Source organism: Cucumis melo, chromosome 1, assembly GCF_025177605.1.
Source record: "Cucumis melo cultivar AY chromosome 1, USDA_Cmelo_AY_1.0, whole genome shotgun sequence".
NCBI classification, from domain to species: Eukaryota; Viridiplantae; Streptophyta; class Magnoliopsida; order Cucurbitales; family Cucurbitaceae; genus Cucumis; species Cucumis melo.
The window spans coordinates 26,407,951-26,480,039 of record NC_066857.1 but is presented as its reverse complement, the minus strand read 5'-3'; the positions used below and the strand labels follow the sequence as shown (position 1 = coordinate 26,480,039).

Sequence of the window (72,089 nt, the reverse complement as noted above, 5' to 3'; positions counted from 1 at the left end):
ATTTTTTGTTGACTAATTATGGCTATCATCTAGTTATGGTAGCCTATTAAGTATCAACATAGTTTTGAATTTGTTAGTATTTCTAAGGGATTGAAGTTTTGATAGGTAGCTTGTAAAATATATATGTTGGAAGGAAAATTTAGGATGTAAAGATTGAAGTTGTTTGTGGTTAGCTTGACAAAAGCGGCCTTACACTTAAACTTTTATATAAAAAATAAACAATCTTTTCATGCAGGAGCAATCACAGATGAACAAGGCTACTAGATAAAAGCAGTCTTACAATCATAGCAACGGGTCCAAGTCGTTTCTACAACGACAGTACGAGCTCGACAAGCAACAAGATCAACCAGTCCACTGTGTGAAGTTATTCAAGCAAACACATGTTCGAGATGGTACGTTTGTTCATAAGCTATTAAGGATGTGCATGTAAGTTCAAGCAATATTTTTGCCTTCTTTGACCACTTTTATTTGTGTCTTAATAACTTAATTACGAAATTTGTTACAAAATCAAATGTTGGAACTCCAGTCCCAACCTACCCAAAGAGTTCTCAACCACTCTCTAGGGATGAGATATGTGAGATCGTTTGGGTAGACAACCAGACTACTCAAAAGGTCTTGGTTGGGGACCCAAGTCCAAGTCCAGCAAGATGGCCAATGTTAGCAGTTCTTTGACCATATTTTCACTAGCCAAGGAGTACGAATTACAACAAGTCATGATCGAGCAGCAACAAGTCAAGCTTGATGAAGCTAAATGAATGATTGAAGAATAAAGAAAGACATCGGAGCTACTAACTTCACAAATGAAACAAATACAGAAGATTATAGAAGAAATGAGTTAGGCCTAGAGGACCATGATCCCTTGTGGTAAGTATATATCTTTCAATTATTAAGTTTTCTATATTGCATTATTTAATGATATGCATATTTAATAAACTTACTTTTATGTCAATGTAGGTCTGGAGTTAGTGTATTATAGCGTACGCGGCTGTTAGGAGACGAACGTAATTTTTTTATTTCTTTGTACTTTTTCACACATTTACTATATTATGTACTTTTTCGAACATTCATAAACATAGTAACATTTTTTGGATTTGGTATTTTATATAATTATTTACTAATTTATTGCCTATTTTCTATAATTTGATTCAATTTAAATCAAATTAGAATAATACAAATAAATAAATAATTCAAAAATAAAATATATATATATATATATATATATATAATCTTTCCCGACTCAGCATATGTGTCGACAATTGGAAGCTTTTCCCGATGTCGTGCTGGTAGCACATCAAGAGTGGGTCTCTCGATGCATTTCTCCCAATACTCTCCCGACATCGCTTTCTGCATTAGGAAATCATTTTCCAACGTATTCCAAGCCTACTCCGACGCTTTAATGCGTCGAGAATACCTAGACTTGTTGTAGTGTTCCCCCTTAACGTCGTTAACCCTATACCAGATCTGTACCAGTTGTTGCCAACCAACACTACACCAGATCCCATCGACGGTCCTGCCTCAGACACCATCAACCAGTCCTCTCCTACTTTAGTCCGACCAAACTTCTTCGACCTACTTAGATCTGTTCCCTTCGACCCGTACTGATATCCACTCCGACCAAGCTTCTCTGGTTTGCTCAAATCTGAACGTCAAACAAAAACATTAAATTCCTCACATCCTCAGACTCGTATCTGTACCAATTTTAGCCAAGCTCCTCGAATCCATTCAGATCTGTCAGTATCCCTAGTTGCTTCTCGGATTCAGCTCTCTGATTCCCTTCGGTCTACTCAGGCTCAGTCCCTTCTATTCAGTCACTCTATGGTTTCCTCAGATCCATAGTACCTTTTTGCTCCGGTTCAAATTTGTTCTTCGTGGTAGTCATAATTTAGCTTTTAAGTCATACATCACCCAAACAACTCTAGCTTCAATGGAGAAAGACCATATTATTCATCCTATTAGCGCAGTCCTTGATAAGACTGATTATCTCACTTGGGCAAATCAAATGAAAAGCTTTCCAATTGGACGAAAACTACATGGCGTATTGTCATCGGCGATATTATTAAACCAACCAAACAGGACTAGAAAAACGATAGTAAATTTATCAAATGCCTCGAAGGATGGGATAGTAAAAATCACTAGATTATCACCTGGCTTGGTAACTCATCGATGTTTTTTTATCACTCCGTCAAATCATGTTTTTTAACAACCAAATGAAACAAGCATATCATTGGAAAAGTCAAAATCAAATCTTCCTGCCTTCTGGGTATCTTAAGTTCTATAGGTTGGATCAATCCTCCAAATCCAATAGTTGGTATGTGCATGTCAAATAAGTTATTCCGATATGACATCCATGAATCATAAGTTCAATGCCAAATTATAAAGCTCTAAACTACATTTCTCATGAATCAATAGTTTGAAAGTTAAAAGAATATACAAAGAAAACATAAGCATAATAATTTTCACGTCCATGTATTTAATTTATGAGTTTGGTTTTGTTCAATGTGGTTTAGCGGTCAAGTGAATCTTTGCCACTTTGCACTTTTCCTCTTTCTTAACATTTCTAATTCACCAAGAGTAAGAATTGTGAAGGATGAACCAACGGTCATTACCTATAAGTATTAGAACTTAAAGGAGACAATTGTACAATCTATGGAATAAATCTTGTAGTAAGGTCATAGTTGTCGTTGCCTATAATTCTTATTGAATTTCATTTTAAACCTGGTAAGCAACAAAATTATTTAGAAATATTCACTATGCTACTTTATAAAGCCCTTCAAGATGAAAGGAACACTTAGAAGCAAAGATTACAGATGAAATGTCATGATACTGACCATCAAAACGCTAACACTGTAGAAAGGACCAGAACTAGATTGAATGTTCATTGAGGCATTTTCATTTTATAAGTTCATAATCATTGCATCAAAAGCTACAGAGTACCTACACTATGATGTGATTGTTGAGGTGATACATTTGCCGCTACAACCCTAAAAAGTTTAGCTAGGAAAACATATGTAGGGAAGATTAAAATCAATCATATTAAACTAGGAAAACATATGTTTGGAAGATTATATGCATTAAAAATCAATTGATCAATCACATAACTAGGAAAAAAAATCACATTAAAAATCACTCCAAAATATATTTTCATTTTAAATTCCACCTAGGAAAACATATATGGAGAAGATTATACGTACAAATATTTACTAAATAAAAACAAATGAAGCTTCAAATTTGATATCTATATCTCAGGATCATGCTGATAGAAACATCAGACATAATTTCTATCTTGAAAAGGTGAAGAGCTTCCTTGACATTTGTTGTTCCATCTGTGCAATGAACTTGATTTTAGAAATCTCAAGCAGTAGCATGAGAGTTCATTTAAGTGAGAATTTGATGGTACACCTAATGTAATCTGAGATATTATTTATTCTAAGAGTTAAATCTGACATGAATTTTAAATTAGTCTATTGTCTGTTAAGCTAATCAAAGTCAGCAATATTATCCACGAATTCAATATAAAAAAAACCCATATTTTGATTAAGCCTCCTAAACTTAATCAAATACACTTAGAAGTTAGAAGTAGAACAGTTATGGTCGTAATAAGCAATACTCACCATTCTGAAATTTTTCTACGTTCAACCATATGTGGGATTAAAAGATTAGAACCACTAACTTCTTGGTCGAGGGCATATGATTGGTATGTCATTAGTTCAGAACAGTAACTAGCATAGTTGGCACTACATAATAATACAATGAAACACTTGACATTTCTTATGAGAATAATGAATAATGCAAGGATAATGTTCTATGGGCATTCATGAGGAGGAATTACATGTTAAGTTAAAAAACCTTAAGCCAACCTAGTTTATGGAATGGAAAAATGTTTGGTAAGATAACAATCTGAAGCAGAAAAGTAATTGTTGTAACATACCAAACAAGCAGTGACAGTTTCACTTGAAGTAGCACAAAACATTTTGATAAATAGCCAACAGAATTCACAGTTCAATTTCACAATCATAACCAATGCAATAGAATTATTGAACATAATCAAAGTTTTTAATGATCAAAAGCTTATATTGAACCTAGAAACGATAATATTATTTCCAAATCTAATCAAGAATGCAAGTAGAGATTAGAACCAGAATGACCCTCTTAAATTTGTGGAATTCATAACTATACTAAGTTCAATGAACTCGCTATAAAAGGAACATATAGAACCCTAATAAAAGAGAATAAAGTTCATAAGATACCAAAGCCATCATTAGAAGACGGTGGCACCTTGAATCAATCTTCTACTCCTTTGTCGATCGATTTTCTCAAAAAAAAATCGAAACATGGATTTCAATTTTGAATCCTACTCGAGCCTCTCTCTTTCTAATCATAGCCCATAAACATCTGGGAAAAACAGAGTGAGAAGAAGGTAAAGCCCTAATAAAGGTAGATTAGAGCAAGAAATTTAAAAAATGGCAATTACTAGTGGAGAAGATAGAGAGAGATTGCAGCGTGAGGGGAGGTCGATGAGAGAAATTTTGAAAAGAGGGGGCTCTACTAGGCTTTCACGAAGAACACTCCAATTCCCCCTCTCTTTTTTTTTTTCTTTCTTTTCATTTAATTTAAAATAAATACTTGTAATTTTATTATTTATATTTAATAACATTTAAAAATTATCATAGATTTATGACACTTAAAAACTTTCATAAATTCTTGAAATCCGAAAAATTTTGCCTTTTCCCGCCAAAAATATGTTTTCTTAGCATTTATGACATTTTTTTCACTATCCAACCTTAATATTGCTATACCACACTGTCATCGAAAGTCATATTTCTTGTAGTGATCTATCTCTGCTATTCATAAACAATTTGATGTCTTTCATAATGCTAAAAAGTTATAGAATTTTTGTTTACACGCATTAAATCTATCGGATTAGCTCATTACTATCAATTGCAAAGTACCCTTGTCAATCTCAATCAAGATCTTGGTCAGTCTGTTAATGAATATCTAGCAGTTCTTCAACTTATTTGGACTCAACTCGATGAAGTCAAAATCAGTACAAATCACATTCGCCTTATTAAGATTCTTATGGAATTATATCCAAAATATGAATCTGTTAGGACCGCCTTAATTACTACATCGCAGTTCCTTGCCCTCATTGGATACAACTATCCAAGAGATTTTATTTTAGAAAAAAATATCTTGGCATCATTTCCTCCAAAGAATCAGATGTTGTTCTTGCAAGCACTTATCTATCCAATGGAGCAACAACCATATTTTGTAAAAAATTGTAAGCTCTCTGGTTCTAATTAAGTTTATTGATTCCCCTAAAATAGAGTGCAAGTACTACCATAAGTGTGGTCATATTATGGATAATTGTTCCACACGACCACCTCGACCTCCATGTTATCCTACAAAAGCAACGAACTTTAATAAACTTGGTACATCCTATGTTGTTGCTGCTACTACCTCAGATGATTCCCCCTCCCCAATCTTTAGATATATGATCTTCAGAGCTTATAAAATCAGTTAATTTCATCATCTTTCTCTACTCTTACCGTCTCACTAGGTAATCGATGACTTCTTGACTCTGCTTGTTGCAACCATATGACATCTGATTTTTCTCTTATGATTACTTTTAGTCCTGCAAAATATTTACCTCCAATTTATGCTGCTAAACGATCATGTTCTGCATGCTTTGTTCTTCTTCATCCTCATTAACACACTAAACTAGAACCACGTGTCTGCCTTTGTTGCTTTCTTAGCTATGTCATAAAACATAAAGGTTTACGTTGTTGAGATCCTCTTTCCAATAGACTTCGTATATCTCGTCATGTCACCTTTTGAGAACATATTATGTTATTTTGTTTGTCCTCATTCCGCACTCTTTCTCAAGTCCTCATCTTTGCTTCACTGATACATCTGTTGATCTATTTCCTCTTTCTAAGTTCACTCTTGATACTAAGCTTGCTCAATTTGCACCTGCTCTTGCAAACACGAACCAGCCGTCTATCTCTGATGATGTTCTTGAGCCTATTCCAGATACTCCTCTTTGTTGTTCTACTCGGGTAAGGAAACCTCTCATTCATCTCCAAGATTATCATTGTTTTTCCACTATTGTTTTTCTTGTTAAACCTACCTTTTATCAAGAGGCTAATACTGACCCCTTATTGCAGAAAGCGATGAATGATGAATTGTAGGCTCTTGAAAAAATACACACTGGAGACTATGTTGATTTACCTCTCGGTAAAAGACATATTAGATGCAGTTGAATTTACAAAATAAAGACTCACTCTGATGGATCTATTGAGTCTTATAAGACTTATCTTGTTGCGAAAGGATACTCCTAAGAATATGGTATTGACTATGAAGAAACATTTGCTCATGTGGCTCAAATGACATTTGTTCGAAGTCTGTTAGCAGTTGCTACGATCAAGCAGTGGCCTCTCCTTCAAATCTTTTCCCCAATGGGACTTTATCTGAAGAAGTCTATATGAAGCCACCTCTTAGTACTTCTCTACCTCCTCACAAGGTGTGCCTCCTTCGTCGAGCATTATATGGTCTAAAATAGGCTCCACGAGCTTGGTTTACCACATTTAGCTCTACCATTACTCAACTTGGATTTGCCCCCAACCCTCATGACACTATGCTCTTTACATGTCAGACACCTCATGGAATTGTTCTTCTTCTTCTCTATGTGTATAATATGATTATTGCTAGTAATGATCTACATTCCATATCTGACCACCAACATTATCTTGATCAACATTTTGAGATAAAAGACCTTGGATCCCTCAACTACTTTCCTGGGCTTGAAGTCTCTCGACGTTCAGATGGGTATTTGTTGTCTCTAGCAAAATATGTCTCTGACCTTTTAGTTCACTCAAGAATCACTGACTCCACACCACTTCGACACCATTAGATCCCAATATCCACCTGACCCCTTTTGATGGTGTTCCTTTTGAAGATGTGAGTTTGTATCGATGACTTGTTGGTAGTTTTATCTATCTAATTGTGACTCGTCCCGGAATTGCATCTGTTGTTTATATTGTTAGTTAGTTTATGGTTGCTCCTCGAATCATCCATTTTACAGTTGTTTTACACATCCTTCAATATATCAAGGAAACTTTTGGGCATGAACTTCAGTTTTTTTCTCAATCCTCTCTCGTGTTATCTGGTTACTCTGATGTAGATTAGGTTGGGGATCCTACCGATCGACAATCTACAATAGGTTACTATTTTTACTTAGGAGATTCTACCTATTTTTACTTAGGAGATTCTCTCATTTCTTAGCACGATAAGATAGAAAGTGTTATGTAACGACCCGAACTTTTAAATTAAGTTAAGTCATTACTCATAAAGACGAATAACAATTTACACTTTCTTGAAGAGATAAACGACAAAAATTCTTATAAAATCAAGGTCTTTGCAAAATATACCCTAGATAAACGACAATTTGCACTTTCTTGAAGAGATCCCCTATATATTTGTTTCACTTATGTTTTACACATAACTGAAATTGAAAGGGAAAAGAGTTAGAGAGAAACGATTCGTCGTCGCTCGTCGTCCGTCATCGCCATTCGTTCTGTCATCGTTGCTGTCACTCGTCGTCCGCCACCGTCTGCCACCTTAGGTAAGTTTAAATATAAGTTTGTTTAGATTTAAATATAAGTTTTAGGGTTTTTTTTAAGAAAATTGTTTTAGGATTTTGTTTTGGAAAAAATTTTTGTTTGTTAAATGTATTTTTGTACAGAATGTGTGTAATGTTGTTGTGGTTGAATTGAAATTTGAAGGGTTTAGGGTTTAGGGTTTATAATTAAATTGAAATTTAAAGGGGGGATTACTAGCTAATTTGAAATTTGAAGGGGGGTTACTAGCTAAATTGAAATTTGTAGTAGGGTTATAGTTGAATTCAAATTTGAAAGTGTGTGTGTGTGGGGGGGGGGGGGGTATTGATTTGAGATGGCTATCTTGCAATTATGGTAACCTATTTGTGTTGAATAACATTGTTGTTGATTTGAGATGGTTATCATGCAGTTATGATAGCCTCTTTTAAATCCATGAAGGATGATAGTTAATTTCTAATAATATTCTTTTAGTTCTTTCTCTAGTTCTAATCTTTTCTTTATCAAAATTTTTCACCATGGTTATCTCTCTGATTTGCAAAATGTTTTCATTATGATTCCTTAGTGTTTATATTCATATCATTCATATGAATATGAGTATGGCTTGGTCAACCTGCGTATTTTGAATGAAATGAATGTAAATTTAGGGAAGTAATTTTGATTATGATTTCTTAAATTAGATCGATCGATATATAAATGACGTTGAACCATGATAGAAGAAAAGAATTAACCTAGACAAAGAATTTTTAGAATTATGTTAGAAAGAAACTATTAAAATTCTTGGATTCTTCTTCCTTTCTTATGTTGTCCAAACTAAAAAATAAATTGTCTCTTAATCCACCCGTAATCGAAACTTCTTCTTCTTCTTCCTCAAATAATTCCGGATTTAATTCATAGAATTTAGAAGAAACTCTATCCAAATATAGTAGGGTAGAAAATCAATAGCCTCGAATTGAGAATAGACTTCAAAATTGGTCTATTCCAAGACTTGAACCCAAAGAGATCTACACTTATCCTTTCTTCAATTTTAGAGAAAGGATGTAGTAAGGATTTCAGAAGACAACATTTCGGTAAGTGAAGACTTTTCGAAATACCGTCTTCTTGCAAATGAAAATATTGAACTATGTCGCAGACATAATTATAGATATCTGCACATAGGATGCATCCAAGTAGCCATAAAACTGCACTTTAGGATAGGATTAGATGTACCAATCTATGTTGCCTTAAGAGACAAAAGACATCTGAACTTTTCTAATTCTTTATTATGAATCGTTCAATCAAACCTCGACAACGATCCAGTCTATTTCACTTGTAAGCCTGTATTTACAGTTACTCTTCAAGATAAGAATATTTACGATGTTTTATGCCTAGATATTCGAGCAAAAGGGCTACGTTTGAAGAACGGATCATACCCATTCTCAGTCATATATGTCTTATATTACAAAATGATGTATACCAATGCTTCTCTCAAAGCTTTAGGTGTATCTCCAAAAAATTACACTATGCTAATGGAAGTTAATTTAGAACGATCTTCCATGACGGTTCCCAATCTCTTAGACTAGAGCGAGTTAACTTGCAATCCAGTCTAGACTATCGAGCATGCAACTGTCCCTAGGAAAAGGCAAAGCAGCACGACTCAGATAACCGAATATGATGATGGACATGTTGAAGTTCAATTTCAAGAAGAACCCCATCATCCCCCAATTAGAGAAATATATAGTGGTCAATCCAGTGTTTCAGAATATCGACCAACCACTAGGGAAAGACCAATTCCTAGGTCTAATTCAATGAGAATGTTAGTGGATTTCGAATAATCCATTCCAGACGTTCAGTATGAGAAGTCTGAGGGATCTTTGTTGCCCATTCAAACTGACATAGAGAGAAGATCTGGAAATATATATAACCAGATAAATACAATAACTCTCAAAAAGGATCAAGTACTGATGAGCTTCTTGAAGAACTGACAAGGAAGCTTTCAGAAATATCCATTTCTAAGGAACACATAGGAACCTCGTCCAAAAAAGAAATTAGTAATTTTGGAATGGGAAGCCTCAATACAATCAGCTATGGTTCTCCAAAAATTCTTCCTATCAAGGTTTACAACACTGATATGAAGAATCATTATAAAAGGCCATCACCACAAGATCTTAGATGGGATGATTTATGCCTAGATTTTCAATCATTTGATGGAAATAATATCGAAACTTGGAACAATGATGGATGTTCTAAAGGACAGATGATGATCATTTTTCAAGAAATGTTTGTTGCTACAACAATCTATCTCAAAAGAATGAATCAAAGAGAGATTGTTGACGCCTAACTGCAGGGCTTACAAGAAAACCTTAGGAGTTGGTGGCACAATCATCTTACTGATGCAAATAGAGAAGCCATAAAGGATGTTGTTTTGGAAAAAACAGAACAAGGACCTAATGGCGACGTTGTTACCATCCAGCCAAATTCAGTAAACACCCTCGTGTATGCGGCTATCAAACACTTTGTAGGAAGAACCATCTTATACAGTGATCAATTAATGGTTGTCTCTTCTGGGAATGAAATGTCCCAAAATGAGCGATTTCAAGTGGTATAAAGACACTTTTATGTCATGTCTTTATAACCTTACAACATGCAGAGATGTAGTCTGGAAACATAAATATGTAGAAGGGCTAACTAAGTATGTTAGAGAAAAGTTCTAATCCACAATGGTGACTAATAATGGAGGAACAGATATAGATTGGGAAGGCATCTCTTACGGAGATATCAATTCCACTATTCAAAAGGTGTGTTTGGAGATTTATCAACAGCAGAAGCACGCTACAAAGATTGCAAAGGACTTAGATTATCGAAGAGAAATGGGATCTTTTTACAAGCAATATGGAATTGATAACATTCCTCCTTGTAGGAAGAAGATTCGATCCAAGAAAGTCTTCGAAAGGAGTAAAACGAGTGAACCACATGGATACTCTAACCGAAATAGAAAGTACCATGGCAAAAGTAAGAACAAGCGAAAATTTTCCGAAGAAAATACCACTTGTTTCAAATGTAATAAAACGGGTCATTATGTCAATCAATGCCCCATTGTCAAGAAGATTAACCTAATGGAGATTGGTGAAAATGAAAAGCAATCTCTGTTGAAGGTTATCAAAGCTGAAGAATTATCTTCCGAAGAAGAGGAATTCTCCTCCGAAAAGGAAGAAGATCTTCTTAATGCTCTACTCGAAGAATCTTTGAAGGAACCTTCATCATCGAAAAATGAGACAGACAACAAAGAGACAATTCCCTGTTCTGGCTGCATTAATGTTCTCACAAACACCCAGAAAGGTCTCTTAGACATCATCGAAGAAGTCGATAATGAGGCAATTAGAAAAAAGATACTTTTGAGACTTCGAGAGGACCTAGAGACTCTCGATCAAAAGTTCAAAGATCTCATGAATTTCAGCTTTCAAGCTGTGGTGAATCTGTTGTCAAAAGAACATGTTGCACTGGTTAAAGTAACAGACCTTCAACATGAAATCAAAGTCATGAAGAAGGAAATTAACGAAAACAGACAACAAATATCTTGTCTTGAAAATGCAGTTGTTGCGATTCAAGAACAAATAATTTCAAAAGAGAACGCTGAAATGCAAAGTAATGAGATCAACGGTATCAATAAAATCTTTAATAAAAAATGACTAACTAAGGTTACATTAAAGATTAAAGATTATAAGTTTGAAGCAACGACACTAATTGACTCAGGTGCTGATCAAAATATGATTCAGGAAGGAATTATTCCATCTAAATACTTTGAGATAATCAGATAAAGTCTCAAAGGAGCTGGTAATAGTTCTTTAAAAATAAATTACAAGCTATCCAAGGTACATGTTTGTAAAGAAGTGTGCCTCGTGAATTCATTTCTCCTCATTAAGGGCCTGACTAAGGAAGTAATTTTGGGTACTCCATTTCTTACCTAAATTTATCCATTTACCGTTTCTGACAAGGATTTAACCTCTTAGATATTTGGAAAGGAAATTATCTTTGAATTTTGTAAGCTAGTTATTCAAAGGTATCTTTCTTCAATCAAAAATGAGATTCTACAAAGTCTTAATCTCATCTCAAAGAAAGAGAAGCAAATTAAATTTCTTCACGATGATATAGAATGACGTAAGATCAGTGAAGAAATCAATAAGCCTTCCATCCAAATAAGAATCCAATCCATCCTGAAGAGGATCGATTCTGAGATTTGTTCCAATTTACCCAATGTCTTTTGGGTTAGGAAAAGACATATAGTGGACCTTCCTTACGTAGATAATTTTGATGAAACAAAAATTCCTATAAAGACTAGGCTCATTCAAATGAGCAAATACCTGGTTGATATTTGCTTCAAGGAGATATCTGATCTCCAAAAGAAGGGTTTAATAAGCTCATCAAAAAAACTCATGGTCATGTGCGGCCTTTTATGATAACAATCAGGCAGAAAAGGAACGAGGAGTCCCTTGCCTGGTTATTAACTACAAACCACTGAATAAAGTGTTCAAATGGATTAGGTACCCAATACCTAATCGCCAAGACTTGCTTAAGCATATCGCTAATGCAAAGATCTTCTCAAAATTTGACATAAAATCTGGATTTTGACAAATTAATATTAACCCAAAAGGAAGATACAAAATTGCTTTAAATGTTTCTTTCGGTCAATACGAATTGAATGTTATGTCATTCAGTCTTAAGAATGCTCCCTTGGAGTTTCAAAAGATCATGAATGACATTTTCAATAATTATCAAGACTTCACAATAGTTTACATTGATGATGTCATGATTTTTTTCGAAACCATTGATCAACATTCTAAACATTTAAATATGTTCATCAATATCATTAAAACAAATGGCCTTGTGGTATCTTTACCAAAGGTTAAGTTGTTTCAAACAAAAGTAAGGTTCCTTGGTTTTGATATTAATCAAGGAATTATTAAACCTATCCAAAGATCATTAGACTTTGTGAATAAGTTTCCTAATGAAATCCAAGATAAGACCCAACTACAGAGATTTCTTGGATGTGTAAATTATATCGGAGATTTTATTAAAGACCTCCAAACAATCTATCTGTCACTTTATGACAGACTAAAAAAGAACCCAAAATCGTGGACGGTTGAGCATTCTCGAGTAGTCCAATCAATCAAATCTCTGGCCAAAGGCATTCCATGCTTATTGCTTGTGGATGAAAAAGCCAAGATGATTGTCGAAACCAATGCATCTGAAAAAGGCTATAGCGGAATTCTCAAACAGGATAATAACGAAAGGGAATCATTAGTTCGTTTTCATTTTGGTGTTTGGAATAGTGCACAACAGAACTATACCATCGTCAAAAAGGAAGTCCTAGCAATAGTACTCTTCGTTCAAAATTTCCAGGGAGATCTTATCAACAAGGATTTTCTTGTCAGAACTGATTCAAAAGCAAGTAAATTCATTTTTGAAAAAGATGTAAAAAATCTTGTTTCAAAACAAATCTTTGCAAGGTGGCAAGCAATATTATCTTGCTTGATTTCATAATTGAGCCTATAAAAGGCACTAGCAATTGCCTTGTGGATTATCTATCAAGAGAGCATATCTCAAAGCATAAGCTCTCAAAATCCTCAAGTACCTCAAAAAATGCTTTCAAACTCCAGTCGTCCTCGACCATCGGGGAGGCCTCCACCTCCTCTTCCTCCCAATCAGCCTAATCCGGCTAACCCTCAAGCAGCTAGCTCTTTTAGAGCAAACTCCTCCAAGGACAAACGCCCCATATCTCAAGCATCTGCACTCACTCCAATGTGTGCAAACAATTACAACGCCATGGATCTGAGGTTTCAAATGGTATCCCGACGTCGCCAAGGTTCCTTGTAAAGGAATCTAACAATTGGATCCACTCCAGATCCCTCAACAACTTTGTTGCGCCCAATAAGCGCGGCAACATCAAACAGGCCAGCTTCTAGACCTCAATCCTATGCCCGAACAGTTAAACGACGGTATTTATGCCAAGGCCACCGGTCATAGGATACCAAAAAAAAACAACTCTCGAAGATGTAGTCATCGAACAAGAATTTGATGGACCTTCCATTCCAGAAATTTGTTCCCAAGTTTACCCCCATGGGTTCAATTTCTTCCCAGAAGATATCAAGAAAACAAGACAATTCTATGAGTTCATTTTAGTAGACACTGTCTCTGTCGAAATCACTCATATTCCGGACCGAGATAATCCGAAAGAAATTGTTTATTCCAAACTAAAAATTTTTAGGCTTCTAACACCATCCCACTGGCCTCAAGAGATGCATGTTTCCCGAAAATTTTCAAAACTGTTTAATCCTCAATCATACACGTATCGAGACTACACGGAGGCTTGATACAAAGTACTCTGGCACGAGCCTTACAACCACTCCTGGTTTATTACGTTTTGTAAGAAATCTTACAAAACTAATTTTCCAATTTGGTTTAAAAAATGGTGGAGCTATTTCGGTCTAACTCCTATTGAGGTCCAAAGAGCCTATCACCACTTCTCAATGAGCATCTATTTGTCTGCACTTTCGCCGACATATCGATTCTCTCTTTATTTTTAAGTGTCCTGGATTTTTTGTTGGAGTCACCAACTTTCATCCAGAGCCAAATTCAAAATCTTAGGAAATATTTTACGTGTCGAATGGTGGGATGAGTATGACTATTCCCATTTGAATGAAGAACAAATAGCAAAATGGTTTAAAGCCAACGCTCATCTCTCGAGAAGAAGAAGAAGATCAGTTTCTTCTCGTAAAGAACTCAGTCATGACCACAATTACTGGAGCAAAGTCTGAAGCAGACCTCCATGTGGTCATGAAAACAGTTGTCAACAATAATTCCGACGACAAAAAACAAGAAGGCCCTGAAGACATCACCAATCTCTCAAATTCATCTGTCAATGATATCGATTTTGAAAATAATCCTTACTACAATTTCGATATTTTCGATCCCTATTTGAATTCCCAACCAGAATGAAGAAAAGGTTATAATAAAAAAAAGTACATAAATAAATTTTGTCTTTTATTTTTCCAATCTAAAAATGTAATCATCGATTTGGCAATCTCCGATTGAAGGGGAGGTAATGGAGATGACAGGTGACTGAAGCGGTGTGACCAACCGCAGGCCAGTGCGGTTAGCGAGGATTGTTTCCAGTCAAGAATTCTTACCGCGACCATTAAATAATAATTAAAAAAAAAGTAAGTTTTTAGCCAAATTTCAAAACAAGAATTAATTTTTTTGTAATATTTAAAAGTTGGCTTGATTTTTGAAAATAGATGACAAAAATAAGAAGTTCAAAGATGGAAATGATATCTATAGACTTAATTTTTCAAAATCTAAAAACAAAAAATCAAATAGTTAATAAAACTGCCAAATTTTCAATTTTTCTAAAAATTTACGTATGTAATAGATATAAAACTGAATGCTAGAACTTTGTTACATGTCTCTATTATACACTTTTAAAAATTCAATAACTTAGGTTTCGTTAGATAACCATTTTTGTTTTTGAAAACTAAGTCTACTACCTTTTTATTTCTTAATATAATATGAATCTTTTTCAAGTCCAAGATTTTAATTCAAAATCAAATTGTTAAAAAAAAAAACAAGTTTTCAAAAATTATTTTCTTTTAGTTTTCAAACTTTGATTTGTTTTTTATTTTTAAAAAAATAGAATTAGTTACCATTAAAAGTTATTAATAAAACAAAAGAAAAACAAAAAAACAAAAGTAGAGTAGGTAGTTGGGGGAAAATATGGTGGATTTAAAATTTGAGGAAAAAGAAATAAAGATATGTGATGTTCATCGGTGGATATGAAGAAGATAAATTAATTAATAGAATGTGTGTGGAAAGAAATAAAGAAAAATAATATATTTAGTGAAGCAGTGTTAGATTGTGGCAATAAACTGAGTCAAATAAGATGGACTTTGAGAGTTACATCTCATCATCTTCTTCTGCAAAATACCTTTTCTTTCCTTTTCTCCAAATAAATACAAAATACATCTCTTCCACCTCCTTTACCTTTACAAATAATATTATAATTTTCATTCAACTACCATTACTTTTCATTTATTTCTATTATTATTATTATTATTATTATTATTATTATTATATTATAATTACTCTTGTCTCCGCCTCTATTTACACTTCAACTAATCTCATCACATAATTTACCTTATTCTACAATATTTAACCGTCGAAAAAAGGAAATTAATTCACAGGTAAAGTGGTCACAATAGATTTTTTTCTAAAAAAATTTTTATGACAACGACAAAAATCACAACATTTAAAATGAAATGTCACATGAACTAACACCCCAGAAAATTGGTGTCTTCACACACAACCGACCAAATCCAATCCAAAAAATCAGAGACAAAAGAAAAGCAACCCATACGAAGACTCCTCTTTGCAAATAGATGTGCCACCACATTGCCCGCACACGAAACATGACAAATTTATGCAAAAACAAAGGAGTTTAACAACCCATCATGTCTCTAACCAACACTCTAATCTCATCCTCTACGACACACAAACCACTTAATAATGACGGTCATAGGCTATAATAGTCAACTCAATATGACAATCAATAACAAACTTCAAACCTTCCAAAATAGCCCACGCTTCAGATAAAAAAGAAGAAACCAAAGAAGGCAACCGTCTAGCCATAAAAGAAATAATTTTCGCAAACACCCCCACTCCCGGCACAGAACAATGCTCCAAACAGGTTGTATCAACTAAAATTCTTGTACATCGAAATTTGGCAAACACGTCCTATAACTGAGGCACACCCAAATCCACCTCCCTAAATTGAGGCCCCTCCTCGACCTCACAGACATATACTCTTCCACATAATTTAATAACCACCACTACAAGAGATGGGGGACTTCTGATGCACAGCAACGTCGAAAAAAATGAAAAAAACATCGGAAAAGGATATCTCAATGCCATTTACTGTGTCAGGACACACGTCAGAAGAAACACATCAGGACAGAGAAAGATTATCGATGTGTGACCAACAAGGCATCAGGAATAACTCTCCCGACGCACATTTTACCGACGCATCTCACCGCGTTGGTAATAACTATCCTGACGCCCCTTATGCTGACGCATGTCATGGCATCGGGAATTACATCTCCCGACATTTTCTTATCTGATGTTAGACATGCATCGAGAGAACTATCCCCGATGTGTCGTGTACATCCTATTCCCGATGTTATGTTGCGTCGAGAATTCCTTTCTATATGTAATTTTTTTAAATATGTAATTTTAATTTTTTTTCCTAAAATATTTTTCTCAAACAAGTTCTCTATTTTTGTGAAATAATGACATTCGTTTTTTGATTAAATTAAAGCAAATTCAATATAAATTATTAAATTACGAAATACAAACACAAATTCAAAAAGAAAAGATTTAATATTCATTTTACGAAGAAGTTCAAAAAACATAATAACGTTCATAATACAAAAAATCTAGTATTCATAATACAAAAAAGCGCAAACAAAGTCATACATCTCCTAACGAGGCTCATACGCGCCATTCTACATCGCAGGTTCTACAATGATACAAAAGTAGCTAAGTTTAGTACATATATCCATAGCATCATTGTATACTATCATTGCAAAAACTTAAGAATAATGGGAACATATATACGTACCGCAAAACTAAGGATCATGTGGTGGTCCTTGCTGTGTCCGAGTCATGTCCTGTATCAGCTTTCACATTTGTTCCATTTCTGAAGCTAACGCTTGGTAATTTCTATCTTACAATTCAATCCATTCCAAAGCTTGATCAAGTTTAGCTTGTATTTGATCTCTCTTTCTGTGGCCGACTGAGAACATGACGTCGTGGAACTGCTCGCACTCATTGTCTTGTGGGCCTTCGGCTTGGGTCCCCAACCAAGGCCTTTTGAGTAGCCTGGTCGTTTACTCAACATCTGATCATATATCTCATCCCTAGAGAGTGGCTGACTACCCTCTGGGGTAGGCTGGGACTGCAGTTCAAGCACTTGATTCTGCAACAAATTTAAGAACTAAGTTAGGTAAAACAAAAATATATAATGAAAAAGGATAATTAATGAGGGCATAAGTGTTGGTTCGATAACTTACATGCACATCATTTGCGGCCTGCGACACGAACGTCCCGGCTCGAACGTGTGTTTCCCAAAACAACTCCACACGGTCGACCGACTCTCCTTTTTTCTCAGCGAGCTCATGTTGTCGTTGTAGAAACGATTTTGACTCTCTGCTATAATTATAAGGCTGCTTTTGTCTAGCAGCTTTGTTCGTCTGTGATTGCTCCTACATAAAAACAATTATATTGTTTATTTCTTATACATATTAAAAGTTGAAATCATAATTAAGCATGACAAATACCTGGAATGCACGACTCATGTAGTGGTCGTAGAGGAAGTGTCAATCCTCATGACGTCCAACCAATAGGTTTGGTGGGTTAGCACGATCCTCCTCGGGATCGCTATACTTTTTGAAGTGTCTGTGATAGTCGGCCCGAAACTCTTTAAAGATGGTGAGCATCTGATGCTCAACAAACCTATTCATTGCTTGATCATTAAAATCGAGCACAAAAAACCGCTACACATTACAACAATAACACATTAGATTTGTTAACTTAGATATGTTTCAACATGATGCTCCAACTCTAAGAGTCGAGACTGTGCACGTCTCCTAGGAGTAAGAGTCGCAGATGGTTGAGAAGACGACCTTGCTCAATAAATTATAATAACATATAATGTTAGAGAAAAAAAATTGAAATAATCCTAAGTTAAAATGAAGGAAATTCTTAGACTCACCCGCATTGTCGCCCACAGACGACGACCCTCCCGCAAGGTTATCTAAATCGTCCTCAAACTCGAGGAATATAGCGTCTGTCCCAAGAAAATTATTACGTTGGTATGACATAATGCCTGTGGACATAGAAAATAAATATTCAATAAGCAAATACGAACACATAGCTAGAATCAAATATATGAACTACATAAATATGTAGGTACATGGTTTGTCACTATGATTTGTCACTATAGTTCGTCGTCAAATTTCAATTCAACTATAACCCCCCTTCAAATTTCAATTCAACCATAAACCCCTCCACCTTTAAATTTCAATTCAACTATAAATCCCCCCTCCCCCTTCAAATTTCAATTCAATAATAAACCCCCCCCCCCTCCCCCTTCAAATTTCAATTCAACAACATTAATTGAAACTTTTAATTCAATACACATTCAATACAAAAATACATTTAACAAAAAAAAGTTATTCGAAAACAAAATCCTAAAAAAATTATTTAAAAAAAAACCCTAAACTATCAACCCTAAACCTAAAAATTAACGATTTTAAATTTACCTCAATGTATAGCGGTAGACGGCGGCAAGGACGGACGGCGGCGAGGGCAATGGCAACAGGGCACGGCGGCGTAACAGTTTGTCTTTCGTTTTTCCCTTTCTTTCTTACTCTTTCGTTTTTGTTCTATGATTCACAAAACTGAAATAATTTTATAGGGGATCTCCCGACGCATCACGAAGACGTCGAGAGATCCCACTTATAGTGTCAGGAATGCTCCACCTTTCCCGACGCACCATAATAGCGTCGGGAATGGTCCTTATTCCTGACGCCGTCCCCGACGCATAAAACATAGTGTTGGGGATACATGCCCCCCATAATTAATTTACCCTAATTTACGACGGGGCTTTGCCGACGCACCATAATAGCGTCGGGAATGCCCCTTATTCCCGACGCTAGCTTCGATGCCATGCATAATGCATCGGGAATACATGTCTGCCATAATTAATGTGGCCTTATTCCCGACGCGTGTCTCGACGCATTATGCTTGGCGTCGGGACAAACTTTTTCTCCTGACTTCTTACACTTGGCGTAAGAAGAGCCAGCTATTCTCGACGATTTTTCTGTCGGCGTCTTTCTTGGCGTCGGGAGAACCCCAATTTCTTGTAGTGCACTGGCTTTTCACCCCACACTAGCAATACTCTCATGGCCATGCAAAAAATTACGATCAGTCTACTACCCCTAACACTCCACACACTAAAGAAGAAAATTTGAATCCGATAAAACAACTAAAGTCATAAAATGCAACGTCTCAAAAAATGATGATTGTTAGATGTTTTAGGATTGTGTTGTCTGTTAACTGTTATTAAAATGTGTTCCTATATTTATAGTGTCCCTCAGAATCACCATCTTTCATAGTTATGACTATGTGGGTTCGACAGGACCACTAATCTATCATATCATGTTTCATGTGTGGTCTGACGGGATCACCAAACCGATGAGTGTTCCTATGGGATCACTAGATCATGTGTGTTCTTTCGAATTCACGAGATTTTATAATAGAAGTACCTCCTAATGGAAAGTTATTAACATATCACCAAACAGAATAGGTAGTTGATCTCTTACTGGGTATATGTTTACACTCGCTCTTTTCTATAGGGCCCGTGATATGCCATATGAGGACTCAGTTTTTGCTTCCGCTTTTTTTTTACATGTTTTTAGTATTTTGTCTCTAAAAATTTTATTTGAACTCGTTGATTATTTCACATTATTTTCTTCAAAATTAGTTAGACTCGCCATGTTTTCATAGTATTTTTATGATTTTGTCAAACTATGATTTTCAAAGGATCGTTTTGCATTTATTTAGTTTGAAAAGTTGGATGGTTAAATAAAAGCATAAATGACGAAAATCAGAAAGCAACCTCTCCAACTGAGCCAACGAAAAGAATCAAAATCTTGAACAATTCTTTATATCCGAGGACACTCCGATCCATTGATCAAACATATGAAAAACATATTCATATTTCCTATGACAGCAAAAACCAAAGCAGAAACGTGCAAATGCTTAGAAGAGCTAAAGAAGACATCACCTACAGGCATTGGTGAAAAGCCCTCCACAGAAACACTTTAATTTTTGCAGGAAGCTCTAAGCTTTCATAAATGATTCCACCTTCTAGCTAGCCGATAATGATTCACCAGAACAACCCGCCACGCAATTAAGAAAGAGGATATACCTTATGAAGAACCTATACTGTAAGTAAAAATTTTATGGTTAATTAAAAGTACTTTTATAAAAATTAAAATTTTAGCATGGGTGTCTTTTGATGAACTAATATATTTATAAATATTTTTCAACTATGAACTTTGGTTGTATCTATAAATATTTTCATAATTAAGTTTAGTTTTTAAAATCAGAAAATTATGACCATAATAATAATAGGGGTAATAAATAAGGTGTATAATTTTTTCTTTCGTTAAAAGGTTATTTCCATATATGGAGACATTATTTCAATATTTAATTGCAAAATATATCAATAGTCATCTACGTATGCAAAATATTAAAGAAAAAACCACCTTCCTATTTTGAGGTTCCGACCATATTCATTCATTATGATAGAATAAATTGTATAAGTCTATCACTCATAATTATACTATTAAATTTGTCATTGATTAAAACCATGCATTATTTATTAGTACTACAATTTTAGAAAGTTATATATTCAATGCCACATGCCAAACCAAACAGAATTTCACATATGCTTATGACATCTAAACCTCTTTAATAAAAATATCAATTATTTTTATTTGCAATTATAAAAAAAAAAAAAAAAAAAAAAAAATCTCAATTAAAAAACAAAAGCAACTCTTCTTCCTCATCTTTTTCTCAAAACTTATTAAATAAGATTATTTCATTTTAAAACCAATTAAAAAAAATTAGATTATCTATCTTATATAAAAAAAAAAATGTGATTCCTTTGACTTTTAACATGGATCCTCAACATCCCTTCAAATCATGGTCTAAAATATTACGGGTTCTTCAAGATCATGGTCTAAAATATGACGGGTTCTTATTACTTTATATGAGTTTTTGATTCTCAACAAAAACTACCGTAATTATTTTCTTTTTCATTCGAAAAGATTGGTTTGTACCCCTCACTCTATTTGTAAAGTAAATTATATATTCTTCTCAACTTAGTAATAGTGGGCAAATAAGGATTCGTGTGTGATATGTGTTATTATTGGGGTCTATAAACTGTTTTTATTCAAAGTTTGAAACATGTGGTTTTTTCATACGTATAATAATTTTTTTTTTGAAAACATATATATGTATCAACATATAATAATATTATTATAACTATAACTAGTTAATATTTTGTAGCTATCATTAATACAATATAATCACGTATATAGTGTTAATAAATGTCTAACTTAGAGCGTAATATAACAGCTGGAACTAACATTAGAATAAACATTGATAATATTAAAGAAAAGAATAGTTGAAGAAGTCCATTTCCTTACAATGAAGCAAAAATGAAATGATTGAATATGTTGGTTTTATAGTTTATTCAAAGGAAAGAATGTTATCATTGCCCAAAAAAGTTATTGTTGTGCTGGATTCAACACACTTTAAAGCAACCTAAGTGTCCTCCTTTACCTCAAATTATTTCTTCCTAACATATATATATATATATATATATAAGTAGATTAATATTACAAGTCAAATAACTCTACCTCTATATATCCTTCATCTAATATCGTGTACATTCATATAAACCCTATCCTTTTTTCTAATTAAAAAGTTCGTTCTTTTAAAATTTTACTCTACCTCTGTATTTAAGTCAATTGACATACAAAGAATTAAATTCGTCAAAATATTATTTGTATCTTTATTAATGGTTCAAATCTTATTCTCTTTTAAGTTCCTATCGTTCGATATTCATCATTGTTATTACGCAAAATCTTAATTTACTTAGTTAATTGCACAGGTTAATGAATTTATTAAGACGATACGTACATCACCAAAATAGCATTAATATCTTTGCATGCATCTTTTACGTGTGCGTTTGTGTTGCCATCACTCATGCCATGTAGCGCTCGCTTTACACGCCTCTTGATGTATGATAAACGTTGGTATGTCATCTTTGCAATGGAATGCATGCATTGCTCAAGTTCTTGCAAATTAAATATAAACATATAAACACACTAAACCTCATAAAACAATCAAAGACTGTAAAATAGATCATCTAGACTCTAAAACCTCATAAACACGTTAGGGAGAGCTAACATACTCAATTTTAATTTAGAAATGAGTAAAAAAACAAAAAATATAAACAAACCAATTAGTACTCAAGGTATAAATTGAGGGGTACATACAATACTATATATTGTCATAAACTTCAAATCGGGAGAGATCTAAATCTCTTTTCCATGATGATGTGTTTTGTTTTGTATTTTATTAATTAAGCTATATGAAAACCTCTAACTTTCTTTTTAGGTACAACCATGGACCATCTATATAAATTAATATTCATTTGATTCAATATACCAATTCTTAAAATTGAAATTATGACTTTTTTAGAACAAAAAAAATTGAAATAATTAAGTTACTTCTCAAAAATTGTTATAATTCTTTTTTCAGAAAATAATAAAAAAAAAAAACTATATTGTTAATTATCGTATAGTTAACTAAATCGATTGAATTTATAATCTTTTCAAAGATATATTTGATAATCACTCTCATAGATTATTACATGGATGCCTAAATTTCAACAAATGTCTATTTAACAAAATAGTTTCAAACAAAGTCTAAATTGATTTATTCATGTAAAGTTAAAAATTTAACCAATAAAATTATTACAAGTCTCACTCAAATGTTTATTTAAACAAAAATATAATGGAGGATTTAAAAATTGTTACACTTATAATCGTGTAAGGTTTATATTGATATAGTTGTTAGTTTAGACTTTTTGAATTGATGCAACCTCAAAAGTTTAGAATTTAAATTGATAAAATTATTAGTTTAATTTAGGTCTAACATGATACAATTTGTTATGTTTTTTATAAAATTATATTTAGTTTTTTTAAATTATTTTATATAAAAACAAAAATATATTTTAAGTTTTTAGGGATAATCGTTGTTTCTTCGGTTGGTGGTAAGACTTCTTAACAACCTTGACCAAAAATTTTTAAAGATTATTTTAACCAAAGAAATCTTTAAATTTTATTTTTCCTATTTCAATTTCAAGTTATTCAGTCTCTATCTACAAAAAGGAAAATTCATTCTTCCTCGAGGCATCGAATCAAGACGTATACAAGTAAGAGCCATGGAAGGATCTTTTATCGAAGGTAAGTCTTCGCCTTCATAAACAAATATTTTAGTGAAGATCATATGATTTCTTCAAAGATCGATTCGAGATATGTGAAGATAAAAGATTGAAAAAAGACCTTAATAATTGAATGTGTGCAATTATAAAATTAGGGGAACCCAATATTTTGAAGCATATAAGAGATTAAAAATGATGACTTTAATAATTGAAAAGCTTCAAACTAAGGGAGTTTGATATCTGAATCTAAATGTAATAAATGACATTATTACAATATTGTACTTATTTGAATCTTAATAAAATTTCTTAATCTAAGTGTAAAAACTCTTCGAAAATAAGTGATACGGAGTTGAGTTACCAAAGTAATATTGTTTATTATTTCTCTCAATACCATTAGTTATCAACCTAACCTTTAACTAGAGTAACAACTTAGTAAAATATTCTATTTTACCTTTTCATAATTCTCAAATCACTAGATATAGATTGACAAAAATTAATTCATCTGATGCCAAACTTATGAAAATATAAAATTAAGATTAAAAAAAATACTAATAGGTAGATAGAAATTTAATATTATTGCAACATTATTTGATTGATAATGAATGGAATAACAAAAAATAAATTTTTAAGGGACTTAAACATAGCCCAAATTAAAATATTACAGCATCAACTAAAAAAATAATTAGTGTTCATAATTCAAATCCTCAGCTTTGATTTACTTAGATCCATCTAAAAAAATAAAGATAGGAGAGAGATGATTGTACATTATAAACAATAAAAATGTAATACATATAGATATATTAAATGGAAAAATTATTGAGAAATTAGATGGAGAATTATTAAATTAATAAACAAACAATAATGGGAAGTGTGAACTCAAACAATATTAATGAGGGATTAACAAGGACAACTCAAAGTCAATGAAAAACATTAAATACCAAATTTATTTTTGTTATAATGAACTGTCATTATCATTAAATATAAATATTAAATTTGTGGCTACAAGTTAAAAGCATTGACCAACAACAATAACCTCAAAAAGAATGTGAAAATATTAATTTCTCTTTTAATAAATAATTCTGAAAATGAAAAAAACTAACAGATCTATTGTGTAAAATATCAAAAATGTCTCGTCAACAACGATACGCGTAATATATTTAGTACAAAATGTGTGCGTAATATATATGGTACACAATCGTTTAGATTTGACTATTGTTTAGTACACGATTGTTTAGATTTGGTCATTTAATTTGGCAATTATTTTTTTAATTTTATCGTTTAATTTAGTTACACGATCGTTTAATTTTGTTATTGGTTACACGATCGTTTAGATTTGGATAGACAAATCGTTTTTCTTTTACTACACGATCGTTCAATTAGATTTGGCTAAACGATTTTTTTAAAAAAAAATTTACGCGATCGTTTACTTTTATTTTTACACGATCGTTTAGATTTGACTACATGATCATTTATTTTTTCAAGATTCTTTAATACACAATCGTTTAGATTTGGATAAACGATTTTTTTTAATTATTTTGGTACACGATCATTTAGATTTATCTACACGATGATTTGCTTTTTTACACAATCGTTTACTTTTTTTACACGATCATTTACATTTGGCTACTCCAATCTAAATAATTTTTTTCAAGAGTTTTTATACACGATCTTTTAGAGTCTGCTATTTTTTGTACACGATAGTTTAGATTTGGTTACCCAAATTTAAATGACGTAAAAAAAAAAAGAAAAAGAAAAGAAGAAAGACGATGGAAAGATTAAACGACGTATAAAAAGAAGAGGAAAAGAAGAAAGACGATGGAAAAAAATCCCAGCGAAAAAAGAAAAGGAAAAGAAGAAAAACGACGAAATAAATCGTAGCAAGGAAAAAGACGATAAAAGAAATCGCAACGAGGAGGAGAAGAAAGAAAGAAGGGCAAACCTGGAATATTTAAGAAATAACTAATTTTATGGGTTTTATTACACGGGTCGTAAATAGTTTGATGTTTTGTTACCTTCATAAAATTTTTTATCTTTTAGTATTTTTGTTCCATAGAGTGTAAATAGTTTTTCAATTTTTTCTCTTTAAAAAAACTACTTAAAATAAATAAAATATATTATAAGATTTATAAGCTTTCCACAAAAAAAAACAATTTAAAAGGGTAATGGGATATGGAAAAACCTCGTACAAGAAAATTTTCTTAAATACATCCTAATATAAATAAAACAAACCAGATGGGGCAAATGTAAAAATAGAACATTTAACAAAATATTTATAATTTATAAAGAAAACAAATGTAATAAATTTTGTTTTTTATTAGTTTGTTATATGGAGTGTAAATAATTTGTCAAATTTTTTTATTTTTGAAAAATACAATCTAATTACTTAATTAGTTCAAATGTCGAGCTTTATAGTTAAAACATCCAAAACTATATATCTAAGTCATTGAACAATAAAATTTTAAATCAAACAAATTAACAATTTATTTTTCTCTCGTTCTCCACTTAAACAGGGATTTTCCATGTTATTACGATGAAATCTCTACGAGACACCTATATCAAAATGTTGAAAATAAAATCTAGGAAAATTGCATCATATGACAAAAGAATTTAGAAAAAATCAACACATAATATCTCTTATTTGCATATTGCAAATATGACAAGTAATTAGATATATCATATGGTTGTCAAATGACTATCAAAAGGATTATCTATTTTCAAATTTGCTACTTTTACAATTTAGAAAATGTAGTAACGTAGAGTGGAGTCTATTATCATAAAAGAAAATTTGCTATTTTTGATCTAAAGATTAAGAAATAAGAGAAAAGAGAGCATGTGAAAGAAGAAATGTACGTATATACAATATAGATAGAGAGAGAGAGAGAATGTGAAAGCACGATTCTACATTGTAATTAAGCTTCAAATATTCGAAAGGCAATGGGTTAGGGTTTTATTATTAAAATAATAGCAAGTTGCCATTTTTTCTTCACTTCCACATTTCTAAATTGAAAAATGGCGATAAAAACCACTCCATTCCACCCTTTTTCTTCTCTCTCTCTCTCTCTCTACAGACCCTTAAGCATCGGAGAACCATATTGTATCCTGTGACCGTACCCACCATACCTTGCTTGTAATGGAAGACGTTGTAGATTTGCTGCCGCCGCCGGTGGAACCGGTTGCCGGAGATGGGAAGTCACGTGAGAAACACCTGACAAGATCGTGCTCCTCTTCTGATAGCGATGAAATGTATTCCGGGGGATCTCCTAAAGGTATTTTTCGTTTTCCTCACCTACTTATTATATATGCCTTGTTCCTCTAACCTTGTTTGTTTAGTGAGTTATACAATCAGCTTAGCTCTTAAATTATAGAATTTCTATACTTTTAAAACTTACAGTATTTGTTAATGTTAACATTATTATCAAAGCCCACCTTTCTTTTCTTAGAGTAAATTTCGTTTTAAATTTCTATTAAATGTTATTAGCTATCATGTCTTTTTATTTTAATATTTTAATCATTTCCTATTTAAGTCACATTTTTATAAGATAATACCATTTCAAATTTTGTTAATCTCAAAAGTCTAAATACTCAATAAAATACACATTTTGGATCAGGTTTATTTTCCACACTTGGTTGATATCTCAAATAGTTCCCATAACTTTTTATATTTTATGTTAATACATATTTCTAAACTTAGCTTTAAATATTTTTTAGATTTCCTTCAACCTACTCTCTAATTTTATGTCTATGAATACTCCATCGTTTTCTTAATTGATCAAAAACATACAAAATCAGGAGGTTTACCAGACACAAAATTCAACTTTAAGTTTATTAATTAATTTATTTAATAAAAATAAGGATATTGAGAGGTAAAGAATGAAATAATAATAAGTGGAAAAAAAATTGAGGACAAAATATTATTGTTTAAGCATAAAATTAAAGCAAAGTTTTGGTTGTGATCTCAGAGTGATGGTTACATATATAAAAATGATCTTATAATTTTGGACATTCAATTCTATCCACTTAATAATTCCATCTAATATATACAAAATAATGTCTCTCTCTCCCCCATCCTAAAGAGACAAACCTTTCACTTTCTCTCTCTTTTTATTTATTTTATTTATTAATTTATTTTCATTTTTTGTGAAGTAAGAGAATATATTACCTTTCTTAAGTATATGGATGGCTCTCTATTACACCATATTCAATATCTATATCTATATCAAATTTTATATAAATATACAACAATTTTGACTTTTATCATTGTATTTTGAATTTCAACTTGATTTTGATAAAAATATTTAGTAAAAACTTTTAAACTTGTTGCCATCAATTTTATATTTAAAAAATAGTATTTAATGTATGCATTTCACTGCATCGAAAGTGGTCGACATGAATAAACATATATAATAATAACGATTAGAACATAGTCATGTTAATAATACTAATAATTTCTTTTTTATTATTGATTAGAAATATTGAAATCGGGTGGTAAAGCAATTGCTCCAACCGGAGAAGCCGATATCATTTACATTCCACATGTGGTTGACAAGACTCTAATTCTAAATCGCAACAATAGCAACAAAAATATTAATAATAATTTGACACCGCCTTCCACCGTGTCGGTTCTCGACATCGGTGGCGGCAATAACGTCACTGAGATTGTATATCGAAAACCATTTGAAGACGGACAGGAACTAGACTTGCAAACTCTCTACAAGTTACCTAATTCCCACAACTTCTTTTGCCCCAACTGCAAATCTTGCATTACAAAAGTCATCATTCTCCGTGACGCCCCATCCTCACCATCGCGGTCTCCTCGACCGCAGTCGGGTTCGAAGGATAGAGAATATGATCAGCTACCATCATCGACTAATGTACCAACAGAGATCACGACGCGACCATGGAGCCCAAGCCCCAGACCGAGTGTCGTCCAAGAGACTGGAGTGGATGATGGTGAGATCATTTCCAGCGAAGAGGGTGGTGGAAGGATCATATGCAGCAATTGCTTTAGTTTTCTTACTCCAATTGGTGAGCTGATCTTCATATTTTTCTTCCCATCATTCATTGATTTTTAACTTCTTATTTCCTTTTAATTTTCTAATATGAGATTATTGTTATTATTTTAATAGATTAAAATATCATTGTAGACTAATTTAATTAACCTTCTTCTTCTTCTACTACTACTACTACTATTATTATTATTATTATTATTATTATTATTATTATTATTATTATTATTATTATAATTATGTAGACTTTTCTCTATGTGTTTACAACCCAAGCCAGGTTGTCAAAAAATAGAAAACAAATAGTTTTTGTAAGTTTAGTCTAGATTTAGTATATTTATATAAGCATATATATTCCTTTAAGAAACAAAAGTGAAAAAGACAGTGTTGACAACGACCTTTGAATTATTTATTGTTTCAAAATAAATATCTATAAATTAAACCCTTCTCGTCACAAATCTAATTCATTAAACGAAACAAAAGAAGATTATTGTTGTTCATTATTATTATTATTATTATTATTATTATTATTATTATTATTATTATTATTATTATTATTATATATATCAAATAATCTATTAATTGGTTATGTTTCTAACCTTTTGTTTTTTTGGCCTGATTATTAAGGTGCTTGGATCTCCTCTCAGCTAGGATTTGGTCAGAAAAAGCCAACAATTCCAGCTGATATAGGTATTATGCATAATTGTTTTGAAATATTTGTATGGTATAACTCATTTCTTAATATTTACGGTTTCAAAATTTTATGTATAATATTTAAAAATAGACCCAAAAAATGTTAAAAGGAAAAAAAATTTAAAAAAAAAAAAACAAGAAGAAGAAGAAGAAGCACAATTAATTGAAACTTTTAAATTGCAACGACAGTAGGAGGAACTGAAGCTACAAGCCACGCTGGTCCTAGTATTATTTCTCGTGGTGATCAACCATTCATCGAGGTTGAAGGTGGCGACTCCATCGTCCTTACAATTCCTCCGGTCAGCGGGGAAGAAACATTGGGCCAAAGAGGAGGAAGAAGAGTAGAGATAATGAAGAGCATTGTGTATGGAGGTTTAACTGAAGCCATCACAAGTTTGGGCATTGTAGCCTCTGCAGCTAGTGCGAGTACTCCAACAGGTAGCATTTTATAATCTTTTAATTTTTGTTTGATAACTGTTTTGAAATATATTTGTTATATTTTATAAATATTTTTTTAGCAATTTTGACATTTACAATAATTTTTCTATATTTAGTGATGACCTAATTTTATAAGTTTTGGTATGTAAATGGATTATTTGCAGAGAATATTGTAGCTTTGGCATTGGCAAACTTGATTACGGGTCTTATTGTCATCACAAACAATGTAAGTATAAAAATTACGTGGGTTAGAACAATAAATAGTTTAGAGATCGAAAACCCTAATTAAATGGGTTAATTATTTCACAGTTGTCTGGACTCAAATCAAACCAACTCAAGAAAGAATCAAACCAAAGTGATGATGGAGCAGTACAAGTAGATCCATACGAAGAAGCTTTAGGAGACGGACACCATTACCTTCTTCACTTCACAACAGCCATCCTATCGTTCTTAATCTTTGGGCTTCTACCTCCTCTCGTTTACGGTTTCTCGTTCCGTGACACAGATGACGGGGATCTCAAACTTGCAGCTGTGGCAGTCTCCTCTCTTATGTGCATTGCCCTACTCGCAATTGCGAAAGCTTATGTTCAAAAGGCAAACAATTTGCAAGAGTATGCCAAAACCCTAGTTTATTACGTTAGTTTAGGGTTTGGGGCCTCTGGTTTGTCATACTTAGCAGGGAAGGAGGTTAATATCCTTCTTGAGCAACTTGGTTGGTTTAAGAAAGACCAAAGTACTCCCACTTTGTTGCTCCCTAATATGGACTTGGCAAAACCTACATGGGGATCCATATAAATTAATTGAATGCATGGATGGGATATGAAGTTGCAAAAGTTTTTAGGGGTTTGTTTTGTTTTGTTTTGTTTTTGTTGAGTGATTAAGATATTTTTGTATTGGGTGTGTTATGTGGTTTCGTAAGGGTAATTATTAGAAGAGAACATAAGGAAGGGTTTATGTATGTATTGTGTAGTATTTATTTTAATAAGCCTTTTTGTTCATGTTGAGAATATTTGACTCCACACTCTTATACTTGTTTATATAATTATTTCTTTAGTTTTATTGTTTAAGAGAAGTGATAAGAGTATTTAGAGATTTTAATAAATTAATGATAATTTGAAAAGGTGGGCTCCATTTAATAGAATTTGGTGATGTTTACTTCTTTTCTGCATTCGTACGTACACAAATGAAGCTTATTTTCACATTTGTAAATAAAAAAAAATACAAATTGATTGACGAGCGGAACACACCCTCAATTCAAATTGCATTTGACAATATGTCATGTTGTTACGGTTACCACATTTAGTTCTTCTAGCAAAAACTACATCATTTACAACAATTTTTTAAAATTTAAATGGTTACATGGACAAAAGTTGAGGGAGAAATTAAAATATTGAGAAAATTATTAAAAGTGAAAATATTTTGGGTTTAGGGTTATAAATATATGAAAATGTCGATTATAATAAGAAAAAGAGAGAGAGAAAAGAATTATCATGTAAGGAAGCGTAGGATTGGAGAAGGGAGAAAGGAGTGTATTTCCACATCCTGATTGTAAGGAGGAAGAGCAATGAGTCGCATGAGAGGTGTAGTACACTCACCGTTGGATGGTTAATTCATGTTTTATATTTAAAAGAAAACTAAAAACTAAAAACTAAAAAGAGTTACTACGGTTATCACTTGTACGCATTGTTATTTTGCTTCACTCTCCTCGACTCATATATGCTACATGCCATTTATCAATATACAAATTTTGTAGTGCCTTACATTTGGGATCTCAATTTGAGATATTTTCTTATTCATTGAAGTGTTTTTTTCTTTTCTTCCTAAATTATTCTATATTTCTTTTTTTTTTTTCTCTCTCTCTCTCATTTTGCAATTCATCCTTGAAATATTTATTTGCAATTTCGTAGAGTTTACTTTTTAAGTTTTTCAAAAATAGATAAAATTGACAAACTATCTAAGACTCCATAAGACAAAACCACTAAAAGACAAAATTTGTTACACTTGAATTTTCTATGAACCGTAAATATTTTGTCAAATGTTTTAATTTTAATAATTTCTCTTTATTTTTATACGCGTGTTGTACTTATTTTATCTTTCTAGTTTATTTTACCTTGTCATGGATGTCTAACACCAACGTAGTTAGTTCTATTTTATTTTTTTATTCTACTCAATATCACTCCTCTAATTTACTTCAAGATTTCAATTCGAATAAATAAATAAAGGGTGGGAAGTTAGGAGGGGATGTGAGAGATTTAAGTTTTGAAGATAAAAAAGAACAAAATTAGTTGTAGATGGATGGCAGGGATCCAAGTAATCTTTTTTCACAAGTTTAAAAACCAAATCAAACACTTTTAAAAATTTAGAGACCAAATCAAGTTTACTATTGGATAAAAAAAATTGTGAAAGGAAATCATAATATTACTTTATTTTCAATTGTATTTACACGTTGATTAATTTTGAGGATGAAAGTCTCTTTTTATATTCATTGTTTTGATCAATGAGTTTGGATCCTTAGGGTATCCAAATTTTGGAAGGAGGAAGGAAATAGGCAAATGTGATAGGTCTATATTTCCACTCCTATTTTACACTTTTGTTCCAATATTGATCATAGACCAAAGTGCAACTAACACTTACCAATTTTAAAATAAAAAATTACAAAAATATAGAAAAACTTCAATGAATACTATTATAAACGGTATGATATTGTAAAATAGTAATAATATGTTTCAAACCTAACAATTTACTCCCATAGTTTGCATTTTATAGCGCTCTCATCATCTATCCATTCTTTTTTTCTATTGCTTACCAAAGAAAAACATCTATGTCATATTTATTTGTATTAGAAGAATCCTTCTCTCCACTTTTAACATAAAAAAAAAAAAATATATATATATATATATATATATCATTTCTACAAATAAAAACATAGTCTACGCATACACCCAATTCTTTTCGTGTATGAGTGCATGTCTAAGGAGTTCGAGTCCTCTAAACTTTATACTCGTTATGTATATGACAAACATTATATTAATTTTATTATTGATTGTCTAAGTGGTAAATTAGTCTTTCGACTTCCTCTAAACATGTTCAGGCTCCACTTTTTACATCTTTACGTCATTTTGCTATGTTTACAAATATTCTAGTAAACATAGCGGATGTGTTTTAGTACATAGATATATGAAACCTCAATATCTTATTGTATAGATATGTCTGAACGAACCATGACGTTTTTTTCTTTTAAAATTTCATAAATTCCTATCGATGTGTTTTCTCTTCAAATAGTTACAACTATTCGAATCAAACAATAATATAAAACTTATAATTATAATCTCTTAAAACTTCTATCTATCTCTATAAATTTAATGTGCAATGGTCATGTGTTAGGATGAATAAGTACATTTTCAACAATGATGTAAAATTGATTTGTATAATTTATATCTGTAGATGGGGAGAAACCTTATTGTTGTAAACATTCAAATATATAATAAGGGCCATATATGAAAACATAAAAATGGTTAAAAATATGATCAGTGTCACACATTGATTTTGCGTAGGGCCAAAGGAGGACTCCAACACTCGATTTAAGATAAAGTAGGCCAAGTGAGAGAGAGACTTTTGTTTGGTGGACCAACATGTGGGTTGGGGTTTATGTAAATATAAAAGTACTACACACATATTCCATTCCTTTGTGGGAAGTGATATCCTTGTACCATATCCATATGCATTTAACACTCAAATAATTTCACTCTCCAAACATATACCTTATTTATTCTAACCAATTAATACTCACATATCTAAAAATTTTGTTGAACGTATTTTTATAATTCAGCAAAAGATAATAAAAAAAAAAAAAAAACATAAGAAATAGAAGCTTATCGAGCTTCAAGACTATTTTTATATTTTGTATAGAGACCAAAAAGTCAAAGGATACTTGAGTTCTCTTTTGGACCTATAATAAATTTATCGATATCCGTAAATGATGTTAATGTGATAAGTCACTAAATAAATAAATAAACTATTTATATATTATTTGAACTAGTAGACATCTCGATGAAAAGTTCAGGGAACATGAGGTTTTACCTCAATATTAATTGAAAATTAAAAAAGTAATACAAAACATGACATAATCCTTTAGAATTTTTGAAAGTGAGATTAGAAAAAGAAAATGGAAACTTGGGAATGTAGGATGCTTGTCCAAGTAAGAGATAGTTAGATTATTATTGGAACAAAAAGTAGTTGTTTATCAAGTGTTTTCATGAGCTTCAATGATGGGTGTTGTGTGCAATAACTCAACTGATCTATAAAAAGGACGTACACTGTGAGCCCTTAAAAGGTGTATTTGAGCATTTAATCAAACTCAACTCTATTATGACAACTAATTGTGTCCATCACTTTTCTTGCAAGTGAAGATACAAATTTCCACCTCTCACCTTATGTGTATACAGAGAGAGTCAGTGCACACTTTGACTATTTTCATATGATAATGCTATTATATTTGGTTAGCCACACAGTCTAAAAGTTATTAAATTTTAAATAAATCAACCACTATAATTTAAACTATTCACCATAATTTATAGGTAGCTTTCGGAGAAAGGATTGTCTCGAGACTATGAAAATTTTCTAGAGTTTTTCATGAGGCATTGATTGACGTGTTCACTTAAGTGATCGAATCGTGAGGGTAGGACCATTGGTTGATGCGTCACTTAAGTGAGGTCTTCATATAAAGACCTCCCCACTCTTTTATCTCTAAGATATTGGAAAAATCATCTTTAATTCACAAGTTCTCTCATCTTTTCTCTTTGTATATGTTGTTTGTTTTTCAAGCAAAATATATGAGTATTGATATTCCAATATGTCCAATGCAATTTCAATTGAGTTTTATCTGTTTTATTTTGAGGTGACATGACAATATCAAAAAAAAAAATTGCACTCTAAGCAAAGCTACAAAACGTCTTAAATTTTTTTTTGAAAGGAAACCGCTAGATAGGACTTAGGGATGAACCTAAGACCACTCTAGACACACAAATTTATTAATGAAGGGCTAGAGAAAAGCCCAAGAGTTAATTACAGAAGTTGCTAAGATTTAAAGCAATTGTAGCAGCCGAATAATTTTTAAAGTAAGAGTCCCTACTGCACCAATTGCCTATAAGGATTTTACATTCCTCCCACATATTGGCAGTTGTTTTATGAGAGCTAGGGGATCCAAAAATTCTAAGATTTCTTTCACACCAAATTTCCCAAAATAAGGCTATGATTCCACAAAACACGACTTTGCGTTTCGGGCTGAAGCAATTTGGGGACCGGAAAAAGGAGAACACATCCTCCAGATCGTCGGTGCTGAGAACCAAGCTGAAAGCATTCTGGAGAAAGGACCATAATGGTTTCACAGCTTCGCAACGGAGAAAGAGGTGGGTTCCTGATTCACTATCCTTCTTACAGAGAACACACCAGTTGGGTTGAAGGCAAATATTGGGCATTCTTTGTTGAACAACCTCCATCGTATTTATTCTTCTTTGTATCAGGCACCACATGAAAAATTTGATTTTCATTGGAATGGTGGACTTCCATATAATCTCAAGAAGTTTTGATCGAGGGTCCCCTGAAGATTGATCCAGCTGCCGAGAGATCAAGACTTTTGCAGATGCAATGGAAAAGGAGTTTTTGCTGTCTGGGGTCCAGGTAGGCTTGCTTGATCCACTATTATATCTCGGAGTAGGAAGGATCTCTAAAATTTTTGCCCATTTGCTTCTTTCTCTATCGTTCAGCTCTCTTCTGAATCTTATGTTCCATTGGCTATCGAGAGTGTTCCACGCATCTTTAACTGTGATTTCTTTGTCAAGCGAAAGAGCAAAAAGTCTCGGATAAGCAGTTAAGAGGCGACCTTCTAGAGACCAATTAGAGTACCAGAAGGAGATTTGATCTCCATTATTTAGATCCCAACTTTGGTTACTTCTGAACCAATCAATATTGTCAATGATAGATCTCCATGGGGCTTTAGAAGTGCTAGAAGAGATGTTTGATGGAATATCTCCTGGGTATTTGCCTTTATATTTGCATTGAATCAGTCTCCTCCAGAGAGCTTTAGGTTCCGAGAGGTAACGCCAGAGCCACTTAGTTAAGAGGGCTTTATTAGTCACATGAAGCCTTGAGATACCCAGACCACCCTCCTCTTTAGATTTCGTGACTTTAGTCCAGTTGATTAAGTGAGACCCTTCTGATCTGTTATTACCTTTCCAAAGGAAATTTCTCCAGAATTTTTCAATGTTTTTGCACGTCAAGGAAGGGGCTTGGAAAACAGATAGTTGATAAATAGGAAGGCTGCTAAGGGTAGACTTTATTAAAGTGAGTCTTCCTCCTTTTGATATCTGAGCATATTTCCAATTATTGAGCTTTTTTTGGATCTTCTCTTCAACATTGCTCCAAAAAAGTCTGGATTTTGGGTTGCCACCGAGAGGAACTCCCAAGTAGGAGAGGGGGAGAGAATGGCAGGATATACCCCAAAACGAAGCACATTCCTTAGCTCTAGTCTCAGACACATTCATTGGCACCAGAGCTGATTTCAATAAGTTTATTTTGAGGCCCGAAGCTCTTTCAAATAGAGATAAGGCCATTCGAAGGTTATTCAGGAAAAAATCATTATCTTCTATAAAAAGAAGAATGTCATCAGCAAAGAGGATATGGGAGATGTTACAATTGCTACTGAGCGAGACCCCTTTAATTGCACCAGAAATTTCCAGATGAGATAAAAGACGACTAAGGTAATCCATAGCAATAACAAACAGAAAAGGGGAAAGGGGATCACCTTGTCTAAGACCTCTGTTGGCTTTAATACGACCTTGGGGTCTTCCATTGACAATAACTGAGTAAGTGACATTGCTTATGTATCCTCTTATCCATTTTCTCCAAAGGATAGGAAAATTCTTTTTCTCCAGGACAAAATCGATGAAATCCCAATTTAAATTGTCAAAAGCCTTTTCAATGTCAAGCTTCAAAATAAAACCTTTAATCTTCTTCACCTTCCAGAAATCCACAGCTTCATTTGCCATTAGGATAGCATCAGTAATTTGGCGATTCTTGACAAAAGCTAGCTGGTTTCCTGAGATGGTATCAGGAAGGGAGGTCTTTAACCTGTTTGAAAGGGTTTTAGCAATGATCTTATAAATGGACGTTGTTAGGCTGATTGGTCTAAAGTCTTTAGGATTAGAATAATCCTTCTTTTTTGGGATCAAAGCAATGTAGGTGTTGTTCATATTCTTGTTGATAACACCTTTGTCATAAAAGTCCTTGAAAATGTCCATGATATCTTCCTTTAGAAGATACCAATAGGATTTGAAGAAGGAGATAGGGAAACCATCTGGACCAGGGGTCTTCTTTCCATCTAAAGAGTTTATGACCCCTTTAATCTCATCTTCCAGAAAAGGGGCACAAAGGTTTAACCCCTCAGAATGCTCAATCGGATTCCAATCTAGATTGTCTATAAAAAAAGGATCGCTTTTTGTGGGACCTCTATAAAGCCTTGAAAAGAATTTTATAAAAGCTGATGATATACTGTTGTTTGTATTTTGAATCAAACCTTCTTCATCCTGGATTTCTTGAATAAAATTTCTCTTTTGTCTTGCTGTGCAAATTCTATGGAAGAAGGAGGAGTTTTCATCTCCCTCCCTAAGCCAAAGCTTTTTGGCCCTTTGGTACCAGAATTGGGACTCCTTGAGAGATAACTCGCTGAGATCAGCTTTAAGAGCTAGACGACGATCACTTTCTTCTTGAGACAAAGGAGTATCCAATTCCTTCTTGTCAATAGAGTCCACTTCCCTTATAATACTATCTTTAGCATAGGCGAAAGAGTTTAGCTTCTCCTTTTGCCAAGGTTTGATAAAATTAGCTAAAGACTTTAGCCTTTGTATGAAGGAGTATCCAGGGTGACCATCTTGGATCGAATTTTCCCACCATCTTCCCATGTTTCTTTTGAAATCTGGATCATTAAGGGCTATGGAGTTTAAATTTGCGACTCAACTTTTCTCTTCACTAGTTTTTGTTTTGCAAGTTTTAGGATATATACCATAGGCCACAAACCATGCAACATAATCCAGGTGACGAGGTCTAGATGTTAAGTCTAGGCGACCAATTTACCAGACATTCATATTACCAGACGTTCGAATCACAAGCCATTTTTAAGTTTCAGCTCCGGTATTCTAAGCGTCCAAATTCAGACGCTCTAGAACTAGCTAGATAGCAACAATGCATTGTTACTGTCTAATTCCAACATATTGTTGTTGCTGTCAAGTTTTGATGCATCGTTTAGTATAAGTTCCAAAACACTATTCTAACCACAACTTTTTGCTAGAGGCGAATTTAGGTAAGGCTTTGGGAGGCTTGAGACCCCCTCAACTTTATGCTATTTATATAATATTTGTTACAAATTGCCATAATATCAAAATTTCTAGTTAGTCTAGTGACAAATTTTTCTTCTAGCCCCTTTTAAATCTAGATTCAAGATCTACTTTTATTTTGAGTTATAATAGTATGTGTTTGAGGTGTAAACTATTTTAATTTGAGAAAGAAATAGTAAGCACCATAGCAAATAATAACAAAATAATTTATGTGATAAAACAAAAAATGTGTTATGTAGCTCCACTTAATTCGAGGTTAGTTCCTATATTTTATGTTTATTTGATTATTTTATAGGTTTTGAGCAACAAAGAGGTATAATCAAGCATTAAGGGAGAAATGGAGCTAAAATAGACCTAATTCAGAGTTCTAACGAAGCAATTAGGCAAAAATAGTAAAAAGTTACAAAACTGCCACCGAAGGAAGACGCTAAATATGTATTTGACGATTTTGCATTGTCCTCTAATTCAATGACACTATGTACTGTTACAAATGCACAACTTCTATTTTAAGTGATTGTATTGAGCGTATGACCACTCTTTTTCTTCGTTTTTCCACTTCTGATTCATCTACAACATCTGATTTGAGATTGTTTTTTATCTTCTTTATGTAATCAACAAATGGTGTCATATATGTCGATTATGGGCTAAGGGTATCATTTCTAGCTTGAGTATTTAGGATTCTTTCCCTATTTCAATGTATTTCTAAGATTTCAAACTTAACGTTATGTTGTATTAATTGTTGATATAATTTTATTTATATTATTTTGATTACATTAACAGAGGCTTGGGAATTTATAATCACTGCTGCTTTGATTAACTTATGATTTGTGATTGATTGTTTGTTAATTACATGAAGCGATAAGTTAGGTTGACTTGCAAATCAAATTGGATAAGTATAGATTTAACCAAAACATAGGATTGAATGGATTGAACAATTAACTAAGCGTTTGTAATTAAGTTAATTATTCCACTTAACATACCCCGGATCTTAATCCGATTATAACAATTCAATTATGCATGATTATCTAGTCGATCAAATTGAGCTAATATGCTATTTAGTACAATTTAATTAACTAATTTTCTAATTAAACTGGTTAGGTTTAAGCAACAAACCACTAAATATGGTGATGAGAATTCAATGAAAAAATATTTTGAAAATGTAAAATCTGTATAACTCATGCTAGACTTTTTTGCATTGATTTACATCCCTTTATTTTCTGCTCTTTATTTTATGCAATAAGTTTGTCCTTTGCATTCAAACTCCCCCCTCCTCCCCCATGGGTTATGCTCAGGTTGAAAACTATTTCTTTATAAATTATTTTAGCTCTCGTACTTACCACTGATACTAATTCGTGTGGTGTAATTTGGTTAAATTCATTTAATTCGAATTTAGGCTACGAAATCTGCTCGATAAGAATGTAAAATAGTAAAACTTATAGGAAATAGTAAATATTGTAGAAATGGTGGGTTTTGAATAGTATTGACGGTAGACTATTCGAGGGTACAAAATAATATTTACCATTACAACGTGGTTATTATAGTTTTAGATAATTCTTGTCCCCTAGTTAGCTACATCAACATTATTTCTAAACTTTACTAAGTAATAAATTTTATTCTTTACTTCATTTTTTATTATTTTACATTCATCATTTTCTTTAATTCTTTTTCACAGACTTTACTATTTATCAAACTAATATTGTTTACACTATAAATACATACTATTATAATTTAAAATTTAAATAAGGGGTCTTTTAAAAAATATAACAAAACAACAAAATATTTACACTATATAAAACAATTTTGAAAACGAAAAAGTCCAAAGGCCATAACAGAAAATATAAAAAATGTCCGTCAACCACACCGTCAACAACGCGCGTAATATATTTGGTACACGACCGTTTGGATTTGGCTATTGTTTGGTATACAATCATTTAGATTTGGATAAAATGATTCATTTTTTTAATTATATAGTTTAATTTGGTTACATGATCGTTCAATTTGGGTTACACGATCGTTTAATTGAGTTATACGGTCCTTTAATTTGGTTACATGATAAAAGTCAAATCTAAACAATTTATTTTTTCAATTCTATCGTTTAATTTGGTGACACGATCGTTTAGATTTGACTAGATTTGTAGATTTGGATAGTCAAACCTAAACAATTTATTTTTTACAATTCTATGGTTTAATTTGGTTACAAGATTGTTTAAATTTGATCATTTAATTTGGAGCCAAATCTAAACGATTTTTTTTTCAAAATTTGTTACACGATCGTTTAGTCACTAAATGAATTTTTCAAATATTCTTTTTGGTACACGATCGTTTAGATTTGGCGAAACGATTTTTTTAATTCTTTTGTACACGATCGTTTATTGGATTTTTTATACACGATCCTTTAGATTTGACTATTTTTTATACACTATCAAACTGATGGAAAATACATCAAGAGGCATGCTGCAGCGGAATAATAAGGATCATGCTCTACTCTTTATGCATCTAAAGAATTTAGAAATCAACATGCATATGCTATGCGATGGACCTAAACGAAGAGCATAAAAGGTAAACGATGAACTTACATTTTATAGTTCTGAACTTCTTCTTTGATCAAAAACTTCTTCTTTGCCTGAAAATCACGAGCAAGGACAACCACTAAGTTGACCTACTAATCTGATCAGGACTAAGAATGGAGTTGTAGGACTCGATTTTGTGAAGTAAAACTTAGAGAGAAAAGAAGGCGGTGTATCGTTTAGGTGACTTTTTCAGCAAAAACATCATCCTTTCCCATTCTGTAATGAGAAGTTTATATATGAAATTTACATGCAAATTGCATGCAAATTATTTCATATAATCTCAACACCTAATTAATCCATTAACTCTTAATGAAATTAGTGGATTTTATTTTCACAATAGGCTGCCACATTGTCCATTAACTTTTAATTAATTAAGTAATTAGTCAAAGGGGCAATTTTGTCATTTGACCAAATAAGTCAAAGTCAAACTTTGACTTTTTTTAGTCAAAAGTTAACTTTTTGACTTTTTGCTATTTTACCCGTCTTGACTAATTCTAACCTCCCAAGTATGAATCCCCATTCATTTTTCTAAAATTCAAATCATATTTGAATATAAATTTGGTCAAAGTTCAAAGTTAAAAGTCAACATGTTGATTTTTACAACTTTGACTGTTTCAAAACTTTCTAAGCTTTTAAATATGAATCTATATTCATATTTATTTAAATCATATTTAAACACAAAACTTAAAGTTTATTTCTGCCGACTTATATCTTATATATATTTGTCGATTTGTCTCTCTTTTCTTAGTTCGAACAATTCGAGTTACTTCAACATATTTGTTCTTAGTTGAATCCATATGAGCTAGTAGGGGAACCTAATGGACTTATAGATCATGGGCTCCAACGATTCGAGATTAACTGGCTAAACTTTTTTAGACCAAGCTTAATTAATATTCGTTAACTAAAGAGTTATTCCACTAAAGACTCTTAGTTGCACTCCCCTCACTATAGATATATTTCTGTCCACCTGATATAACCATGATGAGTAAGTTGATCCTTCACAAGTTGTTCGTAATCTTGGCTGGGTCAAAATATCGTTTTATCCCCAAGATTACATCTTGCTCCTTAAGACCCACTAATCCACTATTGAACAATTGGTTTAAGGTCCAACCTATAAACCTGAATCCTTCTCGGGCTAATGAGAATATGGGGCCCCTTGTTCAAGACTTGGATTCAGTCCTTAAAGGAACAACCTATTTACTATCCCAGAAATTGGTAGGAGTGAATTCTGTCTTACACCCTATGTCCCTAGCTATCAATTTGGTCTTATCCCTGAAATGGAAGGCTTATTGGGCCAGCGATGATGAGCTACCCTCACCTATGCAGATCTAAGGATACTACTGAATGAACAGAAGTTCATAGTTAGCTCAGGATTAAGATCAAGTTAGTTAGGTCGTCATAATTGAAATAGTTAGTTTATAGTTTACGGTGTTATAACAAAAAGTGACCATTTCGTGGTTTCAGTCTTATGCAAACCATTTACATAGGATGCCCCCACTCCCAATGTCTCTACATGAACGATTAGAATTATATCGTTTGTACTAGCTACAGAGCGAGCCGCATCCATAGTGTCTTTCCAGAATAAGGCGCCCAATCTTATTCATACACTATAGACTATTTTGGCTATTAACTTGAACTTAATTCATGTTTATGTCTCTACATAAAGTTCAAGTGTATTTGACAAATTCAGTAAAATAGCTTCGGGATCTTAATTTATTGATTTTAAGATTATAGCATTCAATAATAAATTTTATTGAATCAAATAACAAAATACAAATTTTAGGACACAAATTCCAACACAAACAACGTAAAAAAATAAAGGAAAAGAAGAAAGACGATGGAAAAAAATCTCTCTGTAAAAAAAGAAAGAAGGACGATAGAAAAGAATTATATCGACGAAGAGAAGAAAGACGGAAGGACAAACAAAATAAAAAATGGCTAAAGATTTTGTTACATAGATCGTAAATATTTACGTGATTTGTTATACTTATAAGAATTTCTCAATAAATAAACTATTGTTCAAATTACACCAACTATGATAATTTACGATTATAATTATGAACTGTGTGCTTGGAAATTATTTCCAAGGTAAGAGTTGAGAGAAAAAGCTATTGTTTTTTTTTTTTTTTTTTTTTCTCTTTTGTAAAAATCCTTTTGGTATTTAAAAGAAGAATTAGGAGTAAGTTGTGGATGTCCCCTTTGGGTGGTAGTAAATAATTGATTGAAATTTATGATGTATAGCTAATCTTTAGACATAAATAAACAAAATGGGGAGATGTGATAAGTAGTTGGGATTTTCAAGTATTAATTCTCAACTTTAATTAAATACTTCTCTCAACAACTACACTCCTTGGTCCATTCAAAGGTTTACACGTGTCCTACTCTTTTGAAAGTCATCTTAAGAAAAAAGTTTGCGAATTCCAAAGAGATATATCGTAAAAGGGAAAACAAAAAAAAATTAACAAAATCGGTATTATTTACTATTATATTTGCATTTGGTGTGTGTGTGTGTGTGTTAGGTTGGTATTATTATATTTACTATTTATAAATACAACAATATTTTGCTTTCTTTTTCTTTTCCTCATACACTCTAAAAACAATTTTCGTATTCTGAACTATATTATAAATTATATATAATATTACAAAATCAAATTCTATAATTTTTTTAAAAACAAAATGATTTATTGTCCACTAATATTACCAAGATTTATAAATATAATACCAAAACACATGATTTAGAACTATGATTTATAAAGCTTAATTTTTATAAATGTAACAAAACACAACCATATTTATGGTCCATACACTAAAAAGTAAAAGCCCATAAAATCAATACAATATTTTCATAATCTTTAAATTTTGTCTTTGAATATTGTAGACAATTCGTCACTTTTCTTTTGTCTTCTTTACAATTTATTCAATCTTTCTTCTTTTTAAGTTACCTCATCTTCCTCATATTTGAGAACATCAAGATCATCTAAATATAAATTCAACATGATCAAAAAGAGCGTTAATCGTTTAAATTTGAAGCCCTTTTCCTATCATTTTAAAAAAATAACTCTACAGTCGTATTGATATGATCGATTTTTTTACCATAGTCAACACGATCATGTATTATGTTTAATACAATCGTTTAGATTTGAATCCCTTTTCGCATTGTTTAAAAATAACTACACAATCATGTGAATATGATATAAATGATCACTTACCACAGTGTCTTTTTTCCATCTTTAAAAAGAACTACACAATTGTATATTACTCGTTTAGACTGTACACGATTATTTAGAAGAATATTGTTGGGTGTGTGGTTGATTAATCACGTATTGGCTGAAATATTTGTGTGATTTTGATTGTGGGTTTATGAGATTTTTTTCGATTCGAACTCGAAGGATTTGCTATATTTTTAAAAAACCCCGTTTATATCATATATTCAAAATTTCCAACCAAAAAAGTACTAAATATAAAAAAGTAAAAAAATGGAGGGTAAAATCGTCCAATATGAACCCATCACTCAGTCACGTTTCCATCTCTTTCTTTCTTTTATTTTTTCTTAATTACTTTTGTTCGAATTTAACTTTTCAGATACAAAAGTCTAAAACAAAAACAAAAGTAAAGAAACAAAAATACTGTGTCCGCATTGGTTCCTCAGACAAAGCCTTTCTACGTACCTTCCTCCTCTGATTCTGTCCTCCCACCTCCCCCACTTCTTCTCCTCCGATGAACGGAGATAAACTTCACCCGGAGCTGGAACCTCAAATGACACAGGAACAGGAGGAGGAGGCTGAGTATGAAGAGGAGCCACATGTTTTGCTTCGGAAGACATCTCGTCACCACGCCCAATCTACCTTCTCATCATCCACTGACAGCGATGAAATGTTCTCCGGGAATTCCCAGGGACTTCAATTCGTCATTCGAGATCAACAACTTCAACAACAAAACCGAGGTATTAGTTTCTGCAACTTAATCATTGCTCTTCCCATTTCTTTCTAATTCACTCCGCACGCCATTCGGAAGTGGAAATTGGCATTCTGATTCTCCATGAGTCTGGAGAAGTCTGGAACGGTCCTCCATTGTTGTGGCACTGTTTCGACGACTATAATGTCAAAAGACAGTTAAATTTATTCCTTACTTTGGCTTCTTTATAACAAAATATTTCCGAGATTTGAGAATCTACTCGATTACGTTAATTTTAATTTCTCTGATTAGCAAAATAGTCGATTGTCATCCCGTAAATCTTGGCGATGAAGAAGAATGAATGAATTTGACGGAAAGAGTGGGAGAGAAGAAACAAGCTTCTTCTTGACGAAGACTACGTGTTCGACGAAAGGGAAAAGAGGGCCATGGTTTGGTTTGATTTATTACCTAATTCTAATTCTTAATTAATTCTCTTAATTACGGTATTAACTTTACGAAAACTTTTCTCCATAACAAAATCATTAACACGTCATCGTCCTTCATAGTAATCAATAATTTCTTTCTTTTGTTTTCCGGTACATTTTCGTGTTAAGAACTTACCCCAATTACAATCTTCATTTCCGCCATCGTTGTCTTAAAAAAGAATATTAAGAACTTACTGAATATCCACAATTTTTACGTATAGAATTTGTAATTTTTTCTTGGCCAATTTGGGCTGGGTCCGGTCTAACGGTACCAACGAGACGATTTTGCTTTTTTTTTTCTTTTTCTTTTTTTTCTGTTTTTAGGAGAAATAAGGACCGTTGATTACCCGGGAATTTAACGAGGCTTTAAAAAAGATCGTACTTTTGTGCCATTTCTTAAAAGTTTTCTTCTTGATGCTGGTAATTCTTGTAATAAGCGTAAGAATAATAGATTTATTGGACGCTTCGGTTTTGAATTTTTACTCCTTGGGTTTTGTAACCAAGCAAGAACAGGAACCTTAGTAAATTTTTATCCACCTAAAGCAAACGGAAGTGGATTTTTTAATTTTCTCAATTATGCTGCTGTTTGAACGATAAGAATTTTGTTTTTTACCCCCTTGACCATCTTAAGTGGATCTAATTATGTTAATTGGTACTGTTGTTAGTGTAAAAAGATCGTAAACAGTGTGATAAGCAGTCCTCCTCCTTTATGAATTGGGACCGACAAATTATTCCAAATCTGGGTATTCAATTGGAAATCCGATTGTACTTCCTATCTCGTGATTTCTTGTTGTTGCTCTTAAATTGGGTGAATATAAACGTGTTTTCATGACTGTGTAACTTCAGGTACTGGATATTCTAATGGATCTTCTCGGTTGGAAATTGAGGATGATCATCCAGTTTACGAAGTAATTCCCTCTGATGAAATCGAAGTTGTAGCCACAAGAAAAACAGACGCCCAGAATGGTACCCCGATTAAGTTCCAGCGTGATCAGAGCCGCTCTTTAGCCGTTGCTATCCCACCATCTAATGGAGAAATTGAGAAGCAAGCTTCTTATTATCCTTCTCTCGATAATGGGACTACTGGATATAAAAGAGTCGAATTGAGGACAGAAAATGGAAACGAAGTGACAGATTTATATCTTGAAAGGATATATGAGAAACCCGGCTCACATAATTTCTACTGTCCTAATTGTCAGGCTTGTATTACGAAGGTGATTATACGTGATAGAGAATGGGTAAATAATACTGTTTCTCCACGAGTTCCTACTCAGGTTGATAAATTCAGATGCACCTCTTGCCTCAGTTTCCTCATCCCTATAGGTGCGTTCTCATTATTGTCGAAGAATTGATATTTGTTGCATGTGGGGGCGTGGGGGGGCGCAAAAATTTTAGAGTTAAACTTGCAAGTCTCAAGTTACTGTATCTCAAATATTTTAGGCATTTGGTAATCATTTCCCTTTAGGTTTTGGTTTTTGAAAATTAAACATATTTTCTTGCCTCTTTTTGAAGTACAAAAAAGAATTCTGAGCCAAATTTAACAATTAGTTTTCAAATTTTCATTTGGTTTTTGAAAACATTGGAAAAATTGATAAGAAAACAAGAAAATGAAAGGTGGAAGGAGTGCTTGTAGGCTTAATTTTCAAAAAGACGAAATAGTTAACCAGACGACGAATCTGGATTCAAATTCTCATGACGGTTGTCTGAGATGCATTATGTGTTCTTACTGATACAACGATCCTTTTTTTTTTCTTTTGATGGTCTAGTTTTGTTATGAAAAAACAAAATGGTTACCAAAAGGATCTTAGTTTTTAGGTTAAAAATCATCACTCCAAAGATTATGCAGGGTATCTTGGAATCATGTAACTGTTTCATCCTTGTTCCCAATACATTTCATATAATTTAGCAGTGGGAAGAGACCTTTTGAATACTATCTAAGCCTTTAGAAACAGTCATGGTTAAATCTTGTTCTGGTTTAATTCATTTCCAGGTATAACATTTCCAATCTTCATAACGATTGTATTTGTTACATCATAGATGTTTGTGTATGTTAAATCAAATGGGTATTATCAGTATTCCTGAGCTAAACCATTTGTCAATGAGCAGGTTCATGGCTCTTTCCTAGATTGGTTTCTCCTGATCCTGAGGAAGAGGTTTCATCTGGACCAGGTATCTGATTTTGCACATATTTGTGGTGCTTTATGTCGATTTTTTTTCTTTTATTTAGAACTTTTGAAGTTATCTCATCGGCAAGACCTAAAATGCAAATTAGAAAGATCGAATTTTTAACAATACTTGCTGTAAGAATATAGTGAATGACCAATTCCTGAAGATGGAGAATAAGGCTGATAAGCCTCTTAATTCATTCATCTAACTGCCTTTCATCCTTAGTTTCCTTCTAAATAGTTTAAAACAAAAGAAGAAAGATCTTTCATCATTTACTTTCACAGCTATTGCTCTGATCTCCTTCTTCAAAAGGGTGGAACATGCATTGCTATTTGAAATTGATGCCTCCATATTTTGATTGTATGGAAGCGGTTAAAGCTATAAATATAGGCAGCGATTTGGTTTCTTTACATGGATTTCTGTTTGCTATCTATATAATATTTCTATATGAGGATATATGGCTGGAGGAAGATTGAAGGCATAGCAGTAAGATATATGACGTGAAGTCAAAGCATTTTCATGGCCATTTCCTACTAAATATGCATGCACGGAATAAAGTTGAAAGCTTAGGGATCAGAGCAAAAAGTCAAGTTGAAAGAGCTCCAGTTCCTGCTAGGTCAGATGATTATGGCATAAGTAATAAAAATGAAAATGATCATGCTGCAGCCCAGGCCCATCCTTCACTTAAAGCAACAAGTGAAGAGGGAATAATTGTAAAAGAGGAAACATTGGCTAGCAAGAATTGTGCAGAAAAGTACATTATTTTGTATTATTTGAAACAAACACTCCAATAAATAACTGAAGGGTCATACTATGAGGGGCAGCTGAAGCTATACTTGCATGATTTGGTTTCTTGACATGGAAAAAGTTACTTTCTCCTGTCTATAGAACTAAAAAGAGCATAGAATTATGCAGTTACACGGTTGGAGGGTTGGAGAAATATCAAACTGATAGAACTCTAAAATATATTGAAAGATAAGATCGCAAACTAACTCAAATATGTTGAATGATAAAAGGTAACCGAAGTACATTGCTGTCTGTTTTACTAAGAGATATACGTCAAAGCGTTCTCATGGTATTTTCTTACTAAATATGCATGCAGGAAATAATGTTGAAAACATAGAGTACAGAGAAAGAGAGATATTTCAAGTTCAGGAAACAAGAGATTCTCAAGAAAGTCAACTTGATAGAGCTCCAGTTCCCGACCAGTCAGTTGATAATACAGTAGCTGATAAAAATGAAGGTGATCATGCTGTAACATTGGCTCGTCCTTCACTTAAAATAGCAAGCGATGAGGGAATAATTGCACAAGAAAAGAAATTTGTTTGCCAACGTCACAACATGTGGATAAGTCCTTTATATTGTATTATTTTAACTTAAAAAGTTACCAAAATTAACTCAAGACTGCACATTTTGAACAGTCGTACCTGATTCATCAGTTGGTAATGCAGTAGCTGATCACACACGAGACATCCATGCTGTATCTGATTCAAAGCCAACTCATCCTTCCCTTAACCCAACAGTTGCCGAGGAAAGGTTTCTGCCGGTTAAGGGAGTGGAAAGCAAACAAGGTAGGGGCAAAGTTTTATGACCTGTAGTAGCCCAAGGCTCCACTACACTGCATATATATATATATATATATATATTATATTTTAAGCACTATTATGTGTTGTTACTTTTTCTAGAACTTGTTTTGCATGATGAGTTATATATATTGATTTACTCGAGTTACTATTCTTTTAGATAATATACTTACAATCGTTGTCTCCATCTTCTAGCTTTTCCTCTCTTGAATGTTGTACACTTTTTAGTTTCCTTATTTATCTTAGAACATGGACTTACAAGCGGTAATTTCAAGTGTTTAGTAATATCATGTTTTGAAAGGAATGTATTCCAAAAAGATCAAAATAGCTGGAGGGATCCCCCCCCCCCCCCCCCCACACACACACACACGTTTTTTCCCCTTATTTTTCTGGTCATTAAATGATGTCAGTTACCTTCATTATGAGTCAGAGAAACTGCAGATGTCTTCAACATTACATTTTCTTATTTTTTGGCTACACCAATTTCCAAAAAAGTTATTTCTTCAGTATTGTATTGATTTTTAAAAAATATAATATTATATGGGTTAAAAGGGGTAATAATGGAAAATGAGAAGACAATTTGGAGGAATTACTCTTTGAACTTGCTACGTGGTGAAGAAAACAATTACCGCTTAGGTGGTATTTAATATAACTTTGAAGCAGTTTTGGCCAATTTCTTGTGATTCTTTGTGCAGGAATTCAAGCTGATTCCATAAATAAAACCCAAGTTCGTGATCAGCTGGTTGAGTTTGATATGTGGACCAATGACAACACCCTGGAAACTAATGTAGATTCTACTGTAGATCCGAGTATACTAGATGGTGCTAAGGACACCAAGAAAGGTAACCATTGGGCTTTACTTTTTATTTATTTTTTTGAGTTTTTATGAGAAACAATAATAAAGAAATAAAAAGAGCCAAGAGGGTTTATGGAAACTGACTTTCTTGACAATGCTTCAAGATTGAGTAGCGCTTTGCAGTCCATCTTTGCTGGGTGCTGACTTTCAGGTAGTAAGATAATAAAACCAGAAAAGAAAAAAGAAAAAAAAAAAAAAAAAACTAATGCCATTGTTACTACTCATGGAAAAATTCTAACCCTTCATTCACATTCACCTCCGTTATGAGGTCACAATATTGAACCACCTTTTTACCTGATCAACAGTTAGAGACTTTATGGGCTTTTCTTATAGTGATAGATTTACAGTCTCCAATTGGGAAGAATAAGTTCTAGCTATTCAAGATTCACATAACTTATATGGAAATCTTTGATTGCTTATTGTTTCTTCTCAAAATTGGATATTTTACTTTAGATTCAACCTCCTTACCTTTTTAGCATATGGTTATTGATTCTAATTTTGATAAGATTAATTGTAGAAAAGTTTTATTGGTAATTAGCTTGCTAAGGAATTGATGTCAGTTCACATAGCTGTTTAGGGAGTTCCTATCGATACATTTTTTAGTAGAGTGGTATTCATAGTGAAAGATCTCAATGAACTTTGTTGGTAAATATATTTGCTTGCCAAATCCTTGGCAAAGTTCAAATGTTGGTGATAACAAGTTAAGGATGGATGCATATCAATGTACATGGACTTTAAGAAGCTGAAAATAATTGAAAGAGGATATCTATTATTGAAGTGTTATCTATAATTTTATGGCTGGTGTTTATTGTATTTTCATATTGCAGCATAGTGATTCGTACTCTATATCAAATTCTAAGTTCAGACAATTCGATCATGTGCATCACATTAACATCTCAGTTTAGGTGCTTCATTTTAAGTGGATGTCCATGTAAGCTTTAATGTTGGACTTACGATACCACTCCTTGTTTCTTGTAAATCTCTATCTATTTAACATAGATGACTTCTAATCAAGAGTATTTCAGATTATAGTGCATAAACTAAAAGTTCTCTCTTCCTGGCATTTCCTTACCTTGTGCGTTTGATGCAGTAATTGCTGTTGAGAATATTGTAGTTGGAATACCATACACATCACATGAGTCAAATGGATCAGTGCGGGATGATAATCAAACTTCCAAAGTAAACAAAGTGCTAGTTCAGAATCAGTCAAATGGATTTGCAGTATTATCAAAGTCTGAAACTGATACTAAAGTTAATTCAACACCAGGTCATACTGACAGCGTAACAGATGCATTTGATGAAAAAAAGGGTATGGTACAAGCTTTTGCATTACATCTTCAAGTGAGGACTGGAAGTTTATTTTTAGGATTATGCTATAAGTCACATTTAAACTACTCTGAAGAATGGTATTGAACGTCTACAAGAACTCCTGTTGTTTACTAATACAAAATATGCTTTTGGAAAAGTGCATGCGGAAGTATTTCTAGAGAAGCATCTCATAAATTTTCTTGGTTTAAGCTCAGGTACTACCGAGCTTTATTAGGGGAAGTACTTATTAGATGTTCTAATAAGTCCTGATTCAGTTAGTATATGAGAGGAACCAGAAGATTTTGATGCCATTCTAGCTTTCTACCATGGGCACAAGTTGGCCTCTAGGGGTGAGGGATATTGATGGGTGTAGGATTCAATTTGTATATGAGAGTAAAGGAATGGACGTGATGTGGGAGGTGGAAAGCGAACTGAGACTTAAATTAGTTGAGCCTGCGACAAATAAAATTTGGTGAATAGGTTAGAATTAGGAAAGGAAGACAATTGGAATAACTTGTTCAGTGGAACTTATATATAACTATCGTTAGGAAACACAACCCATTAGATGGTAAGAGAGAAGGAGAAACATAAATTTCTTCTTAGTTATGTATTCTTAAAGTACGACTATGTGCAAACATGAGCTTGGCACATCTTTATTTCTGTTGAGATGCCATGGTTTCATATCCATATTCCCAGATGTACTGTTCTAGAGCTACTAATTATGAGAGAAATACTAGATCATGTTTATTTAGTTTTTTAGTACAATAATTTGGGGTAGGGGATTCAAACCTTTAACCTCATGTTCAAGAGTGTGACTTCTACCAATTGCTATGCTCATGTTGGCACTAGACCACATTTATTTAATTTCTAATTGATTAAAGTGTACATCTTCTAACTTATTATGGAAAGTCTAGTGTTACTTGTCATAGTCTAAAAATAAATTAGAATTTATATAATTTTAAAACCAAATACAATAAAATAAAAATAACGTTGATATTGTAGCAGTACCTTTAATGACAGTTTGCTTTAAATTGTTATAGCGATGGCATTACATGGCAAAACTTTATTCTATTAAAATGTGATTCTTAAATTTGCTCATGTTAAACTAATAATTTTGTAGTCATAAACTGAAAACCGAACTGCAAAAATATATCAAATATTTGAATTATTATTATTTTCAACTGTTAATAATTCTTAATTTGGCTCGAAACTTCTAGCAACAACCAAACAAACACTGAAGAGAGTTTATTTTTCCGCAAGTACATTGGAGTTTGGTGTGTATAAGCAGTGTATGCAGATATAATACTGTCGTAAAATACCATGTTTACCATGCTCTAGAACCAGTTATAGGAGGCTTCTCAATTCTTGAAACCAGAATAAAATAGAAGCCTTGGTGACTGATGATTTCTGAAATGATGCGATTTGAGAGAGCTACATGAAATTATGACTTGATGATTCCAATATTTAATGTCTCAAGTAAAATTAACTTCAGACTGTCTTTGCCGAAATTCACGTCTTACTGTTATGATCTTATGTTACTTTATGCAGGCATTGATGTTGAGCATGTTGTGGTTGGAATTCCATACCCATCCCTAGAGTCAAAGGGAGGACTGCTTGATCGATTTAGGCTGCCTGCATTTTTTAACAAAGCTCCTGTTCCTGATCAGTCAGCTGCACTTGCTAAGACAGAGATCCCAAAAGCACCAGAACCTGTAGAAGCTACTGTGCCTGATTCTTCTCCAGTTTCTGCTTCCCTTGAAGCACCAACTACAGTTGAGAGAGCAACAGACACTGCAGTGGGCAGTCACGAAGGTATTGTCAGACTCGGATGTTATCTTTCTACTCACACTGGAAGAATTAACACCACCTTTTTTAAGCCCATTCACATTGCAATAACATCTGAGATATGTACTTGTTGCCTTTTCTTTTAAATAAAACATACACTTTTGGTTCTTGTGAGATTCAACCTAAATGTTGCTTTAGTCAACAACACCTGTTTATTGAAGTGTGGAAAAATCTTGGCTTTGGTGTCCCTGCTGTTAATTTTCCGTTTCTACAATGACAGCAAGATTTATTGGATTTTTTTCCCTTCTGTTCTTGAGGTGTTTTCTATTAGTTTTGAGACTGTTATGATATTGATTTATTAGTTGAAGCAGGACCCGTGGCTATTTCCATCGATGATTCTCTGGATGAACAAATAGAACCTGAATCAAGTAGGTATAATAGGTGGGAAATTGTGAAAAGTATAGTTTATGGTGGTTTAGCCGAATCAATTACAAGCCTTGGCATTGTGACATCTGCAGCAAGTGCCAATACTGGAACAGGTAATGTTTAACTCTTTCCATCCTGTTTATAGCATGTTGATTATCCTGTGATCAATCAGATGAGATGCTTATAAATAGCTTGTATTAATTTTTCAGTGGAATGATTGTCATCCGTCTATTTTGTTACTCATAGACTCAAAATAGTTGTTAAGATTCCAATCCATTTTCCCTTGTAATCTACCAAACTAACCAATGTCATGAAATGTATAGGATACATGGATTGAATTGATTTTATTCACACTAAATAGGTGGATAGGTCGATTTTCTTCTTTTTTTTAAACTCCAGCATTTTATATATTTGGGATAAAAAAACATTAAATTTAATTGCCGGAAAAAGGGTAACATTTTAAAATCTAGTTATGTGCAAACATTTTAGGATCTTCAAGAGATGCGAAAAAGCTCAAACATCTAAGTTTTGGCGTAATAAATAATTTTTTGAACACGTTATATCCTGATTTTTGAGTTCCAAATCTGAACTAATTACTTGTTTTGCCGATTATAAATTGGTGACTCTAACTTCTTGACATATTAATCTTTTTCATGTTCTTTTTGCAGGTAACATTGTAGTTTTGTCCTTGGCAAACCTGATCAGTGGCCTTTTTATCCTTGGACATAATGTGAGTAACTGAATTTAAGATAGACCTAAGGGATGAATGTTAATTTAATTTAGAAAGAATACTAAGAAAGAAAAACGGTAGAAGGGAATTGGGGAGACTCTTTTACGAAGTCCATAAAATTCTGCACCTCCCTTTCCTTTTCTCTGCTGATTCAAGTCTATTTCATGTAAAGTTGCCTTTCTTTTCTTTTAACAAATTGAGCAAACTTGAGGCGTATCCCTTCAGGCAAAAGTGGTTTTCTCGTAACGTGTTTCTTTCATGTCACAGTAGTTCATTTAGAAAGAGTAGCATGAGTGACAATTCATGAGGCAAATCCAAGATGTCATACCAATGTTTTTCAATACACTTTCCATTGATTACTCAATCACTAAGGCTGACCCTATGTCTTTTGTATTTCTTTGTTCAAAAGTTCATTGCATTAAGTTTGTTCAATCACAATCTCTCATTAAACATACACAAATTTGCAGTTGACAGGACTTAAGAGTGAGCAGTTCAGGACGTCTAATGAAACAGACGATGATGATCACGTAGACCGATATGAAGTAGTACTGGGAAACCGAGAGAATTACATTCTACATTTTGTGCTTGCTATCTTCTCATTTGTACTCTTCGGCCTAGTCCCTCCTCTCGTTTATGGTTTCTCATTCACCAAGAGCAATGACAAGGATCTCAAGCTTGCAGCAGTGGCAGGAGCTTCTCTTTTATGCATCACATTGCTTGCCCTTGGGAAGGCTTACATTCAGAGACCAAATAGGTGGGATGTGTACATCAAAACGGTGGTGTCTTACATCGTTATAGCGGCTGGGGCCGGAGGTTTCTCATACTTAGCCGGTAATCTTATTGACAAATGCGTCAAGAAATATGGTTGGTTTGAGGAAAACCCTGCATTCAATCTCGGTCTGCCCCTTCCAGAGATGAGTTTAGTGAAAGCTGCATGGGGATCCTCTTGAAGTAGGTTCAAATATGAAGGTAGAATATTTAGCTTTTAAACTATTTTCAAATGTTGGTAATTTTCTCTTCAATCTAAAATTGCTTGATCCTTGTGGTTTTTGTCTCTCCATCTCCTTTTATACTCTTCTGCCATCGCATAGAACTGTCTAATGATGAATGGTTTTTTTTTTTTTTTTTATGTGGAATAAGATAAATCACATGGAAGAATATGGGAATTTTGTATCTCATGTTTAATGGCTATGGGAATGAAAAAACATGAGTTCATCTTTGCTTGCCCTTTCTTAGTTTTCTAATCAAACTTATTGTTCTCAAAAATTTTGGACTAGTAATAAGCTAGTGTAAAAAAGAATGTTTTACTATGAAGGAGTGACCTATTTGAATCCGTTACTTTTGAATGATTCAGTAGTACCATTCAACAGGGTTTTTTTTCACATCTTTTTTTAGAAAAAGGAGACCCTTTATGGAGAGTAATAAAGGACCATGATGAATAGGTTTTTTTTTCTAACCTTGGGGTAAAATTTATTTCTGAAATTCTATAAGTTCAATGCCATCTAATATAAATTACAAATGTATTCAAGATAAAGTAGAATTTTGTGTATAATTGAATAATAATATTTCAAATTTGTATATAATAGATCTACAAATTTGGATAAAAATCAAATGAGTCAAGAATTTATTAAACACAAGATTTAAAAATTTTAAAGACCTTTAATTAGACACACTAAATTGAAATTTGAGAGACCATCAAAACCTGTTGTTACACCCAACATTTAAAGTCCATGAGTCTATGGAAAGAAAACCCAACATTTTAAAGTTCGGCATATATATATATATATATCATACATGCAGAGATCAAAGTTATAAGGACTTTAATTAATAATTTAACTTACCATACGTATATATTAAACAAATACAAAAAAGAACTGTCCAACATGTTTGAAGCACTCAAACCTTAAATTAATTCACATATTTGTAGTGAAGTCAAATGAGTTGCATTGACTTCCTGTTTACAGAAGGGGCATCACAAAATGGTGCTTAATTTAGTAGCATAAGCACACCCCAATAAAAGAAAGAAAAAATAATTCCAGACACCTTTCATCTGGTTCTTCTATTCTTTACTCCTTTTCCCCCTCCAATCAAGAATTAAGTCAAAATGATTTTACAATTACAATGAAGAATGTAGAAGGCAATTTTTCTTATTCACCTCAAAATGGTCTCTGCACAAGTGAAGAAATGAGTAAGCCGTATCTAAGTTTAAATAAAATGGGAACCAAATACACTGATAAACCTTAATATTTGTTCCCCCTTTTACTTTTGTGTGGAATAGTAATTTATCAGAACATCCATCTTGGAGAAGAATGAGCAGCGGCCGTGCTTTGCCTTGGTCTGTTAACTTGTTCCGAGCTGTTTCGCTTCTTCATGATCGAGGAGACTGTCGGGCTGTAGTAGTCATTGCTTCTGTAAGATCCAGCCCCTTGAGAATACATCTTCCTTCCATTTCTGAAGCTTCTTTGATTCTCTAGCATTGTTCGACGAGCCATGGGATTACTTTGGACTGATCCCCATCTATTGTAGTTTACACAACTCTGACTCCTTCCCACCTGCTGAAAATGGCCTTCTCTAGGACTTGTATAGTTGCGGCTCTCTGCAGTTTCTGCTGAGTACATTGTGGTCTCTCCCTCGCTGCTATACTCGTTTTGCATTGCTGAAACTTCAACGGGAGATGAACAAGACTGAACTTCACTTAATGCCTCATTTGTAGAATTTGTTGACGCAACCTCTTCTCCGTTTTCGATAGGATCCACAATTTTTCTGTCCATGGTTTTTCCTTGTCTCAATTGGTTATGTTCAGAAACATCCTTAGTGGAATTTTCATCGGAGCTGAGTGGTGGGGTTTGTCTGGTAGGATGCGTCATAATCACAGCCGTGGAAACTCTTGGAGGAAAGTTGATATCCAGAAGCTGTGTCGGTGTGGTTTCCCTTTTGCGAACAGGAACTGATATCAACTTTGGTGATTCATATATTTCTGGAGTAGGAATTCCTTGCACATGGTTCACATGTAGGTTATTCATCGGAGCCTCTTCCTTGATGGTGTTTGTGGTAGTGGAATAGCTCGGTCCAGGTAGATCCCTGGTTTTCGAGACTACATTTGATGGTGATGGTGTTTCCTCATCATTTGTTTCCATTGGCTTAAAAACTTGCCTCAATGTGAAGGAAGAAGAATGCTCACTCTTTTGTCCTGAAGACATCAATCTGATGAGTTGTAGCTTTGGTTTGTTAAGTTCATCAAGACTACCTTCCCAATGTTGGTTTAACCAACCACAAATAATTGGTAGAGGAATCCCAAATTGCATAGGAAGATCCTTTTTCCAAGAGGATGAAGTTGACGAAGAAGTTGATGATGATTTGGTATTTGGAGATGTAGCCAGTTTCATAGGATCACATACCATGAATGCAAGGTTACCTTGTGCATCAAATCCAGCAGACCCAGGACTCCATGTTACCCCATCAGTCGACAATTTTATTAGGTTATCAGTGGCTATAACCACCTTTCCCTCACTAATGATTAATTCGTCTTTCTCAGAATATCCCAAGAGGTAAACGGTGTTACCAAATTCAAGATTCGGTTTAGAACATATCTTCAAGTCCTGAAGCTGTTGAGAGTTGGAGTCTTCCACTGCATCTAATCCCACTATTGTAAGATCCAAAACGGAACTTGTAACGAAGAACCTACAACCAAAGTAAATTTTAAAAATTTGTTGTAGACTTCCAAGCAAATCATGGACATAAAATGATTCACATGGTATGTAAAGTTCATCAAAGTAAAAGGCCAACAGTCTCAGAAGAATACAGAGATTCCACCTACATACAATATGAATCAATTGCTAATTTCTTTAATTAAGAAAAAGTGTATAGAGAGCAATTTGCCTCCCAAAGGCCAGTTTTGAATGACAGCAAAGGGTTTTAAATCATTTGGTTTTCAGCCCTACGTGCTCGAAAACAAGTGTATCTAATTACAGAGTACCTTGGTGATGTCTGAGGATAGTTTTCCTCAAAATTTAATGCATGGAATCATGAGAAAAAATCAAAGCACAAAAGAACACTATTCTCCAAAAAAAACTTCTTTTAGGTACAGAAAAATTGAAACCTATAACCCTTAACAGAAAGGAAAAGGAAAGAATGCTCATTTTCATTCTATATTTGGAACTACTGTGGAGGCTAGAGGGATGTGGAAGTGGCAAATTACTTGCAAAAGTTTTCAATGGCTTTCCCTTGTTGAAATTATGGGAAGCAAAATCCAAATTTCACCAATCAATTTGTCCTCTCAATGCATTTCATCTCCCATGGGTTTGATGGGATCAGCAATCTGTTTGCCCAAAATTATAATATCTAAAAAAATAAATCTTCCTCTAAAAATGATGCATTTTGTAGAATGACCAGTAACTAAAGAATAACTTTTCTATTGATATTACGAGTGTTCGAATCATATACAGCCAAGCCATAGGATCAATGTCAGCTTCCCTATTCTGTACGAAAAAGAAGTTTGCCTGAGGGCTGAAGGAAGTATGCACGCATCTTCATAGACATTAGGGAAAGCCCATTTTTCCCCCATACTAAGCCTAACAAGTCAATTTTAACCTTAACCTTATATTTTCAATTCCACTAGATTGTGTTGTATGTGTATCCAAAATTGGAATAAGTAGTCAAACTACTACATCCACTAAACTAAATTAGAAATTTTCTCACATATCAACGATAAATAATAAAACACTTCAAAATCAAACTACAAAGTTTCTCAACATTAACCATGATAATACTCAAACCAAGCTACAAAATGAAGCAAATAGAAAGGAAAATTTAACAAAAACATGCTCAAACCTAGCTAAAGAGCGTTATAATATTGCAAGACGTATCAACACCCACAAAAAAAGTTTCATATAGCTCTATAAGTGCTCACTATTCACATCTAGCCATAAATCTGCAAAATTATAATTACTGATCCAAGTATGAGAGATTGAATGTTTATGGCTAAAACTGACTCGCTGAACCAAATATAAGAGTAAAAATTGTTTTTTTCGCTAAATGATTGACATGCCTTTTGATATAACTGCCTGGTATCTTTAGAATTTGTCCCAACACGAACTGAAATAATATAAATATTCCAAGCTGCAAGTGAATGCATATTTATTAGGCCTAATTAATGCATATTTATTAGACCTAATACACCATTTGAGACAAACAATCACTACCCCACAAGCTGCAAGTGACACCACAGCTCTCCCAAGTAGAGAAACAAGAAACCAAGATCCAATGATCACTTGGAAAAGGTAGATGAAAGTTTTACCAAGTGAATTAAGGGTACGTATAACCTACATGCCTTTAAATCAACAGTGACATGAACAATAATTGCAGATTTTTTTTTAAAGTCTGTCCCATGATTTTGACATTCCAACAGAAATGCAATGTAGACACCATTTACCAAGCCCTTCAAATCTCCACACAACAAATGAATCAAAGACAGAGAAAACACAAAAACAATTTTGAATCTGTAATAATCAAAGCAATTGAATATGAAATTTTAAAAAATTAAATGAACTATTCTAGAACTCTATTGGAAAAAAACCAAAAACTCCAACCATTGAACTTGCACACAGCCACTTCGCCATAAATTTCCTCATCCCAACAATTTCCATCAAACAAGAACAAAAGCAAAAACAATCCCGAACATAAGGCAGCAACTCTTCCTAATCCTAATCTTCAATGTTTCTTCCCATATTTCCTACATTACCCAGAAGAGAAAAAAGCAAGAGAAATCACCTGTGAGGAACAAGAGTGGCAGCGACGCCGTTTTGGAGGCGGATCTCGCAACTCTCAGCAGCAGAAACGGATGGAAGATTGACATGGGTGGTCAAAAGAAGGCTCCGGTGGATTAAAAAAGCGGTGCCGGAGGCTCCATTGGCAGAGATACGAGCCATGGCAGGGCCTTTGCCGGAAAAAATGGTGGCCTTGGTTCTCTCGGCCTTTCCAACCCCTTTACAGAAGCACAAAGAGTCGCCCAAAACACCCATGATTGGAAATGGTAGGATGTGGAATCTGGTGGAATTATGGATCTAGAAGAAGGAGGAGGAGGAATTGGAGCATTTGAGTGAGTGGGAGAATGTAAAATGTGGAAATGTGAAATGGGTCACCATTTTTGTGTCCTATGCAGAGAATTAGAGAGAGAAAAGGGGGAATTTGTCAAAGTTTTATGCTATCACTACAGCGACTACGTGGATGAAGAATCCTACTCCGACTCCAACTCTAATTAAGGAGTTTATGTGAATCATCCTTAGAACATCCATTGGTATTATAATTTTAGAAAAGAATTATAGAATTCTAAACACATTCTACATATTGATAGCTATATTTACTTTGATGATCAAAGTTTGTATTAATTTTAATTCTAAAATTTCAATTTCATTCATTTAAACTATTTTAATATTAAATTTTTTATTTTATCATTCGCTTCATTCTCAAATCAATTTTACCTCAATAGAATTTAATCAATTGCATTCAATTATACACATTTGAAATTTAAAATTTAAATAGATGAAATAAAAACTTAAGATTGTAATCTATATATTTTACAAAATTTAAAGTTTAATTAGACAAAACTAAATCGAGACTTCAAAGTAATAATTGATAAAACATATCACATATAAAGTAAAATGTGAATGTCTACTTTTAATATTATTTTATTATTCAATAAAAAGAATGAAAATTTAGAGATTTAATATCGAATCTAATATATAGGTGATTATGTTGAGTTTAGAATAAAGAAGTAATTGAAGTTTTAATTATAGATAGATATATGGGGCCTTTCTAAAAATGTAACAAAGTCGCAAAATATTTACACTATATAGCACGCTCTCAACAATGTCCGTAATATATTTGCGATTGTTTAGATTTGGTTATTGTTTGGTACGGTACCGTTTATATATGACTACAATTTAATTTTTCAATTCTGTCGTTTAATTTTGTTACACGATCGTTTAGATTTAGCTATATTTTTTTCGATCTTTCATTTTGTTTACTTTTTTAGATTATTTACATTTGGCTACTCCAATCTAAATGATTTTTTATACACAATTTTCAGTTTTTTACATGATCGTTTACATTTGGCCATCAAAATTCTTTATACACGATAGATTTTACTATTTTTTGTACATGATCGTTTAGATTTGATTAACCAAATTTAAAGGATGTAAAAAAAAGAAAAGAAAAAGAAAAAGAACGATAAAAAAGAAATCACATTGAAAAAAAGGAAAAGAAGTAAACGACGTAAAAAACAATCAGAAAATAAGAAAGACTATGAAAAGAAATCGTAGCAAAAAAAAAAAGGAAAAAAAGAAATACTATGGAAAGAAACGAAGGAAAAGAAAAAAGATTATAAAAGAAATCGCAAAGGATGAAAGAAATCGTGAGAAAAAAAAATGAAAGATGGAAGGACAAACTTGGAATATTTAAAAAATGAACCAACTTTATGGTTTTGTTATAGATAGGGTAAATAGTTTGGTGTTTGGTTACAAGTTTCCCTAGATATATAATGAAATGGTTATTTATAAATATTACTAGTAAGTTAGGTTATAAGTTTAATTTATCCATGTTTGAACTCTTTTTTTAGAAATATCCCAACTTTAAAATTTTATTGACATGGTTGTCTAACTTTTAATTAACTTTGAATCATCTCTATATAGAGTTGACAGAAATTTTAAATATATTTTTTTAAAAAAATTAAACACAAAGTTGAACAATGGAGTTTGATATTTTAAAATATAGAACAAAGTTAAGAAGTTTGAAGATTGAAGAGTTGTTAGGATGGTGAATGATAGATAGTTTGAGTAAGTTGTTAGAGAGTTGAGAGTTAAAATTTTGGAGGGAAAATGTAAGATTATGGATGGAGATTTATTTGAGGGTCTCTCTTCTTACCTCTCTCCCTCCATACTTTACCCATTCGAATTTCTTTTCTTAAATTGACCAAAAATCAAATCTCAACACGTAGCTTAGGTTGGGTTGTAATATCCAATTTTTTCCCATTTCAAATATTTGATAATTCAAACTCTCATCACTAAATTTACCCAAAGTTGTGTGTGGTTGGATTTGATTTGATGGTCCCTCACCTCACCTCACCTCACCTCACCTATATTTACCCAAACTCTCATCATTCTTTTGTTTAATTCTATGTTCTAATCAACTTTTTCTTTTTCTCTATTATTTTCCCCTTCATATTCTTTCAAACTCTTCTTTTTCTTTTTCTTTTTCTTTTTCTATCCATAATCATTTAATATCAAATATCATTATGATTTTTTACTTTAATTTAAAACCCATTTTTCCTTTCTATTCTCTTATTTTTATCATTGATTTTATTACAATCTTAATATTAATTTTTTTTTTCAATATTTTGATGTTTTAGTGATATTTTTACATTTTAATATTATCAAATCAATCTGCATTATCATTAAAATCATTAAAATAAGAAAAAATAAACGATAAAATGTTAATAATGCAAATATAACATATCCAACCAACATTTTAACTTGTTTAAAAAATGTGAAATAATCAGTAAATTAAAACAAATTTTATTATTTTTTTTATGATTTTCTCAAAAAATGTTGATCAATATTAACATTTTATCGACATTTGAAACCATATTGACTTAAGATAATTTCAAACGAAACGTTTTCCACCGGTTAAATTAAAAGAAAAAAGAAAATGGGGCGTTAATTGTTTATGCTAAAGATGTTAATTAAAGTTTAAAGTATATAACTAAAGAAATGAAAAAAAAGTTCTTTAAAAAAGAAGTATTACAATCCACTCTTTAATTTGAAATAACTGAGTCTTCAAGTATTACAATATTCCTTAATTATTATATTTATAATGGTGGAATTTATATTTAATTTTCATAAGTCAATATAAAATTATTCTATCATCTCATTCCCTCATTCTTCTTAATAACTATGTCTTTTTCTCTTGGATATACAATTTCAATGTGATGCCTTGATGCTTTTGATATCGGTGGGATAGAAGTATCTGTATTGACGGAGACTTTATTTCTTGGATAAAAATCGAAGGTTGTAATTTAGGAAAAAAAAAAAAGAAAAAATCTGATAAATAAATTACCAAGGGAATTGATAAACAGAGCAACCATTAAACTACCTACAAATATTAAAAATTTAATAGTTTTTCTTTTGTATATATTATATAAAGAAGATAAAGTTGAGAGGACTCAGGCTTATATGAAATTCGTCGGTGTCCAGATGTAGGTGTAATATCATCGAATTCGGTTAATTACCAAATACTTTGTGTTATTGTCTCTTTTCTTTATTAAATGTGTCGTTATTTACAACATTAAATTTATTCTATTAATCAATCCCTATTGTTTTTTCATGTATATGTATATATATATATATATATATGTATATGAAGATTTCAACCAGAATGATTATTATTAACTCCCATCACCACCTTTAAAGACTATCATCCCTATCAACTCTAACGGTAACAATCGTAGATAATCAATTTCGATGACCATTATTTTAAATTATTAGTTCATAATAATCTATAGTTTTAGTTTACAGTAATTTTGACATTAAAAAACGCTTTTATTATATAAACAAACAAAACAAACGTGTTTATATACACTTTTGAAGAAGAGTAACCAAATACCTGTTGCTTTTTACTTGTATAAAAAGTGTTTAAAGAAAAATAAAAAAAAACATTTTTTTCAAGTCCATTCAAACAGATCCATAGCCATATCTTGGGACTTCAAACAATATGGTAATAACTTAGAATGAAAGTAGAGACTTGAATACTATATACCTTGTGATGTTACTGCTACGCTCATTTTAAGTTCCCATTTTCATTCAAAATTCTAACAAATCTCTACCGTAAGAATACTATGAAAGTCTAGTGTAAGTAGTACTACAACTTTTGAAAGATAGTTTTGCTGTATCATGTTATAAGTTATACAAGTCTATCTCAATAACTTCATAATTGCACTAGAACTTTCTCTGTATTGAAGTCCCATCACTTTCTGCTTATATCATTGTAGCTTTTGTTCAACTCCAGTCTATCTAATTACATATATTTTTCACCGTTTGACTACATGGATTGTGATTGTTTAACATTGGTAGGAGTCGTTAGTTGCTAGCATTATTTACCTAAGAAGCAGACTACATGTTATTGAACAACAGAATATCAATGGTCCATCACCAAGAGACTGAGGGTAAAATTAGAATTGAGAAAAGTTTAAATAAAAAGAAACACCAACTAGCCATCTACAACATTTTATCATATTTGTTATATCTACACAAATATTTGGACAGTTTTATCATTCACTACAGAAATAAAAAATGGCTCGGGGGGATGTTAACAAATTGGTCTACTACAGAAACGAGACTTCATAAGTTCAGGGACTTGAGAACGGAACAAAAGACGGGGGGACTCAACCGTCTTCCGAAAAGGGATGTCGCTATGTTGAAGAGACAATTATCTCACTTGCAAACATATCTGGGCGGGATTAAATATATGACGGGGTTACCCGATGTTGTAATAATCGTTGATCAACAAGAAGAATATCGGACTCTTCAAGAATGTTTCACGTTGGGAATTCCAACTATTTGTTTAATTGATACAAATTGTGACCCCGATCTCGCAGATATTTCGATTCCAGCGAACGATGATGCTATAGCTTCAATCCGATTAATTCTTAACAAATTAGTATTTGCAATTTCGGAGGGTCGTTCTAGCTCTATACGAAATTCTTGATTAATAATAAGATAAATCAATTTTGGGGGGAACTCCATAGATTTCGGGAGTTGGTTACTATTCCCGAATCGCACAAAAGAGATAAAAAAAACTAGGGATATTGTAATGCAATAAATTGGTATCAAAAATAGCCTATATTATTTATAATTTTCCGGAATATATGAATGAAGGAGATACAAACTTGAAAGTTTAAACACTCGCCAAAGACTTTTTTTCTTTTTCTTTTTAAACACTGAAAATGAGAAGCAATAGAAACTTTATGTTATGAATCTATAATCACGAAAAATATCAATCACTTTATGAAACATAATTACGAAATTGAACAGAAATTTGGCAGTATTTAGATTAGAAAGAGAATTTATATAATACAAGAAAGAGGCGTAAAATGCAGAACCTGCAAGAAGAAAAACAAAAATGTCAAATATCAGCTTTCTCTAATTTATTATCGTTAGTCCCTGCCATATTGTACAAAAAAAAAAAAAAAAAAAGCAAAAAAACTTCAGATCCTTTCTTCCATGATCAATGGGAAAAACAGAATGTCTCAAGGATCCTTTTTGTTTAATTGCCCAAGGGCCCTCTGTGCGTAGAGTTGTTGCTCTCGAGCTTGTTTAGCAGCTAAAGCTTCCTCATCAAGAACTTGAATAGGAGACCATTCGGGTAATTTCATCCAGCTACTACTTCCTTCAATTATTGACTCTTTGTAGCTTCTTAGCGTGGGTTTTAGTTTGAGTGTGGCATAATCTACTGTTGTCCCAACAATGGTGAAGATTAATGAGTATCGAACAGAGCCGAGCTGACCACCTAGCAAGTCCAAGAGAATTTAATTGTTTACAGTAGAGTCATAAAATTTGAACTTTGGCAACACTACACAGATCACAATTAGCATTTCATCTCTACTCGTTTTTGTACGACCTATAACTTTGAGAAGCATGATCCTTTTACCTGTGGTCAAGTATCCGAAGGCTCTCCCTCTAAATCTCGGTCACTCAGGTGTATAGAAAAAAATCTCAACGCTATCAAATTATATAACATCCTTTTATTTACCTTTTCTTTGACTCATTCCTGTCCAGGAAACTGATTCATAATAGACAGAACCAAAAATGACCACAGGACTTGTGTCATAACTCATCCAGAAACTTTCCACAAGGCACAATTTCAAGTTATCAAAAATGATGATTTACAATAGAATTATAGAAAAAGGTTCAAAACAGAAGTTAGGTCCTAGATAATAAGTCTTGCTTCTGTTTATGGGAGTGAGGCATGTGAAGTATGTTAACCTTGAAGGCGTCCGAGAAGAGCTCCAGTTCCAAAACCTGCTATTGCAGAGTTCATAAGATCATCAGGTTCTGACCTTCGAGAAACTCTAACAAACTCACGTGCACCTGTTCAATTTGTGAAGTGTTAATGACAAAAAGTACTGTGTAAGAACTTTTAGCATCCATGATGGAAAGAACGCTATGGTACAAATAAATATACACCCATCCTAATCTTCAAAACTTTCCTTGAAATACAAAATCACATATTTCGTTTCCTTTTCAAAAAAAAAAAAAAAATCACATAAACTTCCACCACGGTTTAACTTGAATCTTGGAGTCTCAATTCAAAAAAATCTTCTCTAGAAGTAACTAACATGATAATAGAATATCCTTAATGGACAGTTTATGTTCCAATCTCAATTCTAACTACTGACCAGTACTTGGACATGAGTTAAAGAAGAGACAAGTTTAATGGATTGTGGTTAAAGTGGCATAACTCAAAACACAAAAGAACTTCATCTAACTACAACTTGGTGATTGAAAAGTAAAGATCTCATTAGCAAGGGCAGGAGTATCTAACATATTTGGAGGTCTTCTGTATAGAATTGAATGGCTGTATGACAGGATAGATTTCAGATTCACAGTATGGAAAAGATCAGCACAATGGTCTACCATGAATAGCAGATATAATTTGTGGCTGAACCTACCTTTCTAGGAGAAAGGTGATAAGAGAAAGGTGAAAAGATGCTCTAACAAAAGTTAGCAAACGATGTCCCTCAATCCACAAAAGGTTGGATCAATCCATGCACAGTTTGAATAAATCTACGTATTGAAATTGTAGAATATCCTAAAAATCTAAATGACATTTATCTCAATCAACAAGCCATAACCAAGAGATTTATGCAAGTATCTACATTTTGGCTCACCTGATAAAAATAAATTAACACAATTCCGCAAAATTTTTGGTGTTACTTTGAATAGAATCCTTTCCTCAATTTAGGAAAAGAATGTATCACTGAATGAATGCCCAAACTCCAACCCCTCCATTTATCCCGTTCTCTCATGCGTTGATGAATTGAATGAAGTCACCCAACGATGTCAAGTAGCAGCATTCATGATCGTTCTTTCATTCTTCAAGAGAATGAAACTTAACTAATCTGATACAAAAGAAACTTCCCATTTTGATCCAACCACCAGGGTATCCATCATCAGCAAAAGGACAAACAAAACCCAACCCAAGCCAACAAAATTTTCAAATTGTCATCACTAATTATTGTAAATGACTTTATTTTCTCTGATTAGCTATAGACTTCACAATTTCCTAATTATAACAACATCCAACAAATCCAATCACAAGAGAAGCTTCAATAAGCAAAAAAATTATGAGCACTAGAAAAAAAAGAAAAGAATTACCGCAGTAGCAAGCAGCGACAATGGATAAATTGGTAGCATAAGTTGCAGAAATGTTAGCGAGGCCATGAATTTTTCGATACTTGGAAAGTAGCCCAGCTCCACCCCCAACAAGCCCTGTAGAAAAGAGAGTATATGTAAATAGTTTTTAGTTTGGTCTTGAGAGAAACAAGTAAAGATGCAATCTATACAGACAAGTTCAAAAAATTAATGATAGATCCAACAGAATGGAAGCTTAACGGAGGAGATGATGAAAGTTAGAAGAGATAAATACAGACCTGCGAGAAGGGTGGGATAGAAGATACGTTCCTTCCAACCGCCATAATCTGAAGAAGTAGAAGAAGAAAAAGGAGTGTCAGAATTTGGGGTTTTTGGATCCGGTGAATCCATTACAGCTTTAGACAGCTTCCGTCGCCGATTGCTATGATCGAACAAATGAATATCAAAATAAATGGGAAATTTCCAGTACTTTATTTTACGAAAATTTTGACCGAAGTATCGATTAAACGTCGATTTTCATATGATTCCTGAATTCTTTTTTCTAAAAAAAGAAAAGAAAAGAAAACAACGAAAAAAAAATTAATTACTAAATAAACATTTTATTGTTTTTTTAAATAACGATTCATTTTCATTAACGTAACAAAACATAACAATATTTATGATCTCTGTAATAAAAACAAAAAACTTATAAACCCGTAAAATATTTTCATAAATTTCTTCTTCTTCGTGATTTCTACATCTTCTCTTCTAGAATTTCTTTATTCTATTTTTAAACGATTTAATCTTCTGCTTAAATCTCTTATTTCATATTCATCATTTTTCTATAAAATTCTTAAAGCTACTTCATTTTCCTCATATTCAAGAATATCAATATCCAGATCGTTTAAATTCTTCTTCTTCGTGATCATATTAAAGTGATATTTAAACGATCTAAAGAATCATTTAGTATAGTCAACACGATCATTTAAATTTAAAGCTTTTTCCCATCGTTTAAAATGATCTAAATGATTGTGTTGGCATGGTCTAAATGATCACTTACGATAGTTAATGCGATCATTTAGTATGATCAACATGATCGTTTAGATTTGAAATCATTTTTTCATTGTTTAAAAACAATTACACAATCGTGTGGATATGATCTAAACGATTGCTTACCGTAGTCAACACGATCATTTAGCGTGGTTAACACCATCGTTTAAATTTGAATCCATTGTTAAAAAGAACTACACAATCGTATTAATACTACATATGATCGTGTTTAAATATTCCAGATTTTTTCTTCCTTTTCATCGTTTTTCATCTCTTCCTCTCTGCAATTTTTTTTCCATCGTCTTTCTTCTTTTCTTCTAACCATTTCTTTTATTTTTTTCCAAGCAACACGCTAACCATCCCTAATTTTCCATCCTCAATTCCCAAAATTTTTAGCCAAGCTTCATCTTCTTCATCTCCATGTCCATCTCAAACTTTCTATCTCAATAAAATACATTGACAGACGACGGATTCCTCGCAAGGCCACAACGTCGTTCACAAAACATCCACCAACGAAATAGTACCCTACCTCAATCAACCGCACTTCATCATGATGTCCATCGACATCTGCTCATGTAGATGAACTCGTCAATGTCAAAGAACATCCACTTGGTCATAAACTTGTAGCGATGCATATAGTACCCTCGGTCGTGAATTTCTCCTCCATTAAGAAATAGCAACATATGCCTAAAGAAATTTCAATGAAATATTTTTAATAAAAAATTCAAATTATTAAAAAACAAAATTATCATATCAACAAATAACTAAAATTACGATTTAATTAAGAAAAATCTCAAATAAAAAAAACAACAAATTATTAATATAAGTCAACAAAATCCCGACAATACAACCGACAATAATACATTATTATTAATATAAAAAAACAACAAAATTCCAACAACTTCAAATTAAATATATAAATTATTAATAAATAAATAATAAGTTACAATTTGATTAAGAAAAATCTCAAATTTAAAAAATACAACAAAATTTCAAATCCTAAAAACTTGAATTGAATAATAAACCATGTAAGATAATTTTTCATTTTTTAAAATTAAGAACTCAATAGCGTAATCCTTTTTTATAGAAAAAAAATATATGATTTTACTTTAATTTTAAAAACACATAAATATCAAATACCTAATTATTTAAAAATTAACTGATCGTTTACTATTCTAATATAATTAAATAAATACTTTATATTTATTGAAATTGAAAAACAAATTTCAATATGCAAGATAGAAGGAAAAAAATTAATATATTAACAAAAGTGAAATAAATTTACCATTTTGTAAATTGGTTTACAATTCTAATATATAATTAAATAAATACATAAATACTTTGTATATGTTGAAATAGAAAAAAATAAATATACAAATAGAAGAAAAATTAGTGTATTAACAAAAGTGAATATTTAAGCATACTTAAATTTTAAAGAATTTTAAAAAACTTTACCATTTAAAAAATGAAAAATGTGAATACAAAGTAACTTGTATTTAATTCACTGCGTATAATCATTAAATACGTTGGATATTAGGTAGTTCTCTATTCAAATACGTTTATTTCCAATAGCACAAGCCGATATAGAGTCAACAACCACGAAAACAATACACAGATAAATTGGAAGATGAAAATGGAACATATACCTCAACAACACGATAATCGAGATATTGAAAAAATTCAATCCATCTACTATAAAAGATAGTAAAGCCATTTGTTATAAAGCCATACAAAAACTTGTTCGTTATAATTATATTATTGTCTATACATAAGTTTTTAGAATATATTGCGGGATGTAGTATAAAGAATGTAATTAATATACAAATAATGTTAAACGAATAAGATATAATCTATAAATTAGTTTAAAACAATATTAAAATAATAAAAACAAATAACATAAATAACAATATTTCAAAAACTTATACAAAATACATATTTCCGAACATTTTTTAAAAATAGAATTGAAAGCTAACTATAAAAATCTATTAACAATTTCTTAAATATACATTGTGGACTTGTAGAAAATAAACATATAAAGATACGGTTTAAAATAATAAATAGAAAAAAAAAGATAAAGATACATATTTTCAAAACTTATTAGAAATACTTATTTCGGAAATTCAAATTTGCTCCGTATTTTCAGAATCTAAACATACAACATATTTCAAATTTTCCCTATATTAATTGAATATCTTAAATATAGATTATGGAAGTGTAGAAAATATACCTATAAAAATATTGTTTAAAATAACAAAAAGAAAAAAAAATAAAGAAACATGTTTTCAAAACTTATTAGAAATACATTTGTTGAACAATAAATTTTGGTTAATTAAATCGTGCCACGTCATCACAACAAAATTATAATGATTATATTTTGATTGGATTTGGGTAGTTAAGTTTTCTCATATTCAACCCAATTCAAGCCTCCGATGAAAAATTGGGCCAAAGAAATAATGAGCCTAAGTTGCCAAACATGTGGGCCCAACAACTTGGGCCTAAGCCTACCTAAAGCTCATGGAAATTCTCTATAAATAGAGTGTAACGACCCAACTTTTCCGGACTAAGCTGAGGTCACTACCAAATACCAAAACTCGACCATTCAACGTAAAATTTAAAACGGACCAGATACGATTCATTAAAACAGTATAAACCTTACAAAAGACAGTTTCGGGCCCTATTTTAAATAATTCAAAAAATCACAAAATAAAATGTCAAGTCACCAGTCCAAAATCACAGTCAAAATATTCTGACAAAATACATAGCGGAAGCGAAAAGAAAACCGGACGCGTCCATATGGCCTTCACGCATCCTTCCTGCCTCTCGTCGGTCTGCCCCTCGCTGTACCCCTACCTGAAAAGTTAAAGAAGAGAAAGGGTGAGTATAAACATACCCAGTAAGGGACCCACTACTGGGCCCGTTAGGGGACAACAGTTAACTTCCTATTCGGGGGTACCCTACATAACAGTCTAGTGCTCCCGAAGGATGCACATATCAGTCTAGTGCTCCCGAAGGATGCACATATCAGTCTAGTGCTCCCGAAGGATGCACATATCAGTCTAGTGCCCCCGAAGGATGCACATATCAGTCTAATGCTCCCGAAGGACGCACATATCAGTCTAATGCTCCCGAAGGACGCACATATCAGTCTAGTGCTCCCGAAGGACGCACATATCAGTCTAGTGCTCCCGAAGGATGCACATATCAGTCTTGTGCTCCCGAAGGATGCACATATCAGTCTAGTGCTCCCGAAGGATGCACATATCCGTAAGGCACACTACCCCATAGATGAAGCTAACCGTTACCCCTCAGTCCAAACTAAACTGTCTACATCAATCACATCCCAAAGGCATTCATATCACAGTCCCGCCATAGGCTTTATCAGTCAGATAGTATAAGTTTAAACATCTACACCCTCAGTTGCTATATGCATTACCGATTCGCACATATCAATAGGGAAAACCCTGGGTCCAATCGACTAACCAACCAAAACCGGACTCACGGTCCATCCCTGTCCAAATTCCATGAACCACATCCAGACCAGTGTTTTACTACATACTGAACCGTAAGTTTAGGGTCCATCAACAT

The 72,089-nt window shown here is 32.7% G+C and overlaps 4 protein-coding genes across 8 annotated transcripts; 2 read left to right on the top strand and 2 right to left on the bottom strand.

The window, feature by feature from the left end:
* Positions 1-26,659: 26,659 nt before the first annotated feature.
* On the top strand, positions 26,660-30,865 carry LOC103497598 (membrane protein of ER body 2-like). Its single transcript, XM_051089171.1, has 6 exons — positions 26,660-26,990; positions 28,192-28,749; positions 29,355-29,417; positions 29,610-29,858; positions 30,023-30,084; positions 30,168-30,865. Exons 1-6 carry the CDS (start codon positions 26,855-26,857, stop codon positions 30,651-30,653), a joined length of 1,554 nt encoding a protein of 517 aa, XP_050945128.1. The 5' UTR covers positions 26,660-26,854; the 3' UTR covers positions 30,654-30,865.
* Positions 30,866-44,417: 13,552 nt separating this feature from the next.
* LOC103497596 (membrane protein of ER body-like protein) lies at positions 44,418-55,278 on the top strand. 5 transcript variants are annotated; one of them, XM_008459835.3, is made up of 11 exons: positions 44,418-44,761; positions 46,044-46,520; positions 47,304-47,366; positions 48,466-48,606; positions 48,785-48,934; positions 49,642-49,788; positions 50,893-51,111; positions 52,659-52,922; positions 53,267-53,434; positions 53,990-54,051; positions 54,519-55,278. In XM_008459835.3, the coding sequence occupies exons 1-11, from the start codon at positions 44,536-44,538 to the stop codon at positions 54,999-55,001; spliced, it is 2,400 nt and encodes a 799-aa protein (XP_008458057.2). In that variant the 5' UTR covers positions 44,418-44,535; the 3' UTR covers positions 55,002-55,278. The 5 variants fall into 5 exon arrangements, with proteins under 5 accessions (XP_008458057.2, XP_008458059.2, XP_008458056.2 ...); XM_008459834.3 differs by having other exon boundaries at positions 44,433-44,761; positions 53,258-53,434; XM_008459836.3 differs by lacking the exon at positions 44,418-44,761 and adding an exon at positions 45,695-45,940 and having other exon boundaries at positions 53,258-53,434.
* Positions 55,279-56,084: 806 nt separating this feature from the next.
* Positions 56,085-60,315, bottom strand: LOC103497595 (uncharacterized). The gene is made up of 2 exons (XM_008459833.3): positions 59,821-60,315; positions 56,085-57,732 (listed from the first exon to the last, which is right to left on the bottom strand). Exons 1-2 carry the CDS (start codon positions 60,069-60,071, stop codon positions 56,337-56,339), a joined length of 1,647 nt encoding a protein of 548 aa, XP_008458055.2. The 5' UTR covers positions 60,072-60,315; the 3' UTR covers positions 56,085-56,336.
* A 4,812-nt stretch (positions 60,316-65,127) lies between these two features.
* LOC103497594 (uncharacterized) lies at positions 65,128-68,048 on the bottom strand. The gene is made up of 4 exons (XM_008459832.3): positions 67,754-68,048; positions 67,479-67,592; positions 66,087-66,191; positions 65,128-65,610 (listed from the first exon to the last, which is right to left on the bottom strand). Exons 1-4 carry the CDS (start codon positions 67,863-67,865, stop codon positions 65,351-65,353), a joined length of 591 nt encoding a protein of 196 aa, XP_008458054.1. The 5' UTR covers positions 67,866-68,048; the 3' UTR covers positions 65,128-65,350.
* Positions 68,049-72,089: the final 4,041 nt, after the last annotated feature.

Coding starts and splice junctions, on each gene's coding strand:
- LOC103497598 (XM_051089171.1), top strand. CDS start 26,855: ATGGAAGACGTTGTAGATTTGCTGCCGCCGCCGGTGGAACCGGTTGCC. Junction 29,418..29,609: donor AACAATTCCAGCTGATATAG/GTATTATGCATA, acceptor TTGCAACGACAG/TAGGAGGAACTGAAGCTACA. Junction 29,859..30,022: donor TAGTGCGAGTACTCCAACAG/GTAGCATTTTAT, acceptor GATTATTTGCAG/AGAATATTGTAGCTTTGGCA.
- LOC103497596 (XM_008459834.3), top strand. CDS start 44,536: ATGAACGGAGATAAACTTCACCCGGAGCTGGAACCTCAAATGACACAG. Junction 51,112..52,658: donor TGCATTTGATGAAAAAAAGG/GTATGGTACAAG, acceptor TACTTTATGCAG/GCATTGATGTTGAGCATGTT. Junction 54,052..54,518: donor TTTTTATCCTTGGACATAAT/GTGAGTAACTGA, acceptor ACAAATTTGCAG/TTGACAGGACTTAAGAGTGA.
- LOC103497595 (XM_008459833.3), bottom strand. CDS start 60,071: ATGGGTGTTTTGGGCGACTCTTTGTGCTTCTGTAAAGGGGTTGGAAAG. Junction 57,733..59,820: donor GCCACTCTTGTTCCTCACAG/GTGATTTCTCTT, acceptor CTTTGGTTGTAG/GTTCTTCGTTACAAGTTCCG.
- LOC103497594 (XM_008459832.3), bottom strand. CDS start 67,865: ATGGATTCACCGGATCCAAAAACCCCAAATTCTGACACTCCTTTTTCT. Junction 66,192..67,478: donor TGTCGCTGCTTGCTACTGCG/GTAATTCTTTTC, acceptor CAAATTGAACAG/GTGCACGTGAGTTTGTTAGA. Junction 65,611..66,086: donor TCTTCTCGGACGCCTTCAAG/GTTAACATACTT, acceptor TGGACTTGCTAG/GTGGTCAGCTCGGCTCTGTT.